This window comes from Aegilops tauschii, chromosome 4 (genome assembly GCF_002575655.3).
Source record: "Aegilops tauschii subsp. strangulata cultivar AL8/78 chromosome 4, Aet v6.0, whole genome shotgun sequence".
NCBI classification, from domain to species: Eukaryota; Viridiplantae; Streptophyta; class Magnoliopsida; order Poales; family Poaceae; genus Aegilops; species Aegilops tauschii.
In genome coordinates this window covers 100,512,675-100,584,763 of record NC_053038.3, presented here as the reverse complement: position 1 = coordinate 100,584,763, position 72,089 = coordinate 100,512,675, and the positions used below count along the sequence as shown (strand labels likewise).

Below are 72,089 nucleotides of genomic sequence, written 5' to 3'. Positions count from 1 at the left end.
CGATCGTCGGAGCAGCTCCTTGGAGGTGGAGGACGGGGCGGCTGAACCGGCGGGACGGCGAGATGGACGACGGATCCTCATCCGGGGAGGTGGACGAGGGACTTCAAGCTGTTGCGGTGGACAATGTCGTCAGGCAAGAGGCTCCGGCTGGGCAGCGGTGACGTGGCGGACGAAGGAGGGTGGGGTTTCGCGGCTGGGGCGGAGAGGTTATGGCGGCCTGGGATTTCGAATGGCGAAAAGGGGGCAATGGGAGGGGGTGAAGCGTGACTTAGGGACGCGCTTGTCCAAAATGTAGGGTGTGTTACAAAAGTACCCCCCCACCGATTTGAACTAGCGGCCCTTTCGGCTCAGGGTTAGAAGGGGGATTTCGCGTGTCGGGATTTGGCAGCTGGAGGGAGTTTTCGCGCGCGTTGTATTTCGGGATAGCAAGGCGCGGGTTGTGAAGGCGCCAGTTTTGGGAGCACGATATCTGAATTTTCGGGATATAACAAGACGCGGGTTGAATTTTAGGGACAAGCCTAACGTGTAGTAATATTGTACTTGTACGTACCAAATCAATTCGCACTTCCCTCAACCAAAAAGAAAACGAAAAAAATAAAACTATTCGCACCACACAAAGAGAGAGTCTTGCCCCGTTTTACTATACAAATGCTATTCAAAGCTACTCCCTCCTTCCATCTATATAGGGCCTATTGCGTTTTTTGATGCTAACTTTGACCAAATATTAGAGCAATGATATATGACATGCAACTTACAAAAAGCACACAGTTAAATTCGTCTGTGAAAGGTTCTTTCAATGATATAATTTTCACATTGTGCATGTCATGTACTATTAATCTTGTCAATAGTCAAAGGCGGTCTTAAAAATCTCATTACGCCCTATATAGATGGAAGGAGGGAGTATGAATCCATGTTATGTCCGATTAAATTTTTTCGCTTGCTGTATAATGCATGTAACCTACTCATACCAACATTTTAGTGCATTTCAAATGTCTATACTATCGCTGCAATTCGAACTAAATTTGAATTCGTTTCTCTATTTCAATAAGAATCTACAATCATGATTGTTGCCAACTTCAACCATCATAGTTTCCTTGCTATCTGCCAGATATAAATCGGACGACCTATAATACAGGATGGCAGGCACACCATCATCAACAACTCCATTTTTTTAAGAGTAGAGATAAAATATATTAAATGTAGTATAACATGTTCATAACCACACCATGTGTATCACCGTTATATATATTCACACATGCGTCGGTTTGAAACACTATGATAAATTCTTCAAATATCCGAATTCGCTTTTTATAATGAAGTATATATGATCTCTATTCGTCTTTTACACCCACACAACCCTCTTATCTTTGTAGCTAGCGCTAACTTTCTCTTGTGCATGCACACGCCCGCATCCCTCTCACCCTCCCTCAGCATTCTCTAGCTCCATCGTGCAAATTCGTCTTTTCACTTTAGGTCGTTCACCCACGGTGTGTGTAGGCCCCCCAGCTCCTTCTTTACGGCACACATCGATCGATATGCCTCTCTAGACAGGTGTGCCTAGCACAAACACAAGCTTCCCCTCTTCTCTTGTCACCGTCCATGCCTCACTCCCACCACTCTTTTCATCGTTCTCGTACTCGCACACTCCTCCCCCCTCGATATAGTATGCCTCTCGTACCACCTCCTACATGCATCCCTCTCTCTCTATCCTTCTCCTCGTGCCTCATTTGCTTCTAACACACACATGCATGTATACCGATCGATCTCCCAACATATACCTAGATCGACTTTAACTACCCCCCATCGATCGACGTACCTCACAAGTTATGTCTCTCCTTTCTCTAACAAAGGGAGATTGATCTTCCTATGTAGTTACGTCTGCTTACCAGAGCCACATCGTCCCCCCTCATCATTCGTGCATGCCTCGTGACCTGTCTCTCACACGCACGTGCACAGACAACAAGCAGCCATCTCCTCTCTTATTGATATTGCGGGCGTGCCCTCCGTTTGTCTAGCAAGCCTATCCCACCATTTGTTAGAAGCAACTCCACTACCACCCCCTCCAACACTCTAGCTCTATCTCTCTCCCAACCTTATTCCTCTCCTGCACATATGCATGGATGCCGATCGATCTCCCTTAATACATGAGGCAGATCGATCTCCTTAATACATGAGGTAGGCCTCTCTCCTCCTCCACACATATACCAGCCATTGTACCTCTATAGTTAATTGGGCCTCCCTCTTCCCCCACCACACACCGATAGTCGAGCGCTGCAGGTAGATATCCATGCCACAGAGACAAACTGCACATGTCCCATCTCACGTTCCAGTAGGCCAGCCACTCTATATCTTTGACGTGGGCACACACAAATTCGATGGCACTCTTTATCGATCACGCGCGCACACACACACACATCATCCCTCTCTTCGATTCTATGGACACCTCAAGCCGATGATACCTCCACTCTCTTCTCGTGGATCGCCCCCTCTATATATATGTTATATCCAGGACTCTATTTCACACACATTGCATATGTTACATTTTTTGATTGACCCCCCCCCAAAAAAAACTCTCAAGAACCCACACACTATATCTCTCTAGGTTTGTATCTCTCTCACACAACCCCACGTAGGTGGTGTACGTATACAAGAAGAGAATAGGTGCACCATGCACGTACTCACGCTTCGTGCCCAGCCACACCCGCGCGGGTGCACGGTGGAGCTCATTTCTTTACGAAATGGCAGCCCACGTGCTAATTTGAACGCCTGTAGCGGTTTTTTACCTAGGGAGGCCGTGTACCACGCGTGCACGAAACAAAGTTCGACTTGACGCGTTGCCGCGTTATTTTTTTAAATAAAGTTATAGCGCTCAATGGCACGTACACAGAATATAAAACGATTTTTATGGAGAAAAAGGTAGTCCGCTCACTATATACAATGGAGCCTGCCTGCCTGGTTTGTCGCTCTTCAGAGTATCTCACACAAGGCTGCGGTGGCCTCTCTCTCTCTCTCTCACCGTTGGTCACTGATCCGGCCGCATCCCGTCCGCCGGGGGAAAGGGAGTGCGGTGGCCTCTCTCTCTCTCTCACCGTTGGTCACTGATCCGGCATCTATGATGATACCGGGTTTTGTCACAATTATCGTCATAGAAGTGTCATATGTATGACAGAATTTTTTTTCATTCGGCCCAAAATGTCACGGATGTGTCTTTTTTTACTAGTGATAGTAACTCGAACATGTAAGAAGAAGATAATGGACCGCACGGAAGTAAATAATTGTAATCACAAAGGAGTTCATCTATATCTCCAAGAACAAAAATATGACTACTCAAACATAAAGACGAACAACATAGAAGTTAGGGTGAAGTTACAAGGGGACATCGATCCGGTAAAGGGAGAAGTCATGGCGGTGTTGGTGGAGACGGCGGCACCGATGAAGATGGCGGCAGCGCCGGTGGTGGTGATGATGAGGGTGGCGCCGGTGGAGGTGCCGGTGCAGTGCAGATGGCATCGGCTTGAAGGCCGGTGCTCACGGTGGTGGAGCATTCTCTTCTTCCCTTGATCTTCTCTCTCTTTTATGGTGGTGGATGGGGAAGCAACTGAGATGAACTTGGATTCAGGCCGGTGCTCACGCTGGTGGAGCATTCTCTTCTCCCCTTGATCTTCTCCCTCTTCTATGGTGATAGATGGAGAAGCAATGGAGACGAACTTGGATGTGGTGGTCATGAACGAGAGATCTGACGACAACGAATAGGGTTGGAGGTGCATATATAGGACACTCCTCGGTCTCCTCTGTTGATGGGATGCATCCAAGGGCTCAAAGCGAGCATTATCCTTTACCAAAGCCTTCAGTATTGTCCAAAGATCACGTGAGAACAAACGGGGACGGAATCGGTGAAGAATCCTGGCTGAAAAGGCAACTACCAGAGCTGAAATCACCTCATACGACCGCGTGCGGTCGCATGGATGGTGGTCTTGCATTTTGTCTTTCTCCGATAAAACGACTAGTTTCCTCATATGGACTCCGATTTTGATGTTCTTGGGCTCATTGGATTCGCGACAGAGACACCATCATTCCAGTGGTGTTACATCTTGATTCGGAGCACTTTGAAAAAATTACTTTTTCTACCTACCGAAACCCGAAGTCTGGTACTTTAAGTCCTTCATATTGAACGCATCTTTGATCCTTTCATCGTGCTTGGTCCTAGGTTCCTCCAAAACACCTGTAGACACAAGAAAACAAAGAAAATTAATAAAAACTAAATAAAAACAGAAATGTGTAATGCTCATAATGAAAAGTGTAAAAACTGGTAATCATGCATAATGGAGACACATTTGGTTCAATGGGGCACAATATATGAAGAGAACATGCAAAAAATGAGCTCTAAAAATGCGTAAAATATAGAGCCACCAACAATAGAGTTGGCTAGACCCAACTTATGAACTATCGCGGAATCATATCGTTCCGATGTTATCATTATTTATATAAAGTGTTAATATTTACTTAGTTTCTTAGACCATGACAATATAGTATACTAACGTACCAGATGGTTACTTTGAGGTTAACGAATGTCACTACGTAATTGGATGTGAATAGAAGTAACTTACGGGTATTACCAAAAACGTATGTCTCGGTATCGATAGTTTAGGACTAGGATTTGCTCCTCAAACGATAGAGAGATACTCTCTAGGCCTACATGTTATTATGGTATTATTGTTGTCTGGCTAGACACATGTGATTGAGATCAGAGAATACCATAATAAAATTACTAGTAAAAAGAACAAAATCGGTAACGAGGATAACCGCTATAGTGATCAAAGTGCTGATCACGGGGATACCAAAAATATATCTCACCTCGGATTTTTTGACGTATCACAAACCAAAGGAAATGGCATTCCATATTTTTTGACGTGTCACGAACAAAAGGTTCGCTCAAGAACTTCACGAGTATGCGGGACTTATTAGGGGTGTCTAGATCTTGCTGTTAACTATTGACCAAAAAGTGTTATGGGTCACACGCTTAGCGGGTGTAATTAAGAACTGAAGTTGAGGTAATGAGCACCGAAAGAGTTTCAGATGGATTCAAGAGTGTTCACTATGGTCTCGAAAGCATTTTTATAATTCCAGAATAATGTAACATGTCTGGAGATGTTTCGGGTCTATACATGGAAAGTTTCAAGAAGTTCTAGAATGTTCTAGAAACCTATAAAAAATTTAGAATATATTTTAGGAGAGAAGTCCCTATTGGGTTAGCCCAAGTGGTATCCCTTAGTGGGCCAAAAGGGCCCACAAGGTGTGCCCCCCCATATATGGAAGGGGTGGGCCGAATTGAGAGAAGGAGAAGGAGTCCTCCCTCTCTAGTTCGGGATGTAGGACTCCTCCTAGTCGGCTGCCCTTTGGGCCCTTGCCCTCTCCCACCTATATATGTTCGGAGACACCCCCCACTTTGAGCACAACAAATCCTAATGGGATCTCTCCCATGTAGTTTCTAATTAAACGGGCTCTAATACCGATCTAATTGGTCTAATAGAATCAGATGGAACGCCGCTAGGCTTATCTCTCTTTAGTTTTCTCGGACCCCTTCTTCTTGGACATTGAAGTATTGCGAATTACTACTACGGAATGTGTAGATACCTCGGAGGGGTCGTACACTTCGACTCTAGACCAACGGACCGCCCCGGAGATATTCTCGCGGCTGGGAGGTATAATCTAGCTGCGGGAATCGTCACCGCTTCACCAACTTCTTCACTGCTTGATGGTGAGTTTAATCGTTATCCACCATCTTCATAGTGTTCTTGGGTGTGATAGTGTAGCATGATTTTTTGTTGCGTGACGGGTTCTCCTACAATGGTTGGGTTCGGTCCATGCAGCATCCGGGCTATCTAGCATGGCAAATAAGGGGAAAGTAGGGGTCAGGTTAGGAGGACAGTGGTATCCCAGCCCATCAGGGTTTAAATTCTGGTGCTGGCATTTATCCTGAATTTATTTTAAGATTTTTGGCGATACGCGTTCAGTGGGAGGAGACGTTTCCGTTGACTACGAGGTGTCTACGTTGACTTCGTAAAATCTCAGGATGACATGCTGGTTCAATCTCTCGGAGGTGCTCATAGGGATAGGATGTGCCATAGGGATAAGTGTATGCGCGTATATATGAGCCGATTGAGCGTATATATGAGCGATTGTGTCTGTACTATGTTAAAAAAATGACTCGGAAATAACTATTTATAAGTTTTCTTTGCGATGACTACTTAATTCTAAGTTTTGTTTTAAAAAAAATCCAACTTACTCATTAATTATCTTGACAGCACAAAGAACTTGAAAGTAACAAAAATTGTTGCAGTAGATGACTGCAATCACTGAAGCAAGTCGAAGGTGTGAGGTCATGATTATCCATCCCTCATAGACAACCAATAAGTCGCCGTACTAAGGTCCCAGACCAGAGCAACCAATGCAGGTAGCGACAGACGCAAGGTGATCATGGCCCTGCAAGTTCCGCATAGCCAAATGGGGTCACGAAAGACGCAATATGCTCCCCGAAATATTATTGGATTGGATGTGCGGTGCACCTTGCACAATTACTGGTGTTCTAAAAGGTGCCAAACCAGCAGAACGCTGATAGGTGGAGACCACCACAGAATGATATGATCTGTTAGAAGGGAGAGAGGGATTGTTGCGGAATATGATGGATGTATTATTGAGCCTCGAGGGCGAGTATATATTGAGTACAAGACTTGAAGGGCAAGACACCTCTCCTGAAGATAAGGTAGGAGACGGATTACAAATCCTAGACTACCAAATACAAGTATCCCAAATATATCTCTAACATCCCCCCGCAGTCGTAGCGGTAGCGTTGCGAACAACAGAAGCGTCGCGGACGGTCAGACTGGAGAGAATAGCAGCCGACGGACTGACATCCCACCGCAGTCCTAGCGGGAGCGTCGTGGACGGTGTCGCGTCGTGGACGCGTTGACTGTAGAGGAAGCCGACGAGTTGCTCAAGCGGATGATAGCCCTTTGTGCCGATGTCGATGTAGCCGAGAGCGTAGGGTGGTGTAGTCGTGGTCGAGGTAGCCGTGCGAAGAACGCCGTGGTCGATGTCGAGTCGAGGTAGCCGGTGTCGAGGGAGTCGCCTTGGCGACCGACGGGCAGACGCGCGGACGACGCGCGAGCCGCCGGGTCGGTGAAGAAGCCGGCCAATCGCGCCGGTGTTGGAGTAGAGGCGCACGGGGTCGACGGCGGCGGTGGGCGACGCAAACCGGATCACATAGACCGGAAAACCAAAAAGTAGACGCCAGTCAAAGCGACCGGCGAGAGAGAGAAAACCCGGATCAAAGGATCGGGAAAAAAAGACTCTCTAGGGCAGCCGGCCAACACGGCCGGCGGACGAACCCTAGGTACGGGCGGCGCGGCCCCCGACGGCGGTCATGGAGGTCGACCGTCCCGGGGGCGGCGCGCAGGTGCGGAAGCGGCGGCGGCTAGGGTTTAGGATCGACTTGCGATAGATACCATGTTAGAAGGGAGAGAGGGATTGTTGCGGAATATGATGGATGTATTATTGAGCCTCGAGGGCGAGTATATATTGAGTACAAGACTTGAAGGGCAAGACGCCCCTCCTGGAGATAAGGTAGGAGACGGATTACAAATCCTAGACTACCAAATACAAGTATCCTAAATATATCTCTAACATAATCAAAATCAATGTGGACGGCTCATTTGTGCCGGGAAGAAAACCACGCTGGCTGGGGTGTGGTTGCGAGGGATATGGGGGGCTCCGTCATCTGTGCCCGCGCAGGGCGGCAAGAGCATGTTGGTGATGCTTTCGGCGCAGAGGTGAATGCCATGGCACAGGGCGTCGCACTAGTTGCTGACTTGGGCATGCTGAGGGTGATCTTTGAGACCGACTCCAACTTGTCGCGGATGCCATGGATCTGAGTAGGGTAGATTCTTCTGCTTACTCTGCAGTCATCGAGGACACTAAGCTCCAGCTGAAGTTATGGTTCTCGCGTCATGTAATCGTGTCATGTAAGAGAGAGGCAAATTCTGTAGCCCACGAACTCGTTAGTCGTGAACCACTCTGTGCAGTGGGACTATGATGTACCAGCCGTTGTGGCGGCTCGTGCCCTGGGTGACTTGCCTGGGCACCGTTAAGTATAAAGCTATGCTTTGTCTAAAAAAAAGGAACATAGTATAAGACAAGGGTAGTTAAGAAAATGTGATTCCCAAATAATTATTTTGGGAAATTAGATTCATCATTTATGGTCCGTGTGGTCCAGGTTTTCTGTTTGTACGGCCTCTTTGATTCAACTGATATTCGTAGGATTTTTAGAAGATTAGAATCTTAAGAACTTTCCTATGTTGATCGTTCGATTTGTAGAATTGGCTTATGAATTTCTTTTTCATAAGGAATCACTTGTAGTGCATTTCATAGGAAATCTACCCTCCAGTGCAACCTCTTGGAAAAATTCTTTTGTATTTCCTGTGATGTAATCATACAAACTCAAATCCTGCAGACTTTGCATGGACATGGCGTTCCATTCCAGTGCTTTTTCTATTCTTGCGCTTTTACAACAATGTGAATCAAAGAGTGTCTATTTCTACCCGCAAAAAAAAGAGTGTCTATTTCTAAGTCAGCTAACAAATTCTGATATTTAAGTTGAGGATCATATTTCTCAAACAAGAAAAAAAGGTTGATGAACCTAAACATTAATATGGGAACCCAATACAAATTTGACATCATATTTTTTATCATGGCAATTTTTTTTTAAGGATGACAAGTTTAATTGGCGAATTCGTCTATGCTTATTTTCTCCAGAAAATTATCATGCTTGCAAATTAAATTTTCCATCATCATGCCTCTATAAATTGCCATAAAAATGCCAAATTTGCCATGCCTAAAAATCTGACATCAGCTTAGTGTTTCCGTTAATATTTCAGCCTATAAATTGAGCGGTTAAATATTCTGTAAATTTTGTGCAATTAAGAAAATAACGACCGCCCACTCGACTTAGAAATTGGATACACGTCTTTTTTCTGACTTCGATTCATTAATCTTGTATTTCGTCATGTCAAGCCTCTCGGGTTAAGTAACCCATCTCACTCACTCGCAGCAGGAGTGGTACACATCAACGATCGTCTAAATATTCTCACATTGTTCAAAGCAGTAATGGTGATCAGTACTGCCGTTTAATACATGCATGCATGCAACGGGTATATGCGAGCATGCAGTTCCCATCACCGTGGAGACGCTGGTACGTTTTGAAACCCTAACAGTTATGCACGCCTGAAACTCTGAATGCATTCTTACAGCATAATCTTTCCACGTTTTCAATCAACCTGCGTGTGCGTACTCTGCAGGCCAACTAGAAGCCGTCGCCATATATCCCTTTTCCTCATTAAAACCTCGCCTTTCTCACGTACGTATGAGTTGGACGTGGAGCTGTACGCATATCTGATCGTGCCGTGAACCTGCTCCAAAAACGATGATAATTAATCCTATAGACGTTGAAGGCTATTGTGCCGAAAAGCTAGCGATCGATGGAGTCGGTTTCGTCTACAAGTCGCACGTATGTACTGAACGTTATGTATGTTATGTTACTCACCCCGGCCGGCCACACTCACTGCATGCTCTCCCATATGCTAATTATGTTTACCTAAAAAAATGTTAATTATGTGATGGCACTGTCGTGGTTAAGATTGGTCCATATGTTAATTATGTGATGGCACTGTCGTGGTTAAGATTGGTATTGAATTTTTAAAGGCGCGTGTGTGTCCCCCTGCCTGAAAGTTAATTAAGTGGAATGTGTATGGCAGGTTATGCAGCAAGTTGATGATTGAGGAGAAAAATAATAATTTTAAATGTTCATCATCAGTCATCGGTGACATGACATGACATGTAGGTTCTTGTCAATTTGCTTTTGTCTTCTTTTCTTTCTTGTATCTTTGACTTGTACAAACTTGATCTAGAAGCTATGGCTGTGTTGAACTGATCAATATATGAACTATATATTTATATTGAAATCCAACAACCCGCACAACGGTTTATGCTATTATGCTCTCCCTACGGTTTTCAAAATCTTATAGGGGCACATATTAAGTGCACTAGTAGACCATGCCCCTGGTATGATATTGTATACGTCTTAAAAAATGATTTTTTCCCTCAAAACAATAGTGTATATTTTCATATGATATATTATAAGTTCTTATATCCGAATTCGGTATACGACTCAACAAAAAAACCCGCTTTCGGCTATGAATTAGTAATGGTAGCAGGTTGTTGTTCAGTCCAACAGATATGAATTTTGTACTAGTCAGATTTTCTTTTCTTTTGCTTAAGAAGTTGTGATAATTAGTTGAACCTTGGATCCTGGCTTTTGGTATGAGGATGAGCTAGTTACTGAGGAGGAGAATGCTATTTTAGAAAAGCCCTTCCCTGAGAAGGAAATTAAGGCTCCATATGCTAGTGGTGCTCCTAGACCAGATAGTTTATCCTTTATTTTCTAGCAAACCTTTCGGGACTTGATTAAGAAAGATTTCATGTGGCTTATTAAAGATTTTGAGCATGGAACTTTGGATGTCTATCGACTAAATTTTGCCATTATCACTCTTATTCCTAAAGTTACTAATGCTAAAGAAATGAAAAGCTTCAGACGTGTAAGTTTGAGTAATTGTGCAATAAAGATTTTCTCTAAGGCCAAGACAATTAGAGCTTCTCCCTTGTGTGATAGGCTCATCTCTCCCAACTAGACTGCCTTTATTAAAGGTAGATTCGCCTTGGAAAATATGGTTATGGCCCATGAGGTCATCCATGGTATTCATAGGACTGGGGTTGGCGGACTGGTGTTAAAACTAGACTATGAGAAAGCCTATGACAGAGTAAGTTGGGATTTCCTTGTGGAGATGCTTACTTCTAGAGGCTTTGGTAGTAAATGGGTAAGTTTGATATGTAGTTCTCTACACAAAGTTCCTTTTGAATTACCATTAATGATACTAATGGCCTCACTTTAGGGGGGGGGGGGCAAGAAGACCCTCTCTCTCCATTGCTCTTCAACATGGTAGTTGATGTCTTCTCTAAGATGTTATTTTAAGTTATTAATCATGGTTTGATTGCTGGTCTTCTTCCAGATGTTGTTCATGGTGGTGTTATCAGCCTGCAGTATGTTGATGACAACATCCATTCTTTTCTTACATGCTTTGTTTCGAGCATGGTAGGAACCTTAAATGGATTCTAGCCTATTTTGAATAACTTTCTGGTTTAATTTTTCTCATAAGAGTGATCTGCATGCGGATGAGGAAATATGTAAATGTTTTGCCCAAATATAATGTTGTCAAACCGGGGAATTTCTTTTCAAATACTTGGGTGTTTCTTTGCGTTTCAAAAAACTTAGGAGGGAGGACCTCCAACCTATTATTGGTAGGATCATTAAAATATCATTGAATGGCTGGGTAGGAATCTTCCATACACGGGCAAGCTTATTGTGCTTACTACCTGTATTACTAGTATCCCAACTTATCTTATGTCTCTTATGAAGTTCCCTAAATGGGCTCTTAAAGCCATTAATTCTCAGATGTCTCATTTTTTGGGGTAATTTAGGTGATGAACACAAATATTATCTTGCTAGTTGGGGGCTTATATCTAGGAAAATATAATTTGGTGGTATGGAGGTTACTAATCTTAGAGATTTCAATTTGGCTATGCTTTGCTTCTTGGAGTAAAATGTTTTTTGTTGAAAGAGATAGTGACTGGAAAAAGCTTCTTTGCTTCAAATATGCCACTAACAAAACTAATGTTCTTTAGACTAAATCTAGGGTTGGTTCTCCCTTCTGGAAGAGTATCTCCTGGGCTTTCACTGCTGCAAAAACATTTTACAAATAAATTCCTGGTGATGGACAAAATGTGGCCTTCTGACATGACATTTGGATAAGTGACTGCTCCCTTAAAACTATATTTTGTGGTCTTTTCTAGATCTGTCAGCAGCAAAATGCTACCATTGCACAAGTTTGAGATGGGGAGGTTCTGCTTCTTACATTTAGAAGACGTGTAGATGAACACACCTTGTTTAGATGGTTTGATTTAGTTACTATGGTTAAGAGTTTAACTTTTGTAGTGGTAAAGATCAATCGGTTTGGATGCTTGAACCTTCTGGTAAATATTCTATAAATCCCTTTACAAAATGGTTAACTCCAGGGGTGTGTATTTTAGGCTAATTCATTTGGAAAATTAAAGTTCCACCTAACATTCATGTGTTTCTTTGGCTTATTATTAATAATAAGAGCTTGACTAGAGATAATCTTGCTAAGCGGCAACATGTGGATGACACCTCTTGTGTCTTTTGCAATGAACCTGAAACCATAGAACACCAGTTCTTTGACAACATTGTTGCAGAAAATATTTAGTTTGTCATTGTTGAAAGTGTTTGCATTTCTGTACCTAATTATTTTTCCTTCTTACTCTCCTTCCGGAAGCTTAAGAAAATGTACGAGGCTTTTAACTTGGTTACATCTGCTATCTTATGGGGCTTATGGCTTTTGCGTAATGATTTGTGTTCTAGGGTCAAAAATGGCGAAGCGTGTGATGCATCCTGGATTTGGTTGGCTCACTCATCAGGCAATGGAAGATCTTGTGTTCTGACACTCAAGCTGCTCTACTTCTTCAGTGCTTAAGGTTGCTCGATCGTCGGTGAGGGGAGTTGCCTAGGATTGTTTGGTATGATGATATGTAGTGGTTGCTGATATCCTGTTTTGTTGCTCTAAAGTTGTATCCTATCGAGTGCTATTCATGTCTGTTTAGGGGCAAAAAACCGTTACACTTCACATGGACTATTGCAGCTACTTTTGGTCTGCGCTGAGAGCTGTAAACAGGGCTGTCTCCAGAAATTTGGGGGCCCTGGACGAAATGCAATATGGGGTCCTAAATTTTGATGTACTCATATAACTGAAGTTCTAAGCTTATCGTTTATAGCAAGATAAGAAACGAAAATGCTCATACCTTGAAATTTGAATGAGCAATTATCTCCAAAAATAGCTGCACTAATCCATGTGAAGGATAAACCTCCAACTACAAAGTGTAGAGAAAATTATCGTTTATCAATATATAGGAATGGCTAATGCTAAAATTTATTAACTATCAACATATTCTAGAAAAAAATCAATGTGGTCATTTTGTGCACCAAAACTCACAAACGAAGAGCATACATATAATAGTGTTGGCAGGAGTGTGTCTCTCGAGATTCGTTTGGGTCTTCTTTACTGTAATTCAGAAATTGGTTATGTGAATTCTGAAGAACTCATGTGGGATCATGGATTAGGGAACTAGTCAACTACGCCAGCAAACAGATCTTGCGAGGCTACAGGATGAAGCCTGTGTGAGGGACGAAGGGCAATGACGACCAGGGTGACAAGGCGAGTGATCGGGCAAGCAGCAGATGGAACAAGCCCTAGCGGTAATGATCGGCCGAGGTCGTGACCCGCTAGGCGTCTACGATAAGGATGAGCTTTGTTCGATCTGCCCCGACGTGCTCGTTTCGCTGGCCTCCTCGCTCGGCTAGACCTAGCGACTTGGGCCCCCCAGAATTTTGGGGGCCCTGGGCGGTTGGCCAATTTGGCCTGCCCCACCGACGGGCCTGGCTGTAAATTGTCTGACTCGGGTTTCTGGCTTGTGGTTTAATAAAAGTTGAGATAGGAGGAAACCCTTATGATTTCCAAAAAAATAAATTAGTCGACCTTTATAAGCGAACATGTAGCTTCACGCGGTACCCGTATCACGTAGTTCTGGATTCTGGCATTACTGGAACCAAATTCATTCAGTAGCAAAACAATTTTAAGTTAACACTAGTAAAAGAGCATGTGCGTTGTAACGGAAGAGAAAATAACACATGTTTTTAGCCCAATAACCATGACTCAAGATCTTAATAGGTCCATGTCCTTTATTTTCAATTTTTTTTAGAAAAGGAGATGACCCCGGCCTCTGCATCTGGGAGATGCATGCGGCCATGTTATTAATTATTCTCGAGAACCTTACAAAGTAGAACAACAATATGCCTAAATCCACCATCTTGGCAATCTGCTGTTACTCCTATCCATATGATGAAGGGGTGCAACCTGGGCCACATACCCGGACCTCTCACCTAAGCCTAACATCTAAAACCGGAGGCCCTGACCGAGCCATCTGCTAGGTCCGGGGCACAAACCGGTCCGACGCACTCACATGTGTCATCGCCGCCATCTTCCACCGGTCCATCTTCAGAGCAGATTGAGGTGTCAACCTTGGCAGGTCCTCCGCCATCGACGCCACCACGACGCCAAACGACGACCTCCACCTACGCGAGCCTTGGCAGGTCCTCCGCCATCGACGCCACCACGACGCCAAACGACGACCTCCACCTACGCGAGCCTTGGCAGGTCCTCCGCCATCGACGCCACCACGACGCCAAATGACAACATCCACCTACGCGAGCCTTGGCAGGTCCTCCGCCATCGACGCCACCACGACGCCAAACGTCGACCTCCACGAACGCGAGTCCATCTCCAAGCAACGGACGTAGATCCATGCTAGGATAGGACCGCACCACCGCGATCGCCCACCACCCGCAAGCGCCACCCAACCCCAAAGTTCCCAAAGCGGCGCCTTCAAGAAGGGAACGGCGCCATGAGCGCCGCCGCCGCCCAACAAAGTTAGGGCTTTCGCCCGGGAGACTTAGGGGAAGGGGAAGTGAGGAGATCAGTCCATACCGACGCCTTCCAAGGAGGAGAACGACGCCCTCAGGCGTCGTCGTCGGCGTGGCCGGTCATGGCCGGCCAGGCATTTCGCCCGAACTAGATCCCCGCCACATGCAGCGCCTCATGTACAGAACCGGCGACCAAGGGAGCCACGGCCCGACCAGGCTGGCCCGCACGCCGAAAAGGGGAGGAGGGGAGGCGCCAGATCGCGCGCACCGACCGCCGCAGAAGCCGCCGCCAGCCGCCAACGACCACGGGGATCCCGTCGCCCATGTGACCAGGACGCCAGATCCACCGCCCACACGGCTGCTCGCCGGAGCCTGCCGTGCCTCGCCAAAGGAGCCGCCGCTCCAGATCCGGGACTCCCCACGCAGGTAGGGCAGCCGAGGCCCCGCCGCCACCATCCTTAGCGCCCCAGGCTTGCCCGGCGGCTGCCTCAGGCGGCGGCGAGGAGGTGGGGCGAGGTGGGGAGGGTGTCGTGGCGGCGCAGCTAGGATTCCCCCGCCGCCGCCGGGGGAGGCGACGCGGGGGTCGCAGGACATTTGTGTTGCCGACGGTGGGCTCAGTGCTCACACAATAAAACACGTTTGAATGTGGTCAATCCTAAGGCATCGCGCGCACACATGCACACTCGCTCGGAATAAGATGAGAAATATTGTTGCAAGGGTTTTTTTTTTTCTGTTTGCCGAGTACGTATCCACAATTCTTTTTGTCTCTTAGAATGAGACAACCAGATCACATCAGTACGAGCGCGGAGTGTACTGGTTAGGTGCAAAGCATATAATAAGAGATAAGTGTAACAATATCCTGTAAATAACAAGTCGCGACTTAGCTGCCGCTGATCCATTGACTGATTGCTACTTCTCTGCGCCGAAGCCTCTGGGCAGGTTCGCCGTGGAGATGACGCCGCCATACCATGCATGCATCATGCATGAGAGTAGTACCAGTATTATCCTTGGAGACTGCTTTTCGATAAAGATTATCCTGGGAGTTGGTGGAGTGGTCGTTAACCCGTCAGTTTGGTGCAGAGTCTCTCCCGCCGAGCGCCTGTTCCAGTTGACACTCTTTTTGCGGCTGGACTAGATGCATTCACCACCCGCCTCGTTATCAGCACGTAAGTACTCCTGCTAGGTGCAGCCATGCAGCGATGCCCCGGTCGTCACTCATGCGCGTGGACCTGGCGTTTGCGCCGCTGTTGTGCGAAGCAGACCGTGGAATTGGGCATAGGAGGGTAGTCGTCCAGGTGCTCGAGTCCAAACGGACTCGTGGTCATGTCTCAGTTCACACGGCAGTCGTCCGATGCATCCGCTTTGATTCACGCGTCGTATAGTCGTGGCGCGGAACTGCGGATGCGAGATAATGAGACTGGATTGCACCTGTCCAACACACTGGAAGGTGCCTTTTTCCCGTGGGAGACATCCTGTATGACGTCGGAGACTTCGCTAAAGGCTGCGGTTTTTTTTCTTTGGGTTTTATCCAAAAAAGTGTCTGTTATTTTTAGGAACTAAATATTTTTTAAATTGTTTTTTTCGAATGTAGATATTTAAAAAATCTATTAGAAATAGGAATATATAATTTATAAAACTGTTCAGTATATAAAGAAAGTTCAATGAATATGAGAAGATGTTCACTGTCTGCCGCAAAAAAAAGGAAAAGATGTTCACTGTGTGTTATTAAAAGGTTCATGTATAATTGATAATGGTTCAACCTGAGCCCTCGCGTCGCTCCCTCCCCGGGGCGACACGAGCGGCGGCTCAGCCCCGTCCACCGCGCGCCCTCCTCCCACTCACTTCCCTCGCCGTCGCCGGTGGGCTCCGTCGGGCGAAGCCCGCGCGGATCCGGCGGCGTCGGGGCCTCTTCTCCCCGTCGTTTCCTGGGCGCTCGCGAGGGGGAGCTCGCGGCGGCGGGCGGCGGATGGCGGCCGGCGCGCGGAGCTTCGCGTAGGCTGCGGGCGGAGGGAAGGGTGCTGGGGCGGCGGCTTCGGTCCAAGCTCCCGGCGCGGCCTGGGCGTGGACTGCGTGGGCAGGCGGCGTGCGTGTGCGCGGCGACTTCGGATGCGCGCGTGGGGCGCGGACCGGCGGCCGGCGCGCGGCGGGGGCGGCGACTGCTGGGCGTGGTGGGCTTGACGTCCCCGTAGCGCGAGGTGCGCTGCGTGTGGAGGGCCGCTCCTGCTCAGCTGCTTCGCTCGAGCGGTTCGATCTGGATCTGGCGTGTCGGTGCTCCGTTCTGGTTGCTGCTTCTTGCGATGCAGGTGGTTGCTGCGGTGGTGGTGGCCGCGACGGTGCTGCGGTGGTGGTTGGCGGCTACGGCCAGGGGTGGTGCATATCTGGGCGTGGTGGATCGTGGGATCCCGCGGTCAGTGTGAGGTCGACCTCGGCTGGGATGGTGGATCGTGGGCGGCGGTCGGTGACGATTGATGGTGGCACAACTCTGGGAGCATCGGAGCCGGCGACGGTGGCGCCCGCGGGTGTCGTGACCTTTCTTGGAGGCGTCGTCTTGAGCTGTGCTCCTCCTCTCCACGGCATTGGCTTCGGAGGGAAACCTCAGATCAGCTGGATCGGGCGATGGAAGCGTCTTCGCGTATTTCTCCTTGGGGGCATCGTCTCGGAGCCGACTACGACTGGGAGGCTGGTGGATGGCGGCATCTTCGCTGCGTGGCTTGCTGAGCGGGGCGTTGGTTTCTGTTTTGGCAACGATGATGGTGTTGAGAGGAGCTCGGATCGCAGCGTGGACTTCGGTAGTCGGTTCTTCCCGGCGTGTCCGAGGTGCCCTTTCGTTATGGATGGCACGTTCGGCGCAAGTCCTGCATATTTCCCTTTCGAAGCTCGTCGTCAAAGTCGGAGCTGACGGTTGCTTGCGCGTGTGGCCATCTGTTGGCATGTGCCGTCGTGGCTTTGGCGGCTGTTTGCGGGTTGACTTCGATGGTGGAGCTCTACGGTGAAGTCGGAGTCGCCCGTTCGAGGCAACCGGTGATGACGATAACGCTTGCGACTCCTCGGCGGATGTCTTTCTTCTTTGTAGCTCCGAGTTTTATGTCGGTGGCCAGGTTGGCCGGTGGTGCCCATGTCACGTGGGTTGAGTTGTATCGGTTTTAGCCCGGTTTTCCGCCAATTAACGGGGCAATTCTCTTCTTCTTAATCAATGAAATGGCAAGTCTTTTACCTCGTTTCAAAAATAATGATTCAACATATATATTAATAAATGTTAAATGTATATAAGTATATATATATAAATGTTCATCATATTAGCAAAATGTTCAGTGTATATTGAAAAATTGTTCACTGTATAAACTATAAGAAATAGGAAAGATTAAGAAAAGTAGAAAAATTAGAAAACATCATAAAAAACTGTAAAAGGGGAAATAAAGAAAAACCGAAAAAGAAATCCGAAAGCAATAGCACATACAGAAAAAAGAACCGAAAAGGAAAAAATGTGTGCACGCGTCAAATGGGCTGGCTCTCTTGCGTCGCCCTTCAGCTAAGCGCGCCTATATGACGCATGCCGGCGTCATATAGGGTTTTCCCTTTATATATCGCTCCTACGTCTCGCCTTTGGCGTCCGCACAATTTGGGCCAGACATAAATCAGGTTTCTTAGCAACTTTCGCCCGCCTTGGTCGATGGACTTGTCCGGGAGGGCAACTAATGGGAACCAGTTGCAGGAGCCCTTCGGGTTCACCCGCCACCACGCGTCGCATGTTGAGCGCTTCATCTGGATTATTTTTTGCTGTACGCGTTTTCTAGTTTTTGATGGGTTTTTGTTTTTTTTCTTTTTGGTTTTTGCCTGATTTTTCCCGAGTTTTGAACAAAAAAAATTACGCGAAGAAACATGTCTTTTCTTCCGCGAGAGGCACACCAGTGCCTCTCGAAATGAAAAAATAATGTGTTTTTTTCTTCCGCAAGAGGCATAGATTTGCTTCTCGTGACGTCACAATTTTACTTTCAAGAGAGGCACGACCGCGACTGTCGGAAAAAGAAAAAACATGTGTTTTCCTCTTTTGGAGAGGCATATATTTGCTTCTCGTGGAGGCACAGTTTTGCTTCTGAGAAACGCACTGTTGTGCCTCTCGGAAAAGAAAAGAAAAAACGAGTTTTTCTTCTTTCGCGTGAGGCACATATTTGCTTCTAGTGGAGGCACATATTTGCTTCCACGAGACGCATAACTGTGCCTTTCGGAAAGAGAAACGGTGGGGTGAAATTGTGCTTCCGGCTTGGGTTTTTTCGTGGAAAATAAGTTCGTCGAAACCTATTAACCTAGGATATAGTTTCTAAGATCTCGACGTGAAAATTCCAACGATGAAAATGGTTCCCGATTTGGACGCACGATTTAACAGATAATATGTTTTGAATAAACAAATCTATGAAAAAAGGGAAAACTTCAAGGTTGCAACAAGTCGTGCACATGTAATGCGTTACTTGTCGCAACCTAGGAAGATGGGAGTGACCTTTGCAAGGGCCACCCTTAATTAGTGATTTCGCTTGTCTGGATTTTCTTTGTCTTTGTTGTCTAACTAGCTGTGGTTCGGCTTTTACTATTTTCCCTTTTCGATGTATTTCCTTAAGGTTTTCTTCTGTTTTTATTGAGTTTTTATTTTTATTTCTTTCGTTTTAGTGTTTTCTTAACGTTTTCACTAGTTATTATTATTTTATTCTATTTTTATACATATTTTTTCTTTTATTTTCATTTCGTGTGTCAGATTCAATAGTCTTTGCCTCCTGTCTCTCGTCCTAGCGAGTGTGCGACTGGGGTTTCTGTTTCCTGTCGTGGAGCTGCCGACCTGCCTTTTCTCCTATGGCCTTGGGGCCATGGGGCGCCGTGGATCCCGACCCTTCGGCGGGAGGGATCCGTTTGTAGATGTTTCTTTGAGTTTTGTTAGGATTTGTGTCCTGCTCAGTAAGAGGAGACGACACACGACTCTTTGAAGATGGAATAAGGTTCTTCCTGTCTAACATCGTCAGAGGGTGTGCGAAGGTGTTTCTCTGGCGGATTTGTCTTTCGTGGATCTTCTCGGATTTGGCCTTCGTTCGTGTGTCTTTAGGTTGGATCATTCCGATCTATGCTTCTCTTCATTGGTGGCGTTGCTATTCAGGTGTGCTGGTCCTATAAGGACTTAGCACAACGACTTCCCAACTATCTGCTACAACAAGTTTTGCCTGACTCCAACGAGGGAGGGGCGATGATGGCAGCGTGCCTTCGCCTCGCTTCATTTTTTGTAGTCATTGTTACGTGGCCTACGGGTCTAGATGTAATTTTTATTATTTCTGATGTTCATTGTACCGGCATGATTGAAAATGAATAGATCAAAAAAATTCCCGCAAGAAAACAATTTCTACATTTTTTATTATTTTATTCACTGCTCAGTTTCCTTGGGACTTTTTATACACATTTAACTTTTTCAAATATATAATTAATATTTTTCATATGCATATATTTTTAATACATCTATTTTACATATGTTTAACATTTCTAAATACACTAGTAAATATGTACATGTAATGCACGTTGCTATTTGACATTATATTAATTGCACATGAAGATATTACTTGCTCATTAATTATGTGATTAATGATGATGCTAATATTTGGTATGATATTAATAACATATGAACATGTGCGCTAATCATTGAAGCAATCTAGGTCATTAGATTGACCTAATTTGACAGCCAAGATTAACTGAACCTGCTCCTTTGGGTCTTTTTTATAGTTATAGATGGTTAATATTATTTTTAAGTACGTCTTGTGAACATTTCTTCGAATAGACATTGAAACATCTTTTTGTGTGATACAAAACCTTTTTGAACTATGTGGACATTTTTTTAATGTATTAACATTTTTTTAAATGTCACTCACGTTTGTTTGAGCACCAAAATTTAAAAAAAATGTAACTTCGTTTTTTTAATGGTACAAAATAATTTTTTGAAAATCACATGAAGATTTATTTACATTGTATGATATTTTTCAAAAATATGACGTACATTTTTTTGAAACACATGAATATTTTTAGAAATGTCACATTTTTTGAATGCTACATACTCCCTTTGTCCCATATTAGTTGTCCCTGAAACGGGTCTAACTAGATGTACTTAAGTGCTAGACTCATCCATTTGAGTGACAACTAATATGGGACATGTGAATTAATCTGTGATTGGATGGTTAGATGGACAGTGGTATCTCCAGCCCACAAGGATTCAAATCCTGGTGCTCACATTTAACTTAGATTTATTTCGGAATTTCCGGCGATGCGCGTTCTGTGGGAGGAGACGTTCCCGTCAATCACGAGGCGCCTACGGTGACTTCGTAAATCTTAAGATGATATGTCGGCTTAGTCTCTCGGAGGTGGTCATAAAATTAGGGTGTGCGTGCATTTATATAGGTGAGTGTATACATGTATATATGAGCGCTTGCGTCTGTACTGTGTTAAAAGAAACTAATATGGGACAGAGGGAGTATGTTTTCTTAAACTTAAGCGAACTTCTTTTACACGGCGAACATTTTAAAAAATTAACTAAATTATTTTACATAATATATGTCGTTAGTATTTTTAAAGATATAAACAAAATAAAAAGACATATGTGACGCCAATATGACAAAAGCATGTACCGGCTCCCTGCTTTCTTCAGTCTCGCATAAAACGAGGTAGGGATAATTAATTTGGTGCCCTTAGTTGTGTCCCACTCGGCAGTTTTGCCCCTAATTTCGAAAAACCCTTGGTCTTGCCTAAGTGCGTTGGTCTCCTTATGCTTTTGCCCTTCCGTTCTAGTTCCGTCCGGTCAAAGGCATTTGACCGTTAGTCAGACATTATTTTGGACCATTTTGCCCTTTCTTATGTATTGGCAATGACCGGTGGGCAACTGGATCAGTGGGTCCACCTATCATAGAGTGAATGCTTTTTTCTAGTTGCCTCACTACCACGTATGGCCCACATGTCATGAAAAATAAACCTTCCTCCCAATCACTTCCCTACCCGATCCAGATCGGGATCCCACCTAGTGCCAGCTGACGTCGTTGCCGGCAGCGTGCGTACAGGGACATGGCGAAGTGCTCCAGAGAGCGAAGCCGGGGACGTGGAGCAGCTGCTCCGTTTGGGCCACCGAGACCTCGCGCTACTCTGCCGCGAGCAGGTCATCCGGGAGCGGCGGCGGGGCTCGTCTACGCGGCCAACCGGTGTGGCGACTTGCCAGAGCTGCCGGACGCCCGCGGCCTCCTCGCTGTGCAGAGCTGCAGGACGCCCGAGCCCTCAACACCGCCAAGTTCGGAAGGGCTTCGCGTCCACCGCCGCAAAGTTGCAGCGCCGCGCCTCGGAACTAGCCTCTGGCGCCCTTCCTCGGCGTCCGTGGCAGCAGGCTCGCCTGCGCCGCCGCCAGGAGAGGACTCGCATCGCGCCGGCAGATCCGGCACCTACCCAGGTCACCGCACCGCTGGACCATCGCCGGTGACGAGTACCAGGACCCCGCCACCCTTCTCATTCCTTTCCTCCCTCTGTTTCTTCCCATCTGAGTGCGCCGCCATTCTCTCACAGGTTCAGGCCACCATGGCCATGGCGCCCTGAGCCCCAGGACGAAAACAACTGCTGATCTGCCTCGCCGCCGGTCGCCAGCGCCTCCCCGACCTCCATCCCTGCCGTATCCGGTCCACCCCGAGTCTCCCGTGGCCCAGATCCGCCCGTCTCTCCATCGCGCCCGCATGCCCCGTGCCGATTTGGGCCTCCCCTGCATCCACCGCCGCCCCTTGTAGTTTGACCTCGCCTGACGCCACCTCGCGCCCTCCGGCCCAGCTCGCCAACTCGCCGGCCTGCCCTGACTTTCCGATGGCAATTGCTCGCCGTCGCTGTGGCAGAGAGAGTGAGAGAGGGGAGAGGAGAGAGAGACTGATTTTTCTATTGCCTTTTTTTTCTTTTCTATACGGTTTGGACCCACTTGTAAGTGTCATGTTTTCTCTCTCTATATTTTTACTGGAGTTGTAAGGAGGGGTAAAATTGTCCAGAGAAATATCTCTCTAACGATCAAACGCCTTTGACCGAACGGAATTGAGACGGAAGGGCAAAAGCGTAAGAGAACCAAACACACTTGGGCAAGACCGAGGGTTTTTGGAAATTAGGGGCAAAACTGCCGAGTGTGACCCAACTAGGGGCATAAAATCAATTATCCCAACGAGGTATAGGATGGCCTCCCTTTTTCCTTTCTTCGTTTTTTTGAGCCAACTGCATCCTTTATTAAACGTTCAAACACATAGGGATATAGATGATATCGGGCAAGCTAGTAAATCACAAGTGGCGCCCAGGGCTAAGGGAAGCAGCTGCCTTTGCTAAGGCATGGGCCTCCCCATTATGTTTCCTACTTTCATGAATAAACTTTACATCCTGAAATAAACTCCTTTGGTACTTTATGGCCTTGTTTGGTTCGGCTGTGGATTTCTAAAAGCAGCTGTGGAAAATCTGCTGTGGAAAATCTGATGTGAAAAAGATGTAGGACATTTGGCAAACCAGCTGATACAGCTTTTTCAGATTTTGGCCCGCAACGGAATCAGATTTTGGAAAGCATGTCCTGGGCTGCTTCCGCTTTTGGTTCAGATTTTGGCAGCGGATTTCTCGAATCGGATTCTGCTGGGTTCGCCCTTTGGTACAGATTCTGCTGCGCGGCAGCGGAATCCGTCGATAAAAGCTGAACCAAACAGGGCCTATATCCTGCAAGATAGCAAAATACCGGCATGGAACTTCAGCTTCTATATTGCTCACCGCTTCCAAACAGTCTAAAGCGACACATACATACTGAACTTGCAGGTCCATAGCGAGCGAAAGGGCCTCACTACATGCTTGTGCTTCAAGAACTGTAGGATCCAGGAGGCCCTTGTATATAATGGCGGATGCACCGAGAGAAGTGCCCCTTTTATCTCTGCAGATCACCGCTGAAGCTGCACGGTCACCGATCTTTGAGAAACCACCATCGAAATTTATTTTGACATCGTGGCTGTCGGGCGGAAGCCACAAGCTTGGCTGCGCCTGCTTATTTGTACTCCCTGTATTCACATGTAGGTCCCAGGTTCTTGTAGTGCACCGGAGGAGGCTCTCGGTTTACTAGGTCTTTTTTATTTTTTTCACGTAAACGGTTTACTAGGCCTTGTATTGGTTCTACAATTTATTTTCAAGGCAGGGTTAGAATTTGCAACTGCAGCAACAATATGCTTTAATTTCCTCGGACAAAACCTATAACAGGTTTTCTACTTTTGCATTTCATACACCCCAAAAATCATGTGATCAGGCAGCTTAAAAACGAAATGTATTTGTGTACTTGTTTAGATTTTGTATCCAGCATTCATATTTATTTTTTAATGTACAAAATATCGGCCCATTCAACAATTAACCGGCCAATTTATCGTTACTTGGTGGGTGACCGATAAGATTATGCATTGTCTTTGCTATCTGTCGTTTTGGCCACTAGTTGTTGACAATGTCTGGGAAGACTGGATTCAACCAAACTAGTTGGCGGAGGGTTTATGGGGTTCCTTGCACCGGTTGCACTACGGCTCCAGCTCTAGGGCGAGGAGGAGGTAGGAAGCAACGTGATGAGAAGAGGCTGATGAACCGGCTGATGCATGACGAGGCGGTGTCCATTGTTGGCCAGTCGTGAATTAAGTTTGCCAACACGGTCAACATGGGCAGCATCTGCGGCGGCCGGGGAAGTCAGGGGCAAGGGGGAGACGCCGCCACCGGTCGCTGGCGACGAGGCGCGGTGATAGTGGCGGGTTGAGTTGAGCGGGACAGGGGCGAGGGGATGGGATCAGAGGGAGAGAGCTGCCTGTAGGGTCAAAGGACCCGATTGTTTTTTTAAATGTGAGAGAAGGATCCTTCTATAAAAAGACAAAGGCTAATTATAGTCAAAAAGACCAGACGAAAAACAAAAAAAAACCGCCTACATGGCATGCCTAGTCAGCACAAAATTGTTGGGGAACGTAGTAATTTCAAAAAAAATTCCTACGCACATGCAAGATCATGGTGATGCATAGCAACGAGAGGGGAGAGTGTGTCCACGTACCCTCGTAGACCGAAAGCGGAAGCGTTAGCACAACGCGGTTGATGTAGTCGTACGTCTTCACGATCCGACCGATCAAGTACCGAACGTACGGCACCTCCGAGTTCTGCACACGTTCAACTCGATGACGTCCCTCGAACTCTGATCCAGCCGAGCTTTGAGGGAGAGTTCCGTCAGCACGATGGCGTGGTGACGGTGATGATGTTGCTACCGACGCAGGGCTTCGCCTAAGCACCGCTACGATATGATCGAGGTGGATTATGGTGGAGGGGGCACCGCACACGGCTAAGAGATCAAGAGATCAATTGTTGTGTCTATGGGGTGCCCCCCTCCTCCGTATATAAAGGGGGGAGGAGAGGGTCGGCCAAGGAGAGGAGGCGCGCCCAAGGGGGGGAGTCCTACTCCCACCGGGAGTAGGACTCCTCCTTTTCCTATTTGGAGAGGGAGAGGGAAGGAAGAGGAAGGAGGGAGGAAGGAAAGGGGGGGGGCCTCCCAATTCGGATTGGGCTTGGGGGGGCCTCCCTTGCTCCTTTCCCCTCCTTTCCACTAAAGCCCATTAAGGCCCATATACCTCCCGGGGGGTTCCGATAACCTCCCGGTGCTCCGGTATTATCCCGATCTCACCCGAAACCATTCCGGTGTCCAAATATAGTCGTCCAATATATCGATCTTTATGTCTCGACCATTTCGAGACTCCTCGTCATGTCCGTGATCACAGCTGGGACTCCGAACCACCTTCGGTACATCAAAACACATAAACTCATAATATAACCGTCATCGAACTTTAAGTGTGCGGACCCTACGGGTTCGAGAACTATGTAGACATGACCGAGACACGTCTCCGGTCAATAACCAATAGCGGAACCTGGATGCTCATATTGGCTCCACATATTCTACAAAGATCTTTATCGGTCAAACCGCATAACAACATACGTTGTTCCCTTTGTCATCGGTATGTTACTTGCCCGAGATTCGATCGTCGGTATCTCAATACCTAGTGCAATCTCGTTACCGGCAAGTCTCTTTACTCGTTCCGTAACACATCATCCCGTAACTATCTCATTAGTTACAATGCTTGCAAGGCTTATAGTGATGTGCATTACCGAGTGGGCCTAGAGATACCTCTCCGACAATCGGAGTGACAAATCCTAATCTCGAAATATGCCAACCCAACAAGTACCTTCGGAGACACCTGTAGAGCACCTTTATAATCACCCAGTTACGTTGTGACGTTTGGTAGCACACAAAGTGTTCCTCCGGTAATGGGAGTTGCATAATCTCATAGTCATAGGAACATGTATAAGTCATGAAGAAAGCAATAGCAACATACTAAACGATCAAGTGCTAAGCTAACGGAATGGGTCAAGTCAATCATAATAATGTGATCTCGTTAATCAAATGACAACTCATGTCTATAGCTAGGAAACGTAACCATCTTTGATCAACAAGCTAGTCAAGTAGAGACATACTAGTGACACTTTGTTTGTCTATGTATTCACACAAGTATTATGTTTCTGGTTAATACAATTCTAGCATGAATAATAAACATTTATCATGATGTAAGGAAAAAAATAATAACTTTATTATTGCCTCTAGGGCATATTTCCTTCAGTCTCCCACTTGCACTAGAGTCAATAATCTAGCTTACATAGTAATGATTCTAACACCCATGGAGCCTTGGTGCTGATCATGTTTTGCTCGTGGAAGAGGCTTAGTCAACGGGTCTGCAACATTCAGATCTGTATGTATCTTGCAAATCTCTATGTCTCCCAACTGGACTTGATCCCGGATGGAGTTGAAGCGTCTCTTGATGTGCTTGGTTCTCTTGTAAAATCCGGATTCCTTTGCCAAGGCAATTGCACCAGTATTGTCACAAAAGATTTTCATTGGACCCGATGCACTAGGTATGACACCTAGATCGGATATGAACTCCTTCATCCAGACTCCTTCATTTGCTGCTTCCGAAGCAGCAATGTACTCCGCTTCACACGTAGATCCCGTCACGACGCTCTGTTTAGAACTGCTCCAACTGACAGCTCCACCGTTCAATATAAACACGTATCCGGTTTGCGATTTAGAATCGTCCGGATCAGTGTCAAAGCTTGCATCGACGTAACCATTTACGACGAGCTCTTTTTCACCTTCATAAACGAGAAACATATCCTTAGTCCTCTTCAGGTATTTCAGGATGTTCTTGACCGCTGTCCAGTGATCCACTCCTGGATTACTTTGGTACCTCCCTGCTAGACTAATAGCAAGGCACACATCAGGTCTGGTACACAACATCGCATACATGATAGAGCCTATGGCTGAAGCATAGGGAACAACTTTCATTTTCTCTCTATCTTCTGCAGTGGTCGGGCATTGAGTCTTACTCAACTTCACACCTTGTAACACAGGCAAGAACACTTTTTTTTTGCTTGATCCATTTTAAACTTCTTCAAAACTTTGTCAAGGTATGTGCTTTGTGAAAGTCCAATTAAGCGTCTTGATCTATCTCTATAGATCTTGATGCCCAATATATAAGCAGCTTCACCGAGGTCCTTCATTGAAAAACTCTTATTCAAATATCCCTTTATGCTATCCAGAAATTCTATATCATTTCCAATCAACAATATGTCATCCACATATAATATCAGAAATGCTACAGAGCTCCCACTCACTTTCTTGTAAATACAGGCTTCTCCAAAAGTCTGTATAAAACCATATGCTTTGATCACACTATCAAAACGTTTATTACAACTCCGAGAGGCTTGCACCAGTCCATAAATGGATCGCTAGAGCTTGCACACTTTGTTAGCTCCCTTTGGATCGACAAAACCTTCCGGTTGCACCATATACAACTCTTCTTCCAGAAATCCATTCAGGAATACAATTTTGACATCCATTTGCCAAATTTCATAATCATAAAATGCGGCAATTGCTAACATGATTCGGACAGACTTAAGCATCGCTACGGGTGAGAAGGTCTCATCGTAGTCAATCCATTGAACTTGTCGAAAACGTTTTGCAACAAGTCGAGCTTTATAGACATTAACATTACCGTCAGCGTCAGTCTTCTTCTTGAAGATCCATTTATTCTCGATGGCTTGCCGATCATCGGGCAAGTCAACCAAAGTCCATACTTTGTTCTCATACATGGATCCCATCTCAGATTACATGGCCTCAAGCCATTTTGCGGAATCTGGGCTCACCATCGCTTCTTCATAGTTCGTAGGTTCGTCATGGTCTAGTAACATAACCTCCAGAACAGGATTACCGTACCACTCTGGTGCGGATCTTACTCTGGTTGACCTACGAGGTTCAGTAGCAACTTGATCTGAAGTTTCATGATCATCATCATTAACTTCCTCACTAATTGGTATAGACGTCACAGAAACCGGTTTCTGTGATGAACTACTTTCCAATAAGGGAGCAGGTACAGTTACCTCATCAAGTTCTATTTTCCTCCCACTCACTTCTTTCGAGAGAAACTCCTTCTCTAGAAAGGATCCATTCTTGGCAACGAATGTCTTGCCTTCGGATCTGTGATAGAAGGTGTACCCAACAGTTTCCTTTGGGTATCCTATGAAGACACATTTTTCCGATTTGGGTTCGAGCTTATCAGGTTGAAGCTTTTTCACATAAGCATCGCAGCCCCAAACTTTAAGAAACGACAACTTTGGTTTCTTGCCAAACCACAGTTCATAAGGCGTCGTCTCAACGGATTTCGATGGTGCCCTATTTAACGTGAATGCAGCCGTCTCTAAAGCATAACCCCAAAACGATAGCGGTAAATCAGTAAGAGACATCATAGATCGCACCATATCTAGTAAAGTACGATTACGACGTTCGGACACACCATTACGCTGTGGTGTTCTAGGTGGCGTGAGTTGCGAAACTATTCCGCATTGTTTCAAATGTAGACCAAACTCGTAACTCAAATATTCTCCTCCACGATCAGATCATAGAAACCTTATTTTCTTGTTACGATGATTTTCAACTTCACTCTGAAATTCTTTGAACTTTTCAAATGTTTCAGACTTATGTTTCATTAAGTAGATATACCCATATCTGCTTAAATCATCTTTGAAGGTGAGAAAATAACGATACCCGCCTCGAGCTTCAACATTCATTGGACCACATACATCAGTATGTATGATCTCGAACAAATCAGTTGCTCGCTCCATAGTTCCGGAGAACGGCGTTTTAGTCATCTTGCTCATAAGGCACGGTTCGCAAGTACCAAGTGATTCATAATCAAGTGATTCCAAAAGTCCATCAGTATGGAGTTTCTTCATGCGCTTTACACCAATATGACCCAAACGGCAGTGCCACAAATAAGTTACACTATCATTATCAACTCTGCATCTTTTGGCTTCAACATTATGAATATGTGTATCACTACTATCGAGATTCAACAAAAATAGACCACTCTTCAAGGGTGCATGACCATAAAAGATATTACTCATATAAATAGAACAACCATTATTCTCAGATTTAAATGAATAATCGTCTCGCATCAAACAAGATCCAGATATAATGTTCATGCTTAACGCTGGCACCAAATAACAATTATTTAGGTCTAAAACTAATCCCGAAGGTAGATGTAGAGGTAGCGTGCCGACGACGATCACATCGACTTTGGAACCATTTCCCACGCGCATCGTCACCTCATCCTTAGCCAGTCTTCGCTTAATCCGTAGTCCCTGTTTCGAGTTGCAAATATTAGCAACATAACCAGTATCAAATACCCAGGTGGTATTGTGAGCTCTAGTAAGGTACACATCAATAACATGTATATCACATATACCTTTGTTCACCTTGCCATCCTTCTTATCCGCCAAATACTTGGGGCAGTTCCGCTTCCAGTGACCAGTCTGCTTGCAGTAGAAGCACTCAGTCTCAGGCTTAGGTCCAGACTTGGGTTTCTTCTCTTGAGCAGCAACTTGTTTGCTGTTCTTCTTGAAGTTCCCCTTCTTCTTCCCTTTGCCCTTTTTCTTAAAACTGGTGGTCTTGTTGACCACCAACACTTGATGCTCCTTCTTGATTTCTACCTCCGCAGCCTTTAGCATTGCGAAGAGCTCGGGAATTGTCTTATCCATCCCTTGCATGTTATAGTTCATCACGAAGCTCTTGTAGCTTGGTGGCAGTGATTGAAGAATTCTGTCAATGACGCTATCATCCGGAAGATTAACTCCCAGTTGAATCAAGTGATTGTTATACCCAGACATTCTAAGTATATGCTCACTGACAGAACTATTCTCTCCATCTTGCAGCTGTAGAACTTATTGGAGACTTCATATCTCTCAATCCGGGCATTTGCTTGAAATATTAACTTCAACTCCTGGAACATCTCATATGCTCCACGATGTTCAAAACGTCGTTGAAGTCCCGGTTCTAAGCCGTAAAGCATGGCACACTGAACTATCGAGTAGTCATCAGCTTTGCTCTGCCAGACGTTCATAACATCTGGTGTTGCTCCTGCAGCAGGTCTGGCACCTAGCGGTGCTTCTAGGACGTAATTCTTCTGTGCAGCAATGAGGATAATCCCCAAGTTACGGACCCAGTCCGTGTAATTGCTACCATCATCTTTCAACTTTGCTTTCTCAAGGAACGCATTAAAATTCAACGGAACAACAGCACGGGCCATCTATCTACAATCAACATAGACAAGCAAAATACTATCAGGTACTAAGTTCATGATAAATTTAAGTTCAATTAATCATATTACTTAAGAACTCCCACTTAGATAGACATCCCTCTAATCATCTAAGTGATCACGTGATCCAAATCAACTAAACCATGTCCGATCATCACGTGAGATGGAGTAGTTTTCAATGGTGAACATCAATATGTTGATCATATCTACTATATGATTCACGCTCGACCTTTCGGTCTCCAGTGTTCCGAGGCCATATCTGCATATGCTAGGCTCGTCAAGTTTAACCTGAGTATTCTGCGTGTGCAAAACTGGCTTGCACCCGTTGTAGATGAACGTAGAGCTTATCACACCCGATCATCATGTGGTGTCTCGGCACGACGAACTTTGGCAACGGTGCATACTCAGGGAGAACACTTTTATCTTGAAATTTAGTGAGAGATCATCTTATAATGCTACCGTCAATCAAAGCAAAATAATATGCATAAAAGATAAACATCACATGCAATCAATATAAGTGATATGATATGGCCATCATCATCTTGTGCTTGTGATCTCCATCTCTGAAGCACCGTCATGATCACCATCGTCACCGGCGCGACACCTTGATCTCCATTGTAGCATCGTTGTCGTCTCGCCAACTATTTCTTCTACGACTATCGCTACCGCTTAGTGATAAAGTAAAGCAATTATAGGGCAATTGCATTGCATACAATAAAGCAACAACCATATGGCTCCTGCCAGTTGCCGATAACTCGGTTACAAAACATGATCATCTCATACAATAAAATATAGCATCATGTCTTGACCATATCACATCACAACATGCCCTACAAAAACAAGTTAGACGTCCTCTACTTTGTTGTTGCAAGTTTTACGTGGCTGCTACGGGCTGAGCAAGAACCGTTATAACCTACGCATCAAAACCACAACGATAGTTCGTCAAGTTAGTGCTATTTTAACCTTCTCAAGGACTGGGCGTAGCCACACTCGGTTCAACTAAAGTTGGAGAAACTGACACCCGCCAGCCACCTGTGTGCAAAGCACGTCGGTAGAACCAGTCTCGCGTAAGCGTACGCGTAATGTCGGTCCGGGCCGCTTCATCCAACAATACCGCCGAACCAAAGTATGACATGCTGGTAAGCAATATGACTTGTATCGCCCACAACCCACTTGTGTTCTACTCGTGCAAATAACATCAACGCATAAAACCAGGCTCGAATGACACTGTTGGGGAACGTAGTAATTTCAAAAAAATTCCTATGCACACACAAGATCATGGTGATGCATAGCAACGAGAGGGGAGAGTGTGTCCACGTACCCTCGTAGACCGAAAGCGGAAGCGTTAGCGCAACACGGTTGATGTAGTCGTACGTCTTCACGATCCGACCGATCAAGTACCGAACGTACGGCACCTCCGAGTTCTGCACACGTTCAACTCGATGACGTCCCTCGAACTCCGATCCAGCCGAGCTTTGAGGGAGAGTTCCGTCAGCACGACGGCGTGGTGACGGTGATGATGTTGCTACCGACGCAGGGCTTCGCCTAAGCACCGCTACGATATGATCGAGGTGGATTATGGTGGAGGGGGGCACCGCACACGGCTAAGAGATCAAGAGATCAATTGTTGTGTCTATGAGGTGCCCCCCTCCTCCGTATATAAAGGGGGGAGGAGAGGGCCGGCCAAGGGGAGGAGGCGCGCCCAAGGGGGGGAGTCCTACTCCCACCGGGAGTAGGACTCCTCCTTTTCCTATTTGGAGAGGGAGAGGGAAGGAACAGGAAGGAGGGAGGAAGGAAAGGGGGGGGGGGCGGCCCCCCTCCCAATTCGGATTGGGCTTGGGGGGGCCCTCCCTTGCTCCTTTCCCCTCCTTTCCACTAAAGCCCATTAAGGCCCATATACCTCCCGGGGGGTTCCGATAACCTCCCGGTGCTCCGGTATTATCCCGATCTCACCCGGAACAATTCCGGTGTCCAAATATAGTCGTCCAATATATCGATCTTTATGTCTCGACCATTTCGAGACTCCTCGTCATGTCCGTGATCACATCCGGGGCTCCGTCGGTACATCAAAACACATAAACTTAATTGTCATCGAACTTTAAGCGTGCGGACCCTACGGGTTCGAGAACTATGTAGACATGACCGAGACACGTCTCCGGTCAATAACCAATAGCGGAACCTGGATGCTCATATTGGCTCCCACATATTCTACGAAGATCTTTATCGGTCAAACCGCATAACAACATACATTGTTCCCTTTGTCATCGGTATGTTACTTGCCCGAGATTCGATCGTCGGTATCTCAATACCTAGTTCAATCTCGTTACCGGCAAGTCTCTTTACTCGTTCCGTAACACATCATCCCGTAACTATCTCATTAGTTACAATGCTTGCAAGGCTTATAGTGATGTGCATTACCGAGTGGGCCTAGAGATACCTCTCCGACAATCGGAGTGACAAATCCTAATCTCGAAATACGCCAACCCAACAAGTACCTTCGGAGACACCTGTAGAGCACCTTTATAATCACCCAGTTACGTTGTGACGTTTGGTAGCACACAAAGTGTTCCTCCGGTAAACGGGAGTTGCATAATCTCATAGTCATAGGAACATGTATAAGTCACGAAGAAAGCAATAGCAACATACTAAACGATCAAGTGCTAAGCTAACGGAATGGGTCTAGTCAATCACATCATTCTCCTAATGATGTGATCTCGTTAATCAAATGACAACTCATGTCTATGGCTAGGAAACGTAACCATCTTTGATCAACAAGCTAGTCAAGTAGAGGCATACTAGTGACACTTTGTTTGTCTATGTATTCACACAAGTATTATGTTTCCGGTTAATACAATTCTAGCATGAATAATAAACATTTATCATGATGTAAGGAAATAAATAATAACTTTATTATTGCCTCTAGGGCATATTTCCTTCAAAAATACATATGAAATTCGATTTGGTGAATGGGGGGGGGGGGTGTGGAGAGTCTTAAAATTAGGGGTAAAAATATGACTGATTCCCGATTTGGGAGTAATTTCGGTCACAAGGGTCAATCTTGGGGGTAAAAATGAAATTAACTCTTTATTATCCCTCACCATTGCACTTTTGTTGAAGACCTTTCTCATTTTTCATCTTGTGTATTATCTATCATCATTAATTTACACGGTACTTGCATTTTTCATTATACTCAAGCTCTAGCTTTTTTTAAATACAATCAGCCCCTGGGTGCCCCTTCCCTTCCTCTGTCGGGTACAAGCGCTACCACATGTGGCGGCCAATGGAGGAGGAGGTTTGGTCTCCCCGACGAGCTTCGCCGTGCAGGAGCAGCCCAACAGCCCGCCCCCTCGTGCTCGAGTTTGGCTTGATGCTGCCGGCAGAGGCGCATGTGACTTGTTTGAGTAAGTTCCCAACATATAATTAGTTTTGAGAATGACAAGTGTCGATACTAAGGAGTAGGCCCCACATCCAACATAAAGGTTTGTCTAATCATCAATATTTATTGCCATGTGGCCCTAACGGGCGGGCCACAAATGTTATAAGCGTGATTAAAACTAAACCAAATGGCAACTAGGGTTTTTTAAAGGAAAAACCACTGGAGTGGTAGGCATCAATCGCGTTTAAAAAGCGATTGTCTTTTAGAACCCTAACATGTAATGTGATAATTTTATGTTATTTACTCGAGGTTTGTACCCTATCTTGAATTACTTTCATTGAATAACTTTATTTGTTCTCTCTCTCCTTGACGTTGTTGAATACTTCCTTCTTGTCTTATGGTTTCTACATTCAGGCGACATAGTTACAACGACCATGGCCTAGTTACAACACTGGAAACTTATTCTGAGATATGAAGGATAGTTGTGATTTTTTTATTGTGAAAGAAATATTGTCATCATATCTCAAGATAAGAGGCGGCATTGGGAAGAATATTGTCATCATGTTACCAACCCATACAAAATAGATAATGCTTCTAATCTCCTTTGACTTATTAAATGTGCACACCAACCATGGCAACCTCCACATAATCTTCTTTAAGAGTTCCCCTCGTGCTTGAAGCATTTCGTTGGAGATAGCCACAAAAAACATGTGTTCAAATTAATTATACCGTATGCAACAATTGAAAGGTAAAACAGGTTGCTAAGGTAAAAAAAATGAGAAAATAAAAGTAATTGATACAGATAAACTTTTGTTCAGACATATATTATATTCTTGTATGTCGTAAATCCTTTCATACATACGGACAGGCGCAGCAATGTGCGCATTCATGGTCAGGTAGGAAAATGCCCACGCCAGCCTATATGGGCTGGAAGGGAAGCGGCCCATTTACGTTTGCATTTTTTATCTCAAAATATTAGTTACTCCTTGTGATCTAGACGCTCTTATATTTGTTTACAGAGAGAGTACTTGTTTAAAAATTATAGATTTTTTATAAAACAAAAATAAGTTATAAATAATTCATATACTAAAAAAATTATGTTTTCCAAAATTTCACTTTATATTTAAAAAATATCCGGTGTGTGTTTGTAAATGTTCATCATGTTTAAAAAAAATATTCATTAGTTCTTTAAAAAATAATCACCGCATATTAAAAAATTGTTCAGAATATATTGTTTTATATCACCATTTTTGAAAAAGGTTAACCATGTTTTGTGAAAAATATATGTGAGACATGTTCATGTATAAAAATTAGATTTAGAAATGAAAAAGAAAATAAGATAAAAGACCCAACTAAAAACCCGAACAATGTGAAAAACAATTTGAAGGAGAAGAAGAAAAAAATGTTGAAAACCGAAGACCTAAAAACTGAAACAAAATAAAAATAAGTATTTTTTAGGACAAATAAAAATCTGTAAAACCAAATGCGAAATCATTAGTTGAGGAGTACTTGTTGCAAAGATCACTCCAACTCCCCAGGCAGCACGCCACTTGTCGCAACCTGGGAGTTTTCCCTTTTTTTCGTAGATCCGTTTATTCAAAACGTTTATCTCTCAAACCGTGCGTCCAAATCTCAAACCGCTTTCACTGTTGGATTTCCCGCGTCGAGATCTTCATAACTAGATAGTTTTGACGAACTTTTTTTCATGAAAAAACCGGACGAAAAAACTGAACCGGAACACGGGTTTTTTCCCCTTTCCGAAAGAGGCACGCCCGTGTCTCTCAGGAAAACACATCTATGCCTCTCGCAGAAGCAAAACCGTGACTCTCGTGGAAGGAAAGAAAAAAAAAGCGTTTTTTTTCATTTCCGAGAGGCACGGCCGTGACTCTCGTGAAAGCACAACCGTGCCTCTCGCGGAAGCAAAACCGTGACTCTCGCGAAAGAAAAAAAAACAAGAAACGCGTATTTTCGCAGGAAATTTTTATTAAAATTTTTTGGTCGAAAAGCTAAGGAAGACCGGTGAAAAACCAAAACGTCAAAAACATTTGAAAAACCCGTTTAAATAACCGAAAACGCGTGCAAAAAATAAAAAAACAAAATCTAAAAAAACGCTCAAAACGTGACACGTGGCGAATGGCTGAGAGTACGCCAAGTGACGCTGATCGTTGCGAGGCTCCAGAAGAAGCGCACCTTAACCAGTGGCTCCCAAATGCGAAATCACTCACGAGCGCGAACCGGGCAGTGCCGGGCCGGGCCGGGAGCAAGCGTTTGCGGGCGTCAAATAAGAATTGTCGCCTATGTCGAGGAACTCTGAAGCCTGTAAGCCGAAACCAATCCGTCACACTGTCCCACGTTTTCTCGTCTCCTCCGTCTTCCTCCCCATGGTTTTTCCCATATCATCTTCCTCCCTCGTATTCTGCACCAACTCCCCTGCGCGATCTCCTCCTTGTCGGCGCGCCACTGATCCAGCCTCCTCGGAAGCGATGGCGTCTGCATGCGTCCCCAACTGTCTCAGGTACCACAGGCATCGAGCACGGTGTGCACCGACGCTGTTCGACGTAATGCCCCCACGGAGAGGCTCACAACTCTTTGTGTCTTATGCCAAGCGTTATCGTCTCCCACCGGAGGCATATTTTGATGATTTGCATCAACGAGGCAAGTATCGCTTGTTGTGCATTCACTATAGATGTCTACGAGTCCGTGGCGTTTTGCCTGTTCTGACGGCCCTGTCAGCCCTACTCAGCAATTTAAGTAGGTAAGGTGAGAATTTGGAAAGAGGCACAAGGAAATATATAGGGCAATGCAATCCAATGCAACACTTAGGGCACTAGCAATCTTTGTGACAATATTGTTCTAGTGACCAAAGGAGAGTAATTCAGGAGATGGGAATGCGTTGCTTCGATCTTTTGTGTGTTTCTGTGCTGTGCTGAATTGATAGTTGTGTCTTGCAGTTCGGTTCCATAATTATCCTTCCAACCATGTTTTGTACCTTCTGTATGTATTTCCTCCACAGTGACATGCCTAAAACAGCAAGCTGGTCTCCCATTTCCTGTGAGGTTCCCTTAGTTACAACTTTGTTTACTACATACAGTTCGTTAATCAGAAAAAAAAGACAATGTGAGATGTGTATGCGTACTGTGGTTGGTTTAGTTGGTGCATTGGTGTCTGTCAATTGCTTGGTAGGTGTTTCCATGTTTTAGGGACCCATGGGATTTATATATGGAAGTTTATTTTGCTTTCCAAAGTGTTCTCGTGCTTCTGGCCTTAACCTTTTGTACCTGTGTCATTTCCAGAGACTGCTTAGTACTGTTTTTTATGAGAGAAACTGCATAGTACTGTTGGGGAAGCAGAAAGCTTCATTGTTTGAATCAATTCATAATATGGCACCTTTATCTTCTGCTAAATGCCGTGATGCTAGAAGATATATTGTTGGCGACCTCTGTATGTTGCTCTACATGTTTGTATGAATGGGTTTGTATATCTGTTCATGTTACAAGCCGACACCGCTATCAGCCAGCATTATAACTGATAGGAATATGCAACTTGTATTTCCAGGTGGCCATAGGCCAGTATATATACATGTACAGGTGTGAAATATATGCAGGAAACCCCTTATACAATAGGGTAAATACGAAAGGTTACATGGCTATATATATATAACTCTAACACCCCCCTCAAACTCATGGTGGATTAACAACACTGAGTTTGGAGAGATAGAAGCCATGCTGCGCTCTAGTCTGGGCCTTCGTCAGAAAATCCGCCAACTGCAACTCGAAAGGCACATACTGAAGAGCAATAACCTGATCCCGCACACCAGCGCGCACATAGAAAGCATCAACACCAATATGTTTGGTGAGCTCATGCTTCACAGGATCACGCGCAATGCTAATAGCACCTGTACTGTCAGACAAGAGCGGAGTAGGTATAGTAACAGAAACACCAAAATCCTGAAGTAACCACCGTAACCAAGTCACCTCTGCAGTCAAAAGAGCCATAGCTCGTAACTCAGCCTCTGCACTCGAACGGGAAACTACAGTCTGTTTCTTCGTCTTCTAGGCAATGAGAGAATCACCAAGAAAAACACAGTAAGCAGAAAGTGAACGGCGATCGGAGGGATCACTAGCCCACGTAGCATTCGAATAGGCCTGAAGCTGTAAAGAACTGGAGCGAGGAAAGAATAGACGGTGAGAGATCGTGCCCCGAAAATATCGGAGAACACGAAGGAGGTGACTATAGTGAACCGAAGTGGGAGCGGAGACAAACTGACTCAGAATATGAACCGAATAAGAGATATCCGGACGAGTGACAACTAGATAGATAAGACTCCCAACAAGATGACGATAATGCGTCGGGTCAGGCAAGGGATCACCATCAGTATCATGGAGGTGAACATTGAGCTCCATTGGAGTCTCAACAATGCGCTCATCGGTAAGAGCAACACGAACAAGAAGATCTTGTATATACTTTTCCTGGGATATAAAAAAGCCATCAAAGGTAGAAGAGACTTCAATCCCAAGAAAGTAGCGAAGAGGTCCAAGATCGGACATAAGGAACTGCTCACTAAGACGGGCCTTTACAAAGGCAATATACTCGGGGTCGTCGTCAGTGATGATCATGTCATCAACATAGAGAAGAAGAAGAGTCCGACCACGAGGAGAAAGATGGACAAACAATGCTGGATCATGAGCACTTGCTGAAAAACCAGCGGCAGTCACCACAGAGGCAAAACGCTCAAACCAGGCGCGGGGGGCTTGCTTAAGGCCATAGAGAGAGCGACGAAGACGACATACCATGCCATCAGGAACAGAATACCCAGGTGGTGGCTGCATGTATACCTCCTCACACAACTCACCGTTAAGAAAGGCATTCTTAACATCAAGCTGGGATACATACCAGTGGCGTGCATAGGCCACGGCAAGAAGTGTGCAGATAGTGGTCATATGGGCCACAGGAGCAAATGTCTCATCATAATCACGACCATGCTCCTGCTGAAAACCACGAGCCACAAGACGAGCTTTGTAACGCTCAAGAGAATCATCAGAGCAAGTCTTAACCTTGTAGACCCACTTACAAGTGATGGGACGGACACCTGGAGGAAGAGAAACAAGATCCCATGTACCAGTGCGTTCAAGAGCAGCAATCTCCTCTGCCATCGCAAACTGCCATTCAGGATGAACAACAACTTCACGATAAGAAGTCGACTCAAGAACAACAGCACCAGCGGTTGAAAAACCAAGGCGATCAACAGGCGGAAGCGGACGAGGACGCAAGACATAGGTAGGCTGAGACGAGGAGGACGGCACGTCAGCAGACACATCCACATTACGTGAACGACGAGTGTAATACTGAGGCAAAGATGGAAGAATACGAGGAGGAATAGCCGAGGTAGAATCAGGAGGTGGAGACGAAGAAATCACCGGGGATGAAGGTGCAGAATCCGGTGACATGCGAGGTGAGGAAACCATGGGAGATGGTGGCGGCAAATCGGCAAGCGGTGGAGAAGTAGAGTGAGTAGGACGGAGAGACAAGGGCTCAACTGGAGTGATAGGTGTCTCGGGAAAAGTGAGGAAAGAGATATCCTCCACAGAAAAGGTCGAGGAAGATGGACACGGGTAGAAGGGACGAGACTCATCAAAAGTCACATCCCGAGAAATACGCATCCGACGACCGATAGGATCCCAACAACGATAGCCCTTATGCTCATCACTATAGCCTAAGAAAACACACTCAACAGACTAAGCGGTCAGTTTGGTGCGTTCCCGAGGGGCAAGAAGAACATAGCAAACACAACCAAACAAGCGAAGCGTCGAATAATCAGGAGAACAATCAAAGAGACGCTCAAAAGGAACACCACCCTGGAGAGCAGCGGACAGCTGAAGGTTGATGAGGTAGGTGGAGGTGAATATAGCCTCGGCCCAAAAATGAGGTGGAAGAGAAGCGGCGATCATCAACGCACGAGCCGTCTCAAGAAGGTGGCGATGCTTTCACTCAGCCACGCCATTCTGAGCATGAGCACCAGGACAAGAGAACCGAGGAAGAGTGCCCTGCTCAGCAATAACTCCACGCAACATCTTGGAAATATACTCGCCAGCGGAGTCAGCACGGAACACACGAATAGGTGAAGAGAACTGAGTGTGAACCATGGCAGCAAAACGCTTATAGATGGAAAGAACCTCACTACGAGAAGTCATAAAATAAAGCCAAGTGTAACGAGAGAAATCATCTATGAAAATAATATAGTATCGATGGCCCCCTTTCGAAGCGAAGGGAGCCGGACCCCATACATCAGAATGGACCAAATCAAAAGGACGCTGAGACACCGACTCACTAGTAGGGTAAGGTAACTGAATCTGGTTTCCTAGTCTACAACCCTGACACTCTAAAGAGACATCTCCTGAGACAGACCCCAGAAGACCTCGACGAACTAATGACGACAAGTGAGACCCACAAAGATGACCAAGTCGATGATGCCACTGCTGGAAGGTGCCGGTGGCTGAAGCGACAGAAGCGGATGGACTAGCGATAGTGGTGGTAGCGGAAGGAACATGAAGCCAGTCTAGCTCCCAAAGACCCTGAGAGTCACGGCGGCAAGGGTCAGCCCCAACCAAAGTGTGCGTTCGACGATCCTGAACAGAACAAGAGTCAACGTCAAGGATGGCGCGACAACCAGAATCAGTAAGTTGACCGGCAGAAAAAAGATTCATGGTAAGTCGAGGAACATGAGCAACATCAGGAACAGAGTAAGAAGGTGTGGAAAGATTGCCTCGACTAGCAACAGAAAGAGGAGTACCATCAGCGGTGAGTACATGAACAGGAAAATCAAGCGATTGAAGAGAGGACAAATTTGAAGAATGAGAAGACATATGAAAAGAAGCTCCGGAGTCCAGAACCCTCGATGTAACACCCCGGATGTAACTTTCCATATTTGTAAATCCAACTCTTGCCATTTTCGGCTATGTGTTATGATATTCCCTCCGTGGTCGGGTTTTGTCTTTCGTTTTGCATTTTGTTTTCGTCATGCATCTCATATCATGTCATCATGTGCATTGCATTTGCATACGTCTTCGTCTCATGCATCCGAACATTTTCCCCGTTGTCCGTTTTGCAATCCGGCACTCCCACCTTCTCCGACGCACCCCTCTTGTTTCTTTTCATGAGCGGGTGTTGAACGTTCTCGGAATGGACCGAGCCTTGTCAAGTGGCCTTGGTATACCACCGGTAGACCACCGGTCAAGTTTCGTTCCATTTAGAGGTCGTTTGGTACTCCAACGGTTAACCGGGTAACCGCAAAGTCTGTTTGTGTGTTGCAGCAAAACCCCTCTCTAAACAGCCCAAAACCCCTCTAAGTCACTTCCATGTTCTAGGTCGTTCGATCACGGTCGTGTAGGCGAAAACCGCTCTCCGTTTGGAGTCTCCTAGCTCCCTCTACCTATATATACACCTCCCCTCCCGAAACATTTCGCAAATCAAACCCTAAAAATCGCCCTCTCCGCGGCCGGACGCGTCCGCCGCCGCGCCCGGCCAATCAGGGGCTGCCACGTGGCCCCCGGCCACCGCGCGCACCGCCGGCCCGCCTGGCCCGCAGCCGGCCCCCGCGGCCCGGCACCTTCTTCCTCCTCCGCCCGCGTCTTCGCCCGTCCCCGCCGCCACGTCGCCGTTGCCTCCGACCGCCGCCGACGCCGGACGCCGCCTCCGTCGGGTCGCCGCGCCGCCGCGCCCGTCCGTGCCCGAGCCGGCGCCCCTCTCCTCCCACTCCGGCCGCCCTCCTCGCCGTCCTCCCCTTCTCCCCCGTCGGACGCCGACCCTCTCCTCCGTCCTCCTTCTCCGGCAGCCCTCCGGCAAGTTCGGCCGGGCCCGATCCCGATCCAGTCAACGCCGAAGGTTGACTCTCCCCTCTCCCGAATTTCTCTAAGTCCCATACATTTTACAGTACATGCCCATGTTCATCGCATCATAACCCTCTGCATATAGCTCCGTTTCGTGCGTGTAATATATCGAAATGTTCGTCTCGAGATGCTATTCATTTTATTCCATTGCACCATGTTCATTTGAGTCCATCTTGATGCCCAAATCTCTGGTGCAAGAGTGCTAGTTGCTGTTATCTGCTGTTACTTATCAGAACTTGAGGATTTGTTATTTTTTTGTTGCATTTGATGTGTGCATCTTATGGGCATGAGCTCTACATGTGTTTTGATGTATGCCATACCATCTTTACAGATGTGTATGCCATGTATTTTTGTGATCTCTGTGGTGACTAGCACAAGCATGCAAACTAGGCTTCGTAATGTTTCTGATTTCAGGGACTTGGTAACTGCTGTTATTTTCTTGCTATGTATCCATGTGGCTACAGAGAGATCCATGTTCCGTTTGGTGATGTTCAGTAAAGATGTTTTGTAGATATAGTTGTGCTCTATCCATCCATGCCCTTTTTTGCAATTATGGAGTGCCATAACATGTCTCAATCTTGCTCTACTTTTGCTATAAAATGTTTCTGGCAGATTGTTTACGTGTTATTCAATTTTGCCAAGCTTGTTGTAGTTGATCTATTCATGCTATGTACTTTCTCTTGCCTTGGATAACTTCATAAACATGCCATATTGCTGTAGGTATGCTTGTTTTGTCATGCATTATTTTGTGGTGAGTGTATCAAGCTCACCAAGATGCCCTCATAATGTCTGTTTCTGCCATGCTCTGTTTTCTGCTAAGTCTGGAACCTGTTAACGAAACTTGCTATGTTTACATGGTTGCCATCATATCTTCTAGTCCTTTTTGGCTCATGGTCAGTAAGGGACTTTTGTTCTATACATTTAGTAGATTCATGCCATGCCTTGTTTTGCTATGTTAAGTTCCTGTAGCATGTTGACTGCTTGCTCTGAACATTGCTACCTGATGCTGTTTATGCCATGTCCAGTAATTTCACCAAGTCTGTGAACCTGTTATCTTTTGCACTTTTGCCATGCTTGTTTGAACCTGTTATGTTGTGATCTAGCCGTAGATCAGTGTTCATCTTTTGTCAAGCATCTTCTGTAGATTACTGCCATATGCTTTGTTGATATGTTAGAGTGCTGTAGCATAGTTACTTGTTGCATTCTAAGTGCTATCATGCTGTTAATCGCAGAATCGTGTCATTCTTGTTTTGCTTGCCATTTGCAAACCGTGCATCCGTTTCCGGTGATCTTTATATCGATTTCGACCGAAATCATCTCATCTTTCCAGTGGCATGCTTGGTTTGCCAAGTTACTGCCTTGTTCATCATTTTTCTTCCGGAGCACGCATATGCATCGCATATCATATTCCGCATATCATGCATGTTTTGCATCATGTTGCTTGTGCATTTCCCGTGATTGATTGTGATTCCGTTGCTTGTGTTCTTGTTTTGGGTAGAGCCGGGAGACGAGTTCGTGAACGAGGAACCTGTTGAGTACGCTTACGAGGATCAAGCTTTCGACAACTCTGAGAACCTTGCAGGCAAGATGACCATACCCTCGAAATCACTTCTATCTTTGCTTTGCTAGTTGTTCGTTCTATTGCCATGTTGCGCTACCTACCACTTGCTATATCATGCCTCCCATATTTGCCATGTCAAACCTCTAACCATCCTTTCCTAGCAAACCGTTGTTTGGCTAAGTACCACTTTTGCTCAGCCCTTCTTATAGCGTTGCTAGTTGCAGGTGAAGTTGAAGTTGGTTCCATGTTGGAACATGGATATTTTGGAATATCACAATATCTCTTATTTAATTAATGCATCTATATATTTGGTAAAGGGTGGAAGGCTCGGCCTTATGCCTGGTGTTTTGTTCCACTCTTGCCGCCCTAGTTTCCGTCATACCGGGATTATGTTCCTTGAGTTTGCGTTCCTTACGCGGTTGGGTGATTTATGGGACCCCCTTGACAGTTCGCCTTGAATAAAAACTCCTCCAGCAAGGCCCAACTTTGGTTTTACCATTTGCCACCTAAGCCTTTTCCCCCGGGTTTTCGCGAGCCCGAGGGTCATCTTTATTTAAACCCCCGGGCCAGTGTTCCTCTGAGTGCTGGTCCAAACTAGAGCCACTTGCAACGCCATCTTGGGGAAACTCGAGGATTGGTTTTAGTTGTACGTAGTGTTCATCCGGTGTGCCCTGAGAACGAGATATGTGCAGCTCCTATCGGGATTTGTCGGCACATCGGGCGGTTTTGCTGGTCTTGTTTTACCATTGTCGAAATGTCTTGTAAACCAGGATTCCGAGACTGATCGGGTCTTCCTGGGAGAAGGTTTATCCTTCGTTGACCGTGAGAGCTTATAATGGGCTAAGTTGGGACACCCCTGCAGGGTATTATCTTTCGAAAGCCGTGCCCGCGGTTATGAGGCAGATGGGAATTTGTTAATGTCCGGTTGTAGAGAACTTGTCACTTGACTTAATTAAAATACATCAACCGTGTGTAGCCGTGATGGTCTCTTCTCGGCGGAGTCTGGGAAGTGAACACGGTTTGAGTTATGCATGAACGTAAGTAGTTTCAGGATCACTTCTTGATCATTTCTAGCTTCGCGACCATTGCGTTGCCTCTCTTCTCGCTCTCATTTGCGTATGTTAGCCACCATATGCTTAGTGCTTGCTGCAGCTCCACCTCATTACACCATCCTTTCCTATAAGCTTAAATAGTCTTGATCTCGCGGGTGTGAGATTGCTGAGTCCTCGTGACTCACAAATTCTACCAAAACAGTTGCAGGTGCCGACGATGCCAGTGCAGATGACGCAACCGAGCTCAAGTGAGAGTTCGATGAGGAACGTGGTCGTTACTATGTGTCTTTTCCTGATGATCAGTAGTGGAGCCCAGTTGGGTCGATCGGGGATCTAGCATTTGGGGTTATCTTATTTTCATTTGGTTTTGACCGTAGTCGGTCTATGTGTGGATTTTGGATGATGTATGAATTATATTTATGTATTGTGTGAAGTGGCGATTGTAAGCCAACTCTCGTTATCCCATTCTTGTTCATTACATGGGATTGTGTGAAGATGACCCTTCTTGCGACAAAACCACAATGCGGTTATGCCTCTAAGTCGTGCCTCGACACGTGGGAGATATAGCCGCATCATGGGCGTTACACACGAGGATGTACCTGACTGTGTAGAGGGTGGTTGCTCAGTGCGGGAAGCATCAGTCACAGAACCTGCAGTACCCGTCGAAGGAGAACCTGAAGCGGCAAGCAGACGCTTAAGTTGCAAAATATCGTGCTCAGTCAAGGCGGTGGCTGAAGATGTCGAAGTAGAAGAAGTCCCTGAAGCTGATGATCGCGCCTTACGCAGGTGTTTCTTCTTCTGGAAACACTGAGACTCAACATGACCATCCATCTTGCAGTAGCCGCAGTGAGGACGAGACCAACCCTGGCCGCCCGTAGGAGTAGGCAAGAGCGGCGGAGCACTCGAGTGGGAAGGAGTCGGTGCAGCAGGCATAGCAGGAACTCGAGTAGTGAGCACAGAGGGAACCTCAAGTAAACTAGCGCCACGGAGGCGAATCTCCTCAGCACGGATCTCAGAAAGCGCTTCCATGGGGGAGATACGACCACGAGCAAACAACTGAGCGCGACGGGGCTCAAACTCCTTACGGAGTCGAGACAAGAACTCGTAGACACGATGAAACTCCAAATCAGCCCGCACAGCCTAGCAACACTGACAAGTACGACAACCAGCGGTGCGTAGAGAATCAAGCTGACGCCAGATAGCAGAACTCTGTGCATAGAACTCATCAACAGTGGAGTCACCCTGCTGAAGAGCATGCTCCTGACGAACCACAGACGGGTATAAGGCATCATCAGAGGGCTGATAGCGCTGACGAAGCCGAGTCCACATCTCAAATACAGTAGAGAGGCCGAGAAACTCAGAGGCAAACTGAGGCAGAACACTAGCAGTCAAAACAGCTGCGGCACGAGCGTCATCATCAAGCCACTGAGTGTAAGCAGACAGAGCTGCATGATAAGTCTGAAGTGCGTCCTCATAGGTCTGAACCTGCTCATCATAAGCAAGAACGGCAGCGTCATCAGCCAGCTTAGCTGCATCCTTTGCAGCCTGATCAGCGTCGGCAGCAAGAACCGGTGGCGGCGGCGGAGTAGGAGCCATAGGAGGAACTGGACACGGCGGACTGGGGACCTCGCCAGAAAGAACGCCCCATAGACGGATGCCACGCATATGAATGCGCATGAAGCCAACGAACTCGGTGTAGTTAGTGCCATCAAAAATCACCGGACAACGAGGAACAACAACATAGCCCGATGCAGCAGACATTTTTTTCTTTCTTTTTTGTTGGAAAGATGCAGCTCTCCTGCTAAGAAGACGAACCAGAGCCGGGTCGGGCGGGAGGACGAGCGGCAGGACCTGGCGACGGGCGATCTGAGCCGGGACGGGCGCTGCAGGATCGAGCAGGTGGACGAGCGGGAGGACCTGGCGACGGGCCTGAGCCGGGTCAGGCGGGAGGACGAGCGGGAGGACCTGGCGACGGGCGATCTGAGCCGGGTCGGGCGCGGCCGGATCGAGCGATCGGGCGAGCGGGATCAGGCAAGCGAGCTGGCGATCTGGCGACGGTGGACCTGGCGATGCGGGATGCGCCTAGCGAGCGGGATCGGGCGCTGCTTGCTCGGGCGATCGGGGCGAATGGGAGAAGCGGGCCTGGCGATGGCGAGCGGTTGGAGCGGGCCTGGCGGCGGGGAGAGAGAGGAGAAACCGGCAGCCAGACCAGAGGAAACACGGCGGCGGCGGTGAAGAGGATCAAGCACGAGTTACAAGTGCTAAAAAAAACCTATGCTCTAATACCATGATAGGAATATGCAACTTGTATTTCCAGGTGGCCATAGGCCAGTATATATACATGTACAGGTGTGGAATATATGCAGGAAACCTCTTATACAATAGGGTAAATACGAAAGGTTACATGGCTATATATATATATATAACTCTAACAATAACAAGTGAACGACAGACAGTCTGAGATATGAGAGTTTCTTAAATTATTACCTTATTTTTGTCGTGGCATTGCTATGTGCGGAGAGGTCCTCTTGCTGTCTTGGTTGGGAAAAGCTGGCATCAGGTTAGATATTCCTCTTTGTCTGGTAATAGATACTCTCACATGCAACCGTTATTCTTATCAATCTATACACAAAACGTGATCAGAATGACTGTGCTCATCATCATTTTGATGCAATGCCGGTCAAAAGTGTAGTCTCATGTAGCACCATGATTGCTGGGTACTCGTAGTGGAGTTCTGGTACCTTTTTCCAGTGATGCACCAAGAAGGGATGCACATGAGTGAATTTACCTTTAGCAGCACTCTATGTGCATGTCCTGGAAAATATGCTTTGTGTAAATGCAAGCAGTTACACGCCATGGTCCTCAACCTTGCACCGGACTCCAGTAGTTCTGTCAGAACTGTAGTTCGTGATGTTTATGCAAAGCTCAATATGATTTAAGGATGCAAGCCGGATTTGTGAAAAGATGCCACAGAGAACTGCAGTTACATGTAGCTCGTTGCTTGCAGGGTATGCGCATAATGCTCTTCAGATAGCACAAAGGGAAGGTGTACTGTTGAATGGATTCACTCTTTCTGTTATCCTTAGTACATGTGCATGTTTAGCATTGATAATTGAGGGTCTCTCAGCTGAATACAATAATTGCAAAGTACAATTTTCATGGAAACATCTTGGTTGGAGCATATCTCCTGGATATCATCTATGCATGGGTTGCCTGCAGGTTGGAGGAAGGGGCGTGGGGGGGTGCAATGGTCGCTGGTTTTTCTAGGCATGCTCGCTCTTGAGGAGTTAAGATTCTTTTCAAGCAAATTCAGGGGTTAAGGGTTTCTCTGAAGGTAAGGTACCTGTTTACCTGTATTGTCAGTATGCAGTCATCCGGGCTTATTTGTAGAGGTCCATCACTACTTAAGATTGCTAATGAGTGATGACTGATCATTCGGTTGAACCTGGCTAATATCTTTCTCTGCTTTTTAAAGGTTGATGTTTCTGGATGAGCTAGGAAGACTGACAAGGCCTGGGATTTGGTTTTAGTAACGGTGTTTGAACCTACTGCTTCTATGTGAGGATCTTTGCCAGGGTAATGCAGGAGCTACAGGAGAATAAGATTAGCCAGAATAGAGACCGAGCAGTTTTTCCAACTTGGACCTGACAAGGGTGGAAACCATATTTGACATTCAGATATGTATGCTGCCAGTCCAAAGTGGGATATTATCTTGACGACAGAGACAGAGCACCCTCTATAGTAAGTTAAAGGTAATTTACCGTGAGATGAGAAGATCTCTTCACAGGACCAGCTAATACACAATGTGACCTTCATGTATGTGCATGACTACTCGAAGGGGGAGGCTGGAGCTGCTTAAACACCTAAGTGAGGATTTGTCACTTTCTTTGGTTTAATCAACTTAAGTTAGTATTACCAATTATTATGATATGCAAAACCTTAGGATCTGTATATTCTATTTCTCCATGAGTTCATGAAGACTGCAACCCATCTTATTGAACGCCTGGTCATTGCCAGATATCTGTAGATTCAACCATTTTAAGGATGGTTCATGTTCTTGTGGGGACTTCTGGGGATTGACAACTGAATGAGACCAATCATCTTGAGTGGTGCTCCCATCATGTAGCAAATTATTGTCCCGTGAGTAGTGGCTCTGCTGCTTTAAAGATCCATGTCGACTTATATTGTGAATTGGCCATTCAAGTCAATAATGTCATGCTGCTGACCCCATTTGGTGTAATATCAGCAGTGTCATCTGAACTGTGCACAGCAAATGGTTGCCCAGATGTGGGTCCTTGATCATCTGAACAGACCGAGTGACCTACAAGCTCTTATCTTGTACAGTAGTTGCGCCATACATCATAAGACAATACCTACATGTGCAAGATTTATTCATGTAGAAATATGCTGGAAGTGGATTTCTTTGTGCCGTGCCCCTGTTGATTTGGGTGTCTCAGGAAATAATTCGCAATACTGGGCACTATTGTCTATGGGTGTGCTGCAGTAGATAACTGCAGCGATTGATACACATCTTGGTTTGCTACCTTATGATTTCACCATCCTCATTGTTGTTTCCGATCAAAGAATGATGAGCTATGGAAAGTGGTATGTTCCATTCCCTCATCAGTGTTCCCACTCTCATGTGTTCTGCAATTTGTTAACACTTATTTGTTATTTCATATTTGATACTGTATTTCACCTTGTTGCGTTGAACATAATTGTTACTGGAAAATGTGCTGCATCAATGCAAACCTACTCTATGTAGGATTTAAATCTATTTAACTTTTTGGAGAAATTTTGCACGGATCTTAATGTAAGATCTCATGGATACAACATCGACTGAGACCTCGTGAAGTCTCTGTCGACTGAGACTTAGCAAGACTGCAGGAAAAATCCATGTATAACTTGATTCTGTGATTCATCTCTTGTGACTTGTACAGTTGGAAACCAAGTTACCCTGAATCTTTAGTCAGACATTATACAAAATTTTATTTCTCAACAATATTTGTCTTTGTCTACCATCTGGGTAGCTCCCATTTGACATGTAGCTGTTTCCTCTTTGCAGACAACTGTTTTTATTTGTTTCTCCAGAAAATAAAATAACCCCGAATTCTGATGCTTTGTTTTTTTTCCTTTGGAAAGTGTCATCACTTTCATTGCTCAAAATTAAATATTAAACTAATCTATTTGTTGTCATATGGTCTAGGGGGTTGCTATTCTGAGACTTGACTCATATCTCGCCAACGATTCGGAGGCCTACTCATTCTCTTTGTACCACAACAAGACACGGGACAAAATCTCAGACACAGTGTATATGCTTGTCCATATGTTATCATTAACAGCTTAAATATATGCGTAGTTTCCACATTGGCACATCATATAGTTTTATAGGACAATCAGGTATACCTTAGGCACTTATTACAGTCCTCCAATGGCCCGCCATCTCTGCATCCTGCACCTGTTTTTCTCAAGGAAAGTACTGTTTCTGTACAAAAGCAGGCGTCTAGAACCACTAGCAGGTACTGGGGAGAACGGCAAACGATGCATATAACTACAGTAAGACATGAGCATTCATCAGGCCAGCCCGTTCCTTGTGGACCATGCTGGCTCATGAGCCTCACCTCATGAAGGCAGTGACTTATTTGGAAAGCAACGAGATCCAGTGGCTGATGCCTGATGGGTGCATCATGGCCAGCATATTGTAGGCCCCGTTCGTGTGTCGATCCGGCCTCTGGCACCCCGTTTGCATCGTGTGGGTCGATCCAGTGGCTGATTCACTCATCTGATGCACCCTCGTGGCACTGTTGCTCATGTTTTGCTTTGATGTTTCTTCCGTAGTCCTGTATATTTTTTTTTGACTTTTCACAATAATGCTACACAGTAGGGCATAGTTAATAGGTTTTGTTCCCAGCTTAAAAAACTGCAGATTTGGCTGCAAGTCTTTACGCAGATGATGCGATTAGCCTGCACTTTTCAGCTGCACCTTCTCGGTATGTGTTACATAGAGTGAGAGTCTGCTTTACCATTATGGCACTCACATGACCCATTTGCGCTAATGCTAAGATAGATTGGTTTTGGTGTTCAAAAGTGTTAATCATGTAACCCTGGGATGAAATGCATTCATGCTTTTGGAATTAGTGAAAGCTTGCCCCTGCAGTGCACATGGCTCGTGTTTCAGTAGTGGACAGGAAATCTCGCTGTTGATACAGTAGTTAGCCTGCTAGTTTTAATCATCGTTTCCACAGTTGATCAGTCGAATGATCTAGGACCTTGTTTAATTAGCTTGTCTCGGTATTCTCCACTACGTACTTGCATGTATGTAGCAAGACCTACTTCTCAGGCAACTTGCACCTGCAATCTCTAGTCTTTACAACAAGTGCTTACACCAGATTGGTGACCTAGGTGTTAGGCTTTTAATCTAGATTCTCCAGGCACTTTATTTTAGCCTCGGCGTGTTTCGCAAGCTGGCAGTACGGCTAATCTTTTATGGCTGGCGACGGCTTGCCCTCTGCTAAGACTTGGAAGAGCAGGTATCACCAAGTCAGTTTAGCTCATGTTCCTCCAGCATCTACTTTGTAACATTGACTGGTAATAACAATAACATGTTGTTTGTCTCATGCTGGTTTGTTTACGTAGGCAACAAAGCTGGAGACATAGCTCTAATTTTCTTTTGGTACATGTTTGTGAGGAATCATGCTGGTTATTGGAGTTTAGCGGCCTTTTGTGTCTGGACTTGGTGCCTGTTAGACCATCAGCTTAGCCAGCCTTTTCTTTCAGTATCCTATTAGGGGAAACTGAGCCCACTTGCACATTCATCTTTTGTTGAACTTTTCCTCCCCGAGGGAACAAAAAGGTTGAGACCGACCACTAAATATTAAGATAAGGGAAAATCCGCAGCTGTGGGCATCATTTATGCTAGTACATCATTTTTTAGTGTTGGGCATTTGCTAAATTTTCCTTTCATGAAATTGTTATATGTTTCCATGTATTCACATGAATCAGTTCATGCCCGGCACAGACATGAAAAATATCCCTTATTCGCTTATTCCTAACAGGGCCTTTTTTTTTTGAAGCGGAGGCAAAAGATTTAAAGTAACAGAATACATTGCTACTTAATCCTTGCACCTCTAGGTGGGAGTGAAAGCATTGAGCCTATTGATTGCAAAAGTGAAAGCAGTTACACCACCACCAATTGATTGCATGAGCTCTACAACAGTAGAACTGTACATAAAAGAGAGAGGGGAGAGAACAAAATCCCCATGGGGATGTTTCTTGAGCAGGCAGGAGAGGATACATCAGCTTCAGAGGTTCTTCTTGGCCCCCACTGAAGCACTCACTCACAGACATGACACATACATACACAAGTCTGTCTCTCTGTCTAGCTCTCTCTCCCCCTCTCTTTTTCCTGAATCCTCCCCTCACCCATGCCTGCCGCCGTACATCAAATGGTGTTTCTGGAAGACAAAAAGGGGAGAAAACAAGAAAAAGAAAAGGGGCGATGAATGGATGGATGGATGGGTGGATGGAAGATTGACTGGGGAACAAGGGATCTCCCCACTTCCTCTCTTTTCCTTCCACGGGTCAATTCAAACCTGTCACTTGGTGCATAGCAGCAGTAGTAGCCTGGTGGTGGTGGTAGTAAACTTGTTCCACTTGTTCAGCTCATGCAAAGAAAGGCATGGCATCAGATCTCCTCGTCATCTTCTTCATGAACTGCCCCTGTCATGTCAAGTTCTTGATTGGTCAATTTTCAGAATTATATGTGGCTACTTGTCGCGATCAGTGATGATTCAACTCATTGATGTTTCAGTACTGACCAGTTGCTGGGAACTGGAGACACGGCGGCGTAGGGGCTCTGGTGCACGTAGCCGTACATCGCCGGCGTCGCGGGGGCGGCTTCTGCCTCTGGCTCTGGCCCGCAGTCGAGGTTCACGCCGAACAGCCTGAGCTGGCGTGTCGGTGCCGAGGCTGGGCTGCAGCTCCTTGTGTCCGCGTCCCACTGGGATTCTCCTGCGATTGTTCATTCACCAGAAATGGCGTTAGAGGTATGAAATGGTAACGTGTCTTGTTCTGTTCCTCAGTTCATGCAGTCTTAACCTTACCTGCATGATGCATGTCGCTGTGATCGTGCTCTGCTGAGCGACGGTAGGCGTGGGAGGTGGCCGGGCTAGTAGGGTATGAGGTGGATGTGCTGTAGCACATCGGGCTCCATGGCTGCTGGTGCTGCTGCTGCTCCCTGGGACTCTGACCAGACGCCGGCACAACACGCACGGCAGGCGGTGGTGCCACTGCCGTTGATGCACCAACGTCGCCGCGACGCCTGCAGCCGATGAAGAGTCGGTCGCCGGTGCCGAGACCGCGCACCCTCTCAAAGTGCACGACGTCACCGGCTTCCAGATGCTTCTCCTTGACGTACCGGCTCCAGCCCTTGGTGAGCACGTAGCTCTGGCTGCTCGTCCAGTACGAGTACCGGAACCGCCATGGCTTGCCGGCCTCGTCGTCGAAGGACAGGAGCAGGCCCTTCTCCCCAGAGTCGCCGCCAAGAGGGAAGCATCTCTCGGCGTGCTGCTTGGGGATCACCAGCCTGTTGAGCTTGCCTACATCGCTGGGCGTGAGGGCCTTCTCAAACAGGTGCTCCTTCTCGTAGTGGTACTGCTGGTAGTGCAGGTTCGTGTACATGGCCACGCCCCATGGCCATGCATTGGGGTGCTCCTGGGAGAGAGGATTCATGGCCATCCTAGCTAGCTGCTGGGTGGAAAACGTGTTAGGCTCTTGTTGTCTCTGGCAAAAGCTGGGACGATCGATCGAGTAGGAATAGCTAGCAGTGGTGATGGTGTGTGGTGTAGAGAACCATGCAGATGTCATGGGCAGGCATTTATAGCCTACCAAGGGGAGGGAGCTTTGGGGGTGCCCATGTGATGAATTAATATTTTCTCTGGCACATGAGGGCTCAGCAGCTAGCTCAGTGCATTTTGATCTTGGAGGGAGCATAGTATTTTTAAACCTAGGTAGACAGGAAGAATCGTTGCTGGGGTTAGAATATATTTATGTGTGGTTTCTTTCAGTGTGTAGCTGCTGCTGATGCTGAGGTTAGAATATGTAGTTTCAGTGTGTAGCTAGCTGCTGATGAGGAATGATCAGGTGGTGGTGCTTCAAAGTTGGTGCCTGGCCATTGTGGCCTAATCACAGCCATCCAAGAGGTGGAGTAGAATAGAGTAGGCCCTACCACTGCTTCCATGTGCCTTGGTGGTTGGAGGCTATGTGTGAGTAACCACTGTCATTAGCTTCCCATTTCCTCTAACCAGGGAATATATTCCAGCTTTCCCATTCTATTTCCAAGTATCCGGCCTCCCATTTTTACCTGGCTTTGGCAGTCGATTGCCAATAAGAGTCCATTCTACTGTGCACTTTCAACTGAATAACATGCAGTAGTAGTAGTAGTAGTAATTGACCGACATGATGGATTAGCTGGAAGAGATGGGTTGATAATTTGGCAGAAATTTTTATGGTTTAAACCTGTGGTCCGCTTGGAATAGCTGGTAGGCAATTACTTGTTCAGGTCCGTCTTGGTACTGCCTGGCCTCGCCGGATGTGACATTTGAGGGCGTATGGACCGTGGGATTTAAGTATCATGCGCTATCATGTGGTACTAGCACCAGCCATTTTTATTTTTCCATCTCAGATTCAACACAATCAAGAGTCCTGCCAGGTCTGTCTAATTGAATGCCTGGCTGACAACCTAACCGAGCAGAAGGACTTGCAAGCAAGGTGCTGGTTTTGGCTGGATTCTTACACAATGGCTTCAATTTGACTGTAAGGTAGTAGTACTAGTGTTATTTCCATTTGGTGCAGGACAACTCGTGTCATAAATAAATCAAACGAGTTCATGGCTGGGCAGTGGGCAAGTAGGGAGAAGTGGACAATTGATGTGCGATTGAGAGACCAATTATTTCCTCCTACTCATTAATCTCGCAAGTTTAGCATTTTCTAAGGTTGACACGATTGTGTATCTTCTAAAACTCAAACTCTGTTTCTGAAAGTTCAGTCCAACTTCTAGTAAAATAAATTCAGTCCAACAAACTAAACCCGCTTCGCTGGTGCGTGCTGTCATAGTGCTACAATCCAGTATGTGCGCTACAGTGCCTGCAACGGTCCAGGAGGCCATGACAACCTGCCTCTCTTGAGGGTACAGAAGGGGGGGTTTTGGTTGGATGAATGATTTAATTTCTTGTGTCCTAATAAACATTAGGCGTTTGGGGAGCACCTATCGTCGCTAAAGGATTGGAATCACAGGACATTGGGTGATCTGTTTTTTTTCTTTCTTTTATAAATCTATAATGGCAGATCTGTATCAGATTCCATAAAATATCAGGGACAAAATCCGCGATGTCGCTTTGCTTGCTTCTTTGGAGACAGGCATTCCGTCACATGGTTTTGGGGGAAGCTGTTATGGCTAGATGCATTGTGTGCTGACTAATGCATGCATGCTTATGTTAACTGTTATTCAGTTTGCCAAACTTTGGAGGAACCAGAGAGGTCATTTTTATGTTAGGGTGTACTGTCAAGAATCTAATCATAGCAATGATTTAATAGATCTAAACAAATCACCCTCCTGTTCATTTCATTTTCTTTCATTCTGCCCCCTGCTTTCTGTTAATCCTGCACCAGAATAATGGGGATATACATGTACGTGATCATAATCTCACGTGGCCTTGTCATTGCCTCTTCTGCTTTCTGTTCAGCGTTCATGGTGATGGTGCTTCAAGTTCCCAAACGCCAGGATGAGAACTGGACCTGCACAGAGATCGTGCACCCTTCTCCAGTTTCCAACGGATTGTGAATCAGGTGATAAGATTTTTGTCCCCAGTTAGTCTCCACTATTTCGTATTTGCGTTGTCAGCGTGTACAGCTCCCAGCCCTCATAGTTACTCCTATTTTATACAAATTCCCAGGAAATTATATATTCCGTAGTTTTCTTTGTGCGTGCACACAGATTATGCAATAAAAAAAATTGAGTCTCAGTAGCTACATGATTATATATACTTAATCACATGGATTGACCTCGTTAAACTACAAGTGTTGTGTTTAGCCCTAGGTGTGGTGCTATGCAGAAATGGAATAAGCGCTCACTATTTTGTTTTGAGAAAACTGGTAATACGCGCATTATGTGCACGCATGATATATCTAGTGGAATTTAAGATGTTTGATCAATACGATTTTCTTTTCTTTCAGAATCACAAGTTGGGTGTGGAGTAATGGACTAGTTTAACATAGTCAGTTAAATTTCGTCCTGTCGACTGCATGTCTAGACTTTGGCCAAGAATCAAGAACGAACTGCAATCATATATACGTAAGTACCTGCAAGTTGCAACTTGATTTTATTGTGTGTTTGTCAAGGAGTGGCTGGGTAACTAGAATATTATCAGTCATATGCCGAACACATTGGTGTAGTGCATGCACTTGTGAAATTTGACCAAGTGTATCATACTTAAACATGACCATGAATAGGGAGGGACTAGGGAGCCACGCTGCAGGTCCTTTTTCCTTAGCTCAATGATGCAGCTCACCTGCCCAATCTTTTGATAATGCAGGTTTGGTTTCTCCATGCACATGAATGAGTTGGTATCCCATGGAATTGAATACAAGATAACTCAAGATAAGGGGACACATGCTAATGCTCCTAGTTTAGTTATCCCTGTGGTCTCAGCTCCTTTCCAAGAGGCGATGCATGTTTTGCCAAGTTCATGCAGATGTGGGACTTGGAGCCTTGAGTGCAGCATGTTACTCCCCCCCTATTCACAAATATATACATGCCACCATGGGAAGTGTGCAATTAAGCATTACCAATCTTGGACCTTTTAATATTGCAAAACCAAAGGTATCTAGATGCCTTCATTTGAAATGATAATTGCCCCTTATGGGGTTAACGTTCGGATGGAAAATATATTCATAAAAAGAAACCCAGCATCCTAGCTGTTTGCTGACATATCATTACCTCTTGGAGACTGAGGCTATGTTAAAAGGCTAAAATGTCATGTCAACCTAATATGTAGAGCATTATGATGGCATTAGCTTAAGAGCCATGGTTCTTGCATCTAACACTTTGTGGTGATGGGCTGGCGAGCATCTACAATGTGATTCTGTTTTATCGAACACTGCCGCCTATTTATATCCTTGTTTTAAGCAGCCGCCTGTTTATATTGAAAACTCATTTCAAGATTCCGCTGCATGGTTTCCATTGTTTGGACTTTGGAGTGATAAAACCCTCCAAAATTAGTTGAGCTCGTTTTGTCATGGATACTTTTGTGTTTCTATGGAGAGAGAATCATAATTGTTTACCCTTGTTCAATTCATTTTATTATAAGACGTGAGCATTCGTGTATTGGGACCATGGTGCGCACAGCTGCTGTTTACCATTCTGCATTCATTGCCCGTCTGTGCGTGCCTCCTAAATTTCTGTCCCAGGAAATGGTGTGAGTGTGTGCAGCTGCCTGACCCTGACTGAACTGAATCTGCCCCCGCTGCAGCGATCTTTTGAGCAGATCCTTGTGGTGCGGTGGGATTGGGAACACGCAAGCGTGAGGTGAGGTCCAGACCAGCAGACGATCTAAACAGGGCTGGACTCTCTCCTTGCGCACTGAAAGAGTGACGTGATGGCGAAGAAGGTGACGGATGAGAGAAGGAAAAATGTTTCGTTTTCAGATGCCTTTAGTTTCCCCTTCCGGAGCCAGCATGCTGTCACAAGGTTGTCGATATCGATATCGGGGTACTGGCTACGTAGATCATTTCGGAATTGTATGATCGTATCTGCAACGTACTGTTGAATCATATCAGTATCGGGTTGTATTGTTACTCGGAAGATGGTCTGGTAGAAGATAGAATCATACTAGTATCGTAAATAAAATAGTAAGATACGTATCCTCCAGTCCAGTCAGCAGGGAGACCATTGACGAGGAGAAAGGAAGACGCAAGAGTAGGGCGCGGGGAGAGCTAAGCCTAAGGTGAAACTAGGGGAAATTTGCTGTCGGTCACGTAAGCATTTCGGAATTTAGGGCATATCCAACGGGCAACTCGCAAATTTTCTTCCACATTCGTTCGTGGACACGATTGCGGTAGACCGTCATTCAACCATAGCCGCATACATTTCAAACTCTTTTTTAACAAACTAGATGAAATTCGTGCAAACATGATCATATTTCATATAAATATGACGAATTTCGTACAAACACGGTGGATTTTCATTGCATTTCGAACCAAAAAAAAGGCCCAATCCTAAACCTATCCTACAGCGGCGGTGTCCGGCGTCTAAGCCCGTGTCTTCCTCCATCCGCCGTCTCCAAGAGCACCAGCGATAAGACCCGTGAAGTGAAGGTGCGGTCTCCGGCGAGAAAGAGTAGAACACGGAAGACTGACCGGCCCACATGGGACATAAGGCACTGCCGCCTCCCATGGCCTACCCATCCTCGGAGAAATTCGTGACCTGTCCGTTGCCAGTGGACGTGAGGTCCACGATGAAAATGGTAGTGCCGACGCTGTCGTCGTCCCACCGGGCCGCCGGATAGTTCGTCGGCGGCGCGTAGGAGGGGCAGTTGGCGTTATTCTCCTTCGCGAACGCCTGCAGCTGCGCCTCCGTGGATGCTGCTTCCTGGCGACCGACGGGTTGAGCGCGGACGACAACGTAGATGGCACGCTGCTCCGCAATGAAGTTGGGGTTCGCTGTGGCCATGGCCACCACGGCCTCCTCGCTCGTCGTAGATCTGGCCCTCCGCCAGCCGGTGTTGCTCCAAGAGGAACATGTTGTACCGTTGTTCCTCCTGTGCCTGCTGGAACGCCGACAAAGGCGCTGGCGCAGGCTGCACCTCCTCCATGGCGGTGTTGTAGTGCGCTTGCGTCTGCTTCATGGTGAAGCCGACGTGCACAGGAGGCGCGGGAGCCGGGGCGGTGTCGTTGGAGCCCATCTTCATTGTGGTGTCGTCCTCATCGTCGGAGACCTCGGGCGAGCTAGCCGGCAAGCCGGCCTCTATCCGCCTAGCACAGTGGCTCTGCCATGCGGCGGCAAGGGCGGCCACGTCGTGCTTCATCTTCGTGGAAAGGCTCTCCCACAGAGCTTCGTCGTCTGCAGTCATGGCAGATGTAGTGCAAGGGAGGAGGATGGAGAACGGCTTGTGTTGTGGTGTGGAGTTACCCGGGTGTGATCGCCTTTAAATAGCGGATTCCGGTGAGGCGAGGCGTCCGGGTGCGTCAATGCGCAGCGCTGGAGTGGGTTTCTCGGCCGGCGAGCCTGCTTAATGGCAGCATACGGACGGATAGGGGCATTGAGCGGGCGTGGTAGATATCCGTCCCATCCCTCCAGTCACGTGTCTTCGGCATTGAACAAGCGCGAACAGCGGAGAGCCGTCGCTGGCGGCGCACCACTTGAATGGCGGAGGCAATGAGAGGCCGCGTCCGCCCTGAGCCGTCTTCAATGTGGAGTTGCGCGGTCTACAACGACATGAATGCGGGTAGTTGGCGCCGGGCAAGGGAGCAGGGGTTTTGATGGGCCAGGGTGGTCAGGAGCGGGCGTGCGAGCGGTTCGGACTTCCGCAAAGCTTCCACATTTGTCTTCGGTTTGCGCGAGAAAACAAATCCGGACCGCGCCACATACCAATACAGAATCGCGGTGGATGGCTTCCGCGGTCCGGACAGCGCGTCCAAACGCATGCGGAGGTTTGCTGGTCTGCGTTGGAGATGCCCTTGATTGCCGCCAGCTCATAGTCATCGCAAAACAACGTACCATGCGCGTACGTTTGGCAACGGTACCAAGCCGACTCGTTGTTTACGGTTGAGCAAACAGTGAAGAGTAATGGTGACGACGAACAAGGTGAGGTGTGCGTGGCCGTGCGAGCAGTGCGCAGACACAGTGGGGTGTGCTGCGGGCTGATGGCGTGTTGCAGGACGCTGTGATCCATGTCCGGGCAAAAGGCACACCCGGCCAGCAGGTGAGTGATCGAGTAGGTGACCGCGACGCAGGGAGGGGCAGGTGCCGTGGTATGCCTTGCCACGGCGCGCCATGAGTGCGTGCACGCCATCGATCACCATCAGCGGCAGCGGCAGCTACAGGAGCTGGTCCTTTTCCTTCCCTGGCCCTGGCCGGCCCATGGCAACAGTTCGCCGCAGTCTGCGCATCGCACGCGCTTGCTCCCCTCCTCTCCTCTCCTGGTCCCCGTGCCCAGCTGCCATCCTTCACTTGCGCGGCAGCAGCAGCGCATGCGAAGCGACTTGCACTCCTCCTGGTCCTGCGCCACGGGATCTAAACAGCGATTCCCTCTTTTTTTTCCGCTTAACCGAATAGAGGTCTCGTTTGTGTTCAAAAAAGAAAAAAGAAAAAGAATAGAGGTCTCGTTCTCTTCCGCTGCGGTCTGATGCTGTGAAACGACTGATCGTACCAACACGTATTAGTCCCTAGCTAGTGAGTGTATGATACAAAGCTCAATTTAGAAGATACTTGCAACCCTTGAAATCCCCGGTAATTTTAGCTGAGTTCCGCGTTAAACAGACGTCGGTTAAAGTCTAGCATGCTGCTGCAAGATGCATCGTCAGTTCATCCTAGTACTCGGCGACTATTCTCCTATTCGAACATGTCAGTGTCATGAATTTCGGCCAATGGCCCTTCGACGAACATGTCAGTGTCATGATCTCATCCCTGGGCGGGCCGTACGTTATACCACTGTGTGCCCACTGAAACCCGCTCCTTTTTTCTACCCATGTGACGAACAGACGACGTGCGCCAAAAGTGAGCCAGTGATTATTTCCCCCCACCTGTTGCAGGGGGTCTCCGTCAGATGAGGAACGTGACACCTGAAACTCGTGTGCCAGGCACGGAGTGACGTCACCGGACCCGCGCGCGGGCCAGCGTGGGCCTTTTTCTGCCGTATGAACGGATCCGGCTTGTCAGGCCCGCGTGCTGGCTACCTCGGCTTCCCTGGATCATGTTCTTCAGTTCTACGGCAGCTCCCTGACACATCGCTCTGATATTAGGGCAACTCCAACGGGGCGACCCAAACGGACATGGATTTTGTTTCTTTTTTGTCCGTTTGTGTCGCCCGTCCGCCTAGCGGACATGAGGCGGACACGCACGGTCCGTGGATGTACCCAACACGCCGCTCGTGGATGACCCAAAGCGGACAAGCGAGATGCAGCTTTCCGCCTGACGCCGGCGCGTTTCTCCGTCGCCACAGCTTGCACTGGGAGAGTACGAGATCGAGGTGAGCGGGCGGAGTCGACGGCCAGCTCCGACGGCGACCTCCCACCCCTGCTTCCACGCGCCGCCGTCCACGTCGTCGAACTGGATCTGGTCGTAGAGGTCCCTGGCGGCGACGGCGGCCGCGGCGGAGGGCCGGCCTGCGGGTGAGGCGGGCGTGAGGGCCGGCGGGGGACGACGCGGTGGACCGAGAGGAGGGGAAGCTTAGGCGGAGGAAGGCGATGAGGAAGAAGAAGCAGGCGGCGGCGAGCTGGAGGACGCGGCGGGAGGAGGAGGAGGCGGAGGCGGGGCGGGGGTCGCGGCCGCCGCCGCCCGAGAAGAGGTGCATCGCCGCCGACAGGGAGTTGCTGCTGGTGCGGCTGTGGGAGGAGGCGGAGGTGGGGTGGGGGTCGCGGCTAGGGTCTTTCGATTGATTTTCTGGCTCGGTCACTGATACGTGGGTCCAGGGGTGGGTCCAGGGGCGGACATGAGAGGGAGGCAGCAGACGAGAGCGGACGACGAGAGCGCCCGCTTTTGTTCGCGCGAACCCATTTGTGGCCCATTTTTGCGTTCAGTTTGGGTCGGGACGGATGACAAACGGACAGCAGGCGGACACGGCGTCCGTTTGGGTCGCCCCGTTGGGCCAACTTTTGTGTCCGGATGACCCAAACGGATAAAATGGGTCGCCCCATTGGAGTTGCTCTTATGCTGTTGGATGGAGTTTTTTTTTTTGCAGAGGTAATAGCACCAGTGGTCCTGGAACTTGTCCAGGATGTAATGATCTAGTACAAAACTTGCAAAAACAAACTATTGCATCCCACAACTTGCACCCAATGTGCAAATTTAGTCCTAGCCAATCACACGATGACAAGTGGAGCCTAGTCAGCAGAGCAGGTCAGTGCAACACATTTTGCAATCACCCCCCTGGACTTAGCACTAATGAACCCGCACTACACCGCACTTTTCACCTGAATTTATTGGGTCTCACCTCCCCTCGCCCAATCATTCATCCTCCTCCCTCCCTGTCCGTGACCGGCCGACAGGCCGTGCTGGCTGCGCTCGCGTGAGCCATGGCGTCGTCGCCGGACTTCACCGGCGGTGTGCACCCGCCGCCTACCGCGCACCAAGTTCGGCAGTTCGGTGTCAACCCTCCGGATTATGGTTAGTCATCCATCCTCTCTGCTCTGTTCCTCCTCGATGTCAACCCTCTCGGTCGGTGTTCTTCTCCCCGTTGGATCGCCCAGTTTTGAGCTCGTTTCAGGCCCATTGGGTGGTAGTGCGTGGTTGTAGTGCTTCCCGTGACATCAAACTGGTTATTGGGTAGTCGATTGTAGTCTAGGGTTTAGGGTGAAGTTGGGGATTTTAGGCAAGAACCTAGGTGTTCTTGTTTTGAATGTTTTTCGGCCAGACTTTAGGTTTATGGCTAGTACACACATACTATTTTGCAAATACGTGCCAATTTGGCCTAGGGTTTGTGCGTAGGGGACAACATTTGCAGTGTAAAAAGTTTGAACTTTGTTTGACCAATGTAGGGCACGGCTTGACATAAGTAGTGGATTAGTACTTAGTTTGTACATTAGCCATGCTAAATTAGTTTGTTAATGCTTTTGTCGAGTTAATTTGCAAGCTGTAGTTAACTGAATTTATTTCGTTAACTGAATTCAGTTGCAAATTATAGTTACTTTATTTTTTTCAGTTAATCAGTTTCTGAAGATAACTGAATTTATTCAGCTTAGTTAAAGATGCAGTTAACTTGAAGATTCATTTAACTTGAAGATGCAGTTAAATGTATTTATTCAGTTATCTTTATTGATGCTTGTGCTTACATTCTGCACTGTGTGGTTGTAGTTTGTGATTCAGCAATGGGACTCAGTGTGGACACCCCTTTCTTCACATTAGAACTGGAGCATGGTGGACTATTCTGTGGACCAATGAATAACATGGAGTACTATAATCCTTCAGTGGAGGTGCTTGACTATGTTGATGCTGACACATTCTCATATGCAGTCATTGAAGAGCACCTGCTATGGTTGGGATATCCTGTCAATGAGCACATCATTTATTGGTGCATGCCTGACAAAACAGTTTCAGATGGTATGCTCAGAATCAGAGGTGATGAGGATGTGAAACAAATGATAACAGCCAGTGCTCAGCATAAGGTTCCTGCAATCATGGTTGATCATTTAGATTTCATCAGTAATTTCAGGCAAGATTTGATATGTACAATGGGAGCAGTAGGGAATCCTATCAGAGTGGTAAACCCAAATGTTGTTGCAGCCAGTGCAGCTAGTTCTCACAACATCATTTCAGTCAATGCTGAAGATCCAATTTCAGAGTTTGCAACACATGAGACAGAAGCAGACAACTTGCTGGCAAATGTTGCAGAAGAAGAGCATTTGCTGACTGATGTTGCACAAGGAGAGCACTTGCTGACTGATGTTGCACAAGGAGAGCACTTGTTGTTTGATGTTGCAGTAGAAGAGCATTTGCTGATTGATTTTGCTGAAGAAGATCACTTGCTGACTGATTTTGCTGAAGAAGATCACTTGCTGACTGATTTTGCTGAAGAAGATCACTTGCTGACTGATGTTGCAGAAGATGTAGTGCTTTCAGATTCTGATTTTCAGTGACAGTGATTATGACATAGATGATGGAGATGGTGATCTTTATGAAGAGAACATTGACTTTGATGTTGATGAAGAAGCTGAGCAAGAGGAGGAAGAGGTGGAACCTGACTATGTACTTGATGATGAAGATTTGAATCTATCAAGAGAAGAAGAAGAAGAGCAACTGATGTACAAGTTCAAAGCTTTCAATTCCAAGGTGGACATGAAAAACCCTGTATTTAAAGTAGGGATGGTCTTTGCTGATGTGGTTGAGCTGAGGAAAGCTATTACTGCATATTCAATAAGGAACAGGGTGCAGATCAAAAAGTTGAAAAATGACAAGATCAGATTTCATGCAGTTTGTCAGAGTGGTTGCCCATGGCTGCTTAAGGCTGGCAATGACAACAGGACAGGAGGATTTGTCATCAAGGCCTACTATGGGGATCATATGTGTCAGAAGAAGTGGAGGTTGAAGGACATGACAGCTAAATTCCTTTGCAACTATTTCATAGATGAGTTCAGAGATAACCAGAAGATGTCACTTGGAACATTTTCAAGGAAAATAACAAAGGAGTTTAATTGCACCCCTAACAGATGGAAGCTAGCTAGGGCTAGGACAGCAGCATTGAAGGATATCCATGGTGATGAAGAAGAGCAATTCAGTAGACTATGGGATTATGGACATGAGTTAAGAGACAAGAACCATGGCTCAACTTTTTTGCTGACAACTGGACTGGTCAAAGATACAAAATTTCCATTGGGCAGAAAATGTTTGAAAACACTATATTGGTTATATGATGCCTGTAAGAGAGGGTGGCTTAAGTGCTGTAGGCCTATTATCTTCATAGATGGCTGTCATATGAAAAATAGGTTCAAAGGTGTGCTGCTTAGTGCAGTTGGCATTGATCCTAATGACTGCATTTTCCCCATTGCTATGGGCTGGGTGGAAGTAGAATGCACAAGTTCTTGGGAGTGGTTTCTCATAACTTTGAAAGATGATTTGAACATCACCAACAGTGCCTCTTTCACACTTATGAGTGACAAGCAGAAAGGTCTGATAAATGCTCTCCACAAAGTTTGGCCAGATGCAGAGCACAGGTTTTGTGTGAGGCATATTTACCAAAATTTCAATGAGAAGCACAAAGGAGAGATATTGAAGCAAGTGATGGGGAACGTAGTATTTCAAAAAATTTCCTACGATCACGCAAGATCTATCTAGGAGAAGCATAGCAACGAGCGGGGAGAGTGTGTCCACGTATCCTCGTAGACCGAAAGCGGAAGCGTTAAGTAACGCGGTTGATGTAGTCGAACGTCTTCGCGATCCAACCGATCAAGTACCAAACGCACGGCACCTCCGCGATCTGCACACGTTCAGCTCGGTGACGTCCCTCGAACTTTAGATCCAGCTGAGGCCGAGGGAGAGTTTTGTCAGCACGACGGCATGGTGACGGTGATGATGAAGTTACCGACGCAGGGCTTCGCCTAAGTACTACGACAATATGACCGAGGTGGAAATCTGTGTAGGGGGCACCACACACGGCTAAGAAATCAACTTGTGTGTCTATGGGGTGCCCCCTCCCCCGTATATAAAGGAGTGGAGGAGGGGGCCGGTCGGCCTCATGGGGTGCACCCCAAAGGGGGGAATCCTACTCCTACTAGGAGTAGGTTCCCCCCCTTTCCTAGTCCAACTAGGAGGGAAAGGAAAGGGAAGAGGGAGAGAAGGAAAGGGGGGGCTGCCCCCCTCCCAATTTGGATTGGGCTTGGGGGCCGGGCCCCTCCACTTGGCTGCCTCCTCCTCTCTTCCAGTAAAGCCCATGAAGGCCCATTAACCCCCCGGTACTCCGGTAAATACCCGATACACCTCGGAACCATTCCGGTGTCCAAATATAGTCATCCAATATATCAATCTTTATGTCACGATCATTTCGAGACTCCTCGTCATGTCCGTGATCTCATCCGGGACTCGGAACTACCTTCGGTACATCAAAACACATAAACTCATAATACTGATCGTCATCGAACGTTAAGCGCTCGGACCCTACGGGTTCGAGAACTATGTAGACATGACCGAGACTCATCTCCGGTCAATAACCAATAGCGGAACCTAGATGGTCATATTGGTTCCTACATATTCTACGAAGATCTTTATCGGTCAAACCGCATAACAACATACGTTGTTCCCTTTGTCATCGGTATGTTACTTGCCCGAGATTCGATCGTCGGTATCATCATACCTAGTTCAATCTCGTTACCGGCAAGTCTCTTTACTCGTTCGGTAATGCATCATCCCATAACTAACTCATTAGTCACATTGCTTGCAAGGCTTATAGTGATGTGCATTACCGAGAGGGCCCAGAGATACCTCTCCGACAATCGGAGTGACAAATCCTAATCTCGATCTATGCCAACTCAACAAACACCATCGGAGACACCTGTAGAGCATCTTTATAATCACCCAGTTACGTTGTGACGTTTCATAGCACACTAAGTGTTCCTCCGGTATTCGGGAGTTGCATAATCTCATAGTCTTAGGAACATGTATAAGAAAGCAATAGCAATAAACAAAATGATCATAGTGCTAAGCTAACAGATGGGTCAAGTCAATCACATCATTCTCTAATGATGTGATCCCGTTCATCAAATGACAACTCATGTCTATGGCTAGGAAAGTTAACCATCTTTGATTAACGAGCTAGTCAAGTAGAGGCATACTAGTGACATTCTGTTTGTCTATGTATTCACACATGTACTAAGTTTCCGGTTAATACAATTATAGCATGAATAATGAACATTTATCATGATATAAGGAAATATAAATAACAACTTTATTATTGCCTCTAGGGCATATTTCCTTCAGTCTCGCACTTTCACTAGAGTCAATAATCTAGATTACACAGTAATGATTCTAACACCCATGGAGTCTTGGTGCTGATCATGTTTTGCTCATGAGAGAGGCTTAGTCAACGGGTCTGCAACATTCAGATCCGTATGTATCTTGCAAATTTCTATGTCTCCCTCCTTGACTTGATCGCAGATGGAATTGAAGTGTCTCTTGATGTGCTTGGTTCTCTTGTGAAATCTGGATTCCTTTGCCAGGGCAATTGCACCAGTATTGTCACAAAAGATTTTCATTGGACCCGGTGCACTAGGTATGACACCTAGATCGGATATGAACTCCTCCATCCAGACTCCTTCATTTGCTGCTTCCGAAGCAGCTATGTATTCCACTTCACACGTAGATCCCGCCACGACGCTCTGCTTGGTACTGCACCAACTGACAGCTCCACCATTCAATAAAAATACGTATCCGGTTTGTGATTTAGAGTCATCCGGATCAGTGCCAAAGCTTGCATCGACGTAACCATTTACGACAAGCTCTTTGTCACCTCCATAAACGAGAAACATATCCTTAGTCCTTTTCAGGTATTTCAGGATGTTCTTGACCGCTGTCCAGTGATCCACTCCTGGATTACTTTGGTACCTCCCTGCTAAACTAATAGCAAGGAACACATTAGGTCTGGTACACAACATTGCATACTTGATAGAACCTATGGCTGGAGCATAGGGAATGACTTTCATTTTCTCTCTATCTTCTGCAGTGGTCGGACATTGAGTGTGACTCAACTTCACACCTTGTAACACAGGCAATAACCCTTTCTTTGCTTGATCCATTTTGAACTTATTCAAAACTTTATCAAGGTATGTGCTTTGTGAAAGTCCAATTAAACGTCTTGATCTATCTCTATAGATCTTGATGCCCAATATATAAGCAGCTTCACCGAGGTCTTTCATTGAAAAATTCTTATTCAAGTATCCTTTATGCTATTCAGAAATTCAGTATTATTTTTTATCAACAATATGTCATCCACATATAATATCAGAAATGCTACAGAGCTCCCACTCACTTTCTTGTAAATACAGGCTTCTCCAAAAGACTGTATAAAACCATATGCTTTGATCACACTATCAAAGCGTATATTCCAACTCCGAGAGGCTTGCACCAGTCCATAAATGGATCGCTAGAGCTTGCACACTTTGTTAGCACCTTTTGGATCGACAAAACCTTCTGGTTGCATCATATACAACTCTTCTTTAAGATATCCATTAAGGAATGCAGTTTTGACATCCATTTGCCAAATTTCATAATCATAAAATGCGGCAATTGCTAACATGATTCGGACGGACTTAAGCATTGCTACGGGTGAGAAGGTCTCATCGTAGTCAACTCCTTGAACTTGTCGAAAACCTTTCGCAACAAGTCGAGCTTTGTAGACAGTAACATTACCATCAGCGTCAATCTTCTTCTTGAAGATCCATTTATTCTCTATGGCTTGCCGATCATCGGGCAAGTCAACAAAAGTCCACACTTTGTTCTCATACATGGATCCACTACTAGGTAAAACCATAGTAGTAGCGCGGGTTTTGAGGCTATCAGCAGCGCGGGCAGCCGCACTACTACTACGGGGCTACAGCTAACTGTTAGTAGTAGCGCGGTATGTACCCGTGCTACTAATATTGACTATAACAGCAGTGCTTTTCCAGAACGCGCTACTATTACTTAGCTGTAGCGCTTTCCTAGCCCCGCGCTACTGCTATATCTTTCATCATTTTCCCCCGCTTCCTACCCCATTTCAGTTTCAATAAACTACAATTTCCAGATACTAGGTACTACTAGATATCTGCAATTTCCAGATATCAATTTCATAAAGCATTATAGGTATTGGGTAGTACTAGATAACAATTTCATATATAGTCAACATGCATCCTCAAACAGTACTAGGTGATATCGACGACGATCATCATATGTAGTTCTAGATGATATCGACGACGATCATCATATGTAGTTCTAGATGATATCGACGACGATCGTCATATGTAGTTCTAGATGATATAGCCACACACACATATGTAGTTCTAGATGATATCAACGACGATCATCATCCTGAAGCCTGGGCGGTGGGTGTTCCTGATAGTAATTAGGATGACCTGTCCAACACGAAGATTCTTGCCAACGAGGAATCTCTTCCACCCAACCGAGTTTAAGTGTGTGCGACCGTCTATGTCCATGCGGTAAGTTCAGGTGGTGACGGAGCCCCTTGCGGTAAGGCGTAGTCCAGTTGAGCCTTCTTCATCAGGCTCAATACCACAACTCACAGATAGGTTCTTTGGCAATTTCTGAATAAGAAAAACATATCAATTAATAAATAGCCTCGCACATACTCTTGCAAATATATTTCTATTAAGTATAGATTTCTACACTATCAAAAGACACAGTACTACGCATTTGTACTAATTAAGCATGAATTCTACTAATAAGTATATATGGATTATCTACACTATTAATAGTTCCTTGGATTCTACACTAATAAGCATGTGATCAGACTCTACACTAAAGCATATCATCGACTAGATTCCACACAGCATATCATTGGACTCTACACTAAGCATATCATCGAATTTACTAAGCATATCATCGGATAATTTGCATTTGTAAGTATAACAATAAAGCATATATATATATCATCAAATTACTACAGTCATTATAACATACCATTTCATGCCGACCGACCATGGTACTTGTCAGGCGGGTCACGAATGGCACCCCGACAAAGTCATCACATGGCGGAATTATGTCCCATAGGTTGCACACCTCCTCCTCGCCCAGCCTCATTCTTTGAGTTACGATGGCTTCATGAAGTGGGTTCTCATCATCTTCATCGAGTGGGTCCTCATTATCTTCATCATCTTCGTCATCTTCATCATCTTCGTCATCTTCATCATCTCCGTCATCTTCATCATCTTCCACCAGGTTGATATAAATGACAGCCAGCTTGGGTCTTTCTGCTCTGAAGGAGAAGCTGATCAACTCACCACCAATAAGACGCATCCGGACGAGGAAACGGGCCCATCCATCTCCTCCAATCTGCGACATATTGCATCCTTTCTCGACCTCCATAGTGTACGGCCCCCCAGGAGCCTAAAATGTCACAGTGTCTCCTATCAGCTTGTTGAATTTCAACCTCACATTGCATGGGACGATCTGTGTAAAAACAGCAAAATGACCAATGTAGTAATGCCAACACTAAAAATAAAATAGTTGTTACATTTCATCTGATTTCTTACCGCCGCATGACGAAAACTCGGCTGGAAGTAGATGCCGAACAGCTTGCCAGTTGCAAGGCTGCTGGCGTATCTTGACTTGCACAGTCGACATGGTAGTGGTGGTGGTGGCGCCATTTTCCTAAAGCAATATGAGCAAAGGATTAACAATCCACTTCACAGGAAAGAAAAACAGTAGCATGTGATATTTTTGGTTCTTCTTCAGTTATATTTTCATAGTGGAACCCGATCCCAAAAAGTAAACAACAAGCTCTCAATTAACTTACTAACACCTTCTATAATAGAACCAACAGCTAGCAGGCAAATGCCAAATCAGCCAACAAGACTCACAACCAACAAGTTCTCAATTAGCTTACTAACACCTTCTAGAATATATCTAGATGAAGAGATTCTTCCGCGAGAAGCAATTTGATGGACAATTATAATCCTAAGATCTAGTAACATACAAGATGACAAGGTATCACCTATGAAAGCATTTCAGTGGCACCTATTGCCGAAAAAACTATTTGGCCCCTACCAAAGGTATAATCCTAAGATCTGTAATAAGTTATCTACCAAATCAAGGTACCACCTACGAAGACACATTTCATCTAATTTGGCCCCTATTGCCTAAGATAACTGATAAAAAAACAAGTGGCAAATTTAATTGGGATTAACTTAGCACTCGCAAACTAAATACTTGTATCAAAACCAATATCTAGCAGATCACGGTACCACCTACCAAAGCATTTCAACTAAATTGGCACCTACATTTTGCAAAAAATAACTTATTACAGAAAAACAAAAGCATCTAGTTATCCATATGAAATTCGTAAGCCCTCGCTGCATCTAGGTAGGGCAGCCCTCGGGGGGTGCTGTCGAGGAGGGGGGATGGCATGGTGACCTCGGTCGGGGGTGCTGACAAGGGGAAGGCCGGTGACTTTCCTACGAGAGGGAGCGACGACAGCGGCCGGCGAGGGGATCGAGGGCGGTCGGCCAAAGGCACCCGGCCAGAGCTCGCGGGCAGCGACATAGTGGGCGGCGAGAGGGTGGAGGAGCAGCGGAGGGGCGGAGAGAGGGGGGAGGAGCATTACCTGCGGCGGCGGTGGCGGAGGAGAAACCCTAACCGCTGCTGCTGGCGTCGGGCGGAGGGGGACGATTGAGAGATGAGCGTGCGGGGGGGGGGGGCTGCGTGTTTTGTTTTGCTTTAGCAGTAGCGCGGGTACAGGGAGCGCGCTACTGCTAAGCCCAATATCAGTAGCGCTTTGTCCTGAAAAAACGCTATTGCTAAGTCTAAGCATGTAAAAACATCAAAAATATACATTGGTCATCATTGATCTTTTTGTGTAGAATCTAAATAGTCAACATGAGTCCTCACCATACCTGTATAGGCACAGGTGATGATTCATATTGCAGCCACAAATCCTACACATATAGTTCAATGAAGACCAAGTGCTCGAGATAGTTTGAGAAGTAACATATTTAAGGTGGTAAACACCTTGTTCTCTTAGCAGTATGGGACTAAACTTAATTAGTTGCAAGGGGGGTGATACTTAGCAGCAACGAGTTTTGAAGAAAAACCCTGCTACTAAGTACTTTAGCAGCATCGCGTCCAGGAGAAGGGCGCTACTACTATATCTAGCCTGGAGGCAACGCCGTGGCAATTATAGTAGTAGCACTTGTTTCACCTAGAGCGCTACTGCTACTAGGCTATTAGTAGCGCGATTTCCTGAAGCTCGCTACTGCTAATTAGCAGTAGTGTTTGTTTTTAAACCATGTTGCTGCTAAGATTCTGTGTATAAGGTTTTCCCTAGTAGTGATCCCACCTTAGCTACCTCTCAGCGGTGCCAGTTGCTGTCCTCCCGTGCCCTGCCCGTCGATCGCGCGATGACATGATGTTTGATTTACAAGTGAAGAAATTTTTCTGCTGCCTTGAAGACTTCAACAACGGCATCCCGGAGGACGACAACGACAACGACGGCGCGGCACGCTGCCTCCGCCGCCGCCGGAAATAGTTTTTTTTGGGGTTTAATACTGGATCTCGAATTCTTGATCATATGAATATAAATTCGCAGTGTGACTGAATAAAAGATATGGTTTGGACAAATTTGCGTTTTTCTCTCTTAATGTCCAGACTTATCAAACAATTTTCTTTTGAAAAAAACATCAACGGTTTTTAAATATAAAACACTCATCGCAAACGTTTTAGTTAGAACACCCATATGCAAACCGACAGCTTCCCCAGGAAGCCAAGGGAAAATGTGCCGAGCAGGATTTCTGCATCCCTTCAGCGCAAACGGTTGTTTTGCATGACCCGTGTGCAACCACATACAAACAATTGGGTAAGATTTGCATATCTGTCATTTTGGGTATGTTGCCATTTCTCAAACTGGAAAGATTGACATTTCTTTATCTAGTAACATTGCCATTTGTCAACCTTGTAACACTGCGATTTGTCAAAATATGCAGCTACAAATCACTAGCACTATCTAATTTTTGCAACTAAAATCACTAGCACTGTTCATATGGACACCACTAGCAGGCGTGAGTTCATGGTCGCATATGCAAATGTACCATTGATTACATACAACAAGTCATCAACCCACAACGACAACGAGGATACACGTTGGATTATAGATCATTTCCAACAAAACAATCTAGTAAAGTTTTTCTCACACAACAAATAACAAAGCGATGAAATGAACTTCAGCTCAACCACTCGTCAGCGTTGGAAACGCTTGCTTTGAACTAGAAGTGATTCTCTGGGAAGGGCCAGCTACTGTCAATCTTGAGACCAACGTAGGACTGATCATCCAGGCTGAAGCGGCCTATTTCAATACCCATATTGGGACTGTAAGGAAGCATAGTAATGCCCGAGGTATAGATACAGTTGCTTCTCATAAATGGTA

At 46.2% G+C, this 72,089-nt stretch overlaps 1 protein-coding gene and 2 long non-coding RNA genes across 3 annotated transcripts; 2 read left to right on the top strand and 1 right to left on the bottom strand.

Moving 5' to 3' along the window:
* Positions 1 to 47,492: 47,492 nt before the first annotated feature.
* On the top strand, positions 47,493 to 48,256 carry LOC120962423 (uncharacterized). The gene is made up of 2 exons (XR_005753184.3): positions 47,493 to 47,590; positions 47,732 to 48,256. It is a non-coding gene; the product is annotated as an uncharacterized lncRNA (long non-coding RNA).
* Positions 48,257 to 51,388: 3,132 nt separating this feature from the next.
* On the bottom strand, positions 51,389 to 52,992 carry LOC109760495 (B3 domain-containing protein Os11g0156000). The gene is made up of 3 exons (XM_020319305.2): positions 52,359 to 52,992; positions 52,074 to 52,266; positions 51,389 to 51,975 (listed from the first exon to the last, which is right to left on the bottom strand). Exons 1-3 carry the CDS (start codon positions 52,990 to 52,992, stop codon positions 51,963 to 51,965), a joined length of 840 nt encoding a protein of 279 aa, XP_020174894.1. The 3' UTR covers positions 51,389 to 51,962.
* LOC109760496 (uncharacterized) lies at positions 52,092 to 56,250 on the top strand. The gene is made up of 3 exons (XR_012181465.1): positions 52,092 to 52,301; positions 54,999 to 55,101; positions 55,489 to 56,250. It is a non-coding gene; the product is annotated as an uncharacterized lncRNA (long non-coding RNA).
* The last annotated feature ends 15,839 nt before the right edge of the window (positions 56,251 to 72,089 follow it).

Coding starts and splice junctions, on each gene's coding strand:
- LOC109760495 (XM_020319305.2), bottom strand. CDS start 52,992: ATGGCCATGAATCCTCTCTCCCAGGAGCACCCCAATGCATGGCCATGG. Junction 52,267..52,358: donor CAGCGACATGCATCATGCAG/GTAAGGTTAAGA, acceptor GAACAATCGCAG/GAGAATCCCAGTGGGACGCG.